The following is a 70,588-nucleotide window of genomic DNA, read 5'->3' on the forward strand; positions in this document are numbered from 1 at the left end:
GCGTGATGCCCTGGACTGAGGGTTGGAGGCCAGGGTTCCTTCCTGGTTGTCTTACCCATTGGCAGCTCAGTTCTCAAGCATCAGTTGGCATCAGCATTGCACAGGAAACTTGTTAAAGATACAGCTGCTGTAGCTCTGCTCCCCTCCCCAACCTGATTTCTGGAGCTTGGAGAAAGGCAGGAATCTGAATTTTAAGCAAGCCTGCTAGCTCACTGGTCCCAGTTTCCACAGCTGTGAAGTGAGGGTTTTTCATGTCAGCGTCTGCACAGGAACTCCAGGTGAGTGGGAGATAAAGGAGGGAAGGGGCTTGGGTTCCATTTCCATCAGAACAGCTCTGCCATTTATTTTTGTTTTCAAGAAACTATTAAATATTTAATACAAAAGAACATAAGTGTAAATTAAAAAGAAAAATATTAAAATGAGAACCCATGTGCCCACTTCCAGTTTAAGAAGTGCAGCCTAGAAAGCTGGCTTTATTTGAAGTTGTGGTTTGGGTGATCAATGAGCTTAAGGATAAAGTTAAAGGATGTTAAGACTGGAATGACCGCAGGTTCTCACTACTCCACTGTCAGGGAACATGGGGCTATGGTCCTTCCTATGGTGGCCAGATTTAGCAAATAAAAATAAAGAATGGCCAGTTACATTTGAATTTCAGATAACTGTGAATAATATTTTAGTATAAGGTGTCCTGATGATTACGTGGGTCATACTTATTTTGAAAAAAGATACCTGCTCTTTACCTGTTCGTCACATTATTAGATGCCCTGAGTTGTTATTTGCTAAATCTGGCAACCATACTCCTCACCCCACTCCACCCCCCTTTTTTTGTTAGCACCAGATTCAAGAATTACCTCACAGAGATTTTTAAAAATTGTTATTATGCATTTACAGTAATTCTGTGTTTAAGTATGACCTCATTTGAGCTGCTTAAATCCTGTGAGCTAGCATCTATCAACCCTTTTCATGGTTTTAGAAAACCAGAGGTTAAGTCTGATGCTTCTAGGAGCTTCCATGTAAGGTGCCTTTTTGTCTCCTCATGAGCCTGCTTGCTTGGCCCTCATTCTTCTGTGGCCCAGTTAATGCCTCAGGTTACAGACTGCATGAGTGGTCTGATTTGACCATCTCCCCCGGCCTTATGAGTTAACCTATTTGATGGTGGCTGATGTTTAGAACTTCCTCAAGTGAGCTCCAAAGTCCATGCTATTAACTGCTCTGTCCTGCCTCTTAGCCCAGCAGCCCAGTAAATTGGTGATGGGGTGAGTTTGGGGGCTGGGGTCAGACCCTCTCTGCATTTGCTGAAGAGAGAGAGAGTGGAATAGGGTACCTGCCGCTGCCTGGAGGGCCTGTGTGAGCAGGGGTAGGAAGTCTGCAGGTAAAGCAGCCGCTGCTTCCACATCCATGCTCCCCCAGGGCTCTGCTCTTTCCCAGTTCGCATGTAGCATGTGGAGCTGAAGGAGTCTCAAAAGCTGGCCCCAACTCTCTAAGAGAGGCAAATCAGCTGCTTCTGGGGAGAAAGACTAGCCTGACTGAACTGGATGGTGGGGACTGGTCTCCCCAAGAACTCCCAACTTTCCATCTTCTTTCGGGACACCCAGCAAGCCCTTCCCATTTTTGTGGAGTTTTCAGTTACTAAATGTCCCTGTCCTGCAGAGCTGGAGCCATTAGGGCTTAGTCATTTCAGAGAGCAGGAAATGGTTAGTGAGGGTACCCCACCTGCCACACTGGATAGATGGCTGGTCAGGTTTGCCCACCCCATGTCTTCCAGAGAGAGCTGAGGTTTGGTCTTTCCTGGAGAAGTGTAAAAAAGTAAAAGTTGGGGGTGGAACCCTCTCCCAGATCCACTCACCCAGAGCACCCTTTTTTTCTGTCATATATTCCGGTTCCAAGTGAGTTGTTTTTCTTAAATACAGAAGGTTGGCTCCTTTAGTGCTTGAGTCCCTGAGGCCCTGCCCCCCACCCTGTGAGTGGGTGTGGTGGTGCACAGGGCATATTTGTTGAGGGGAGAAATTGGCTTTCACCTGTGGGAAAAGCTCTGGATCTGGAGGCAGGAACTCTGTTCAGTGTTGGCTCCACAATGGTTTGCTGGGTGCTTTGGGCACAGCCTGGTCCTTCCTGGGCCCGTTTTTCTGTCTGTACAATGGGATGAGTTCTCAGGTCCTTTCCACCCCTCCCTACTCCAGTAACAGGTATAATCCACGGTCATTTCTTAGGGATTCAAAAGCCTCTTTCAGCGGAGAACGCCCTATATTTAGGACAATAAAAATGAGTTCGCATTACCTGAGGAAGTGGGTGACCACCAGGGACAGGATAGAACTGTCAGCAGCCTCCCACATCAGGACAGTGGAGTCAGGTGGGCAGCAGAGCATTCATTGCATACATATACCTGGATCCTTCCAGAGAGGAGCGACTCCTGAAATCCGGGGCCCAGCCATCTGACGACTGGCTTGCCTAAACTCAGGCTTCGGAGGGCACACGAGAGTGCACAGGCTGCTTGTGGCTTGTAAAGGGGTTTTTAAAATGTGAACTGATTAACAGTATTTAGAAAGCAGGAAATTTCCTTTCGATATCTACTTTGTTTCTCTGTTTCTCTTGAGAACTCAAGCTCTGGCAACACTAAGCCTATGTTTGGGGATGGAGCCTCCGCTGCTCTTGAGTAGGTGCTGTCCCCTAGCTGGCCCTGTGCCTCCCACCTCTATGGTTGCCAGCCAGCCAGTCTTGTGATTTATGGTACAGCCTGGGGCCTGGAGGAGCCCCTATGCTGTTTCGTCCGCTATGTACCTTCCCTGACCTGTTTCCCACAGCTGGCCCTGGTGTCTGGATTGAAGCATTCCGAGAACAGAGCATAGGTCTGGACTCCAAAGGGGATGTGCTTGCCCGGCTGCACATCTGTTCAGTCATCGTGCAAAGGGGGTAATTAACCTCTCTTCCCAGAAGAGAATGCTCTGGAAGCTCCTTGATAAGCACCCACACCTATATAAATTCCTTCATTCAGTAAATAGGTACTGTGGGCCTGCCCTGCACAGGCTGCAGTCCTGGGTTCAGGGGCCAGTAGCAAGGTTGAAAAGACGTCTACCCACACGGCGCTCCCAGTCTTCCTCCACGGAGGCCACAGTATGTCCTGGTCAAGCTGTACCTGCGTTTTTATCCCAGCTTTGCTACCTACTAGCCTGATGATCTTGGGCAGGTCACTTAGCCTATCTTTTGAGTCTCAGTTTCCTCATCTGAATCTGGGAATCATCACACCTACCTCCTAGAGTGGTTGCGAAAAATAAGAGCTGCTGCATGTAAAGAGCTTTGGTACCTTGCAAGGACATAGTATGGACTCAGTAATTGATTAATGGGTTGAGGTAACACAAATGCAGCTATTTCAGAGGGTGGTGAGTGCTCTGAAGACCCCAAATTATAGACTGAATTAGAGTTTGATCCAGAGTTGTTAGTCGGACAGTGCTTTACAATGGGGAGTCAGGGAGGGCCCCCTTGGAAGAATTTATGCTGATATCTGAATAATGTCACATGGAATATATATTGTGTGACCTTAGGCAAGTCCCTTCCCTCAATTTCATTTTCTGAACAACTGGAATAATAGTGTTTTGCAGGCAATTAAATGAAATCACACATAGACCAGTTTTGGGCACCAAGTCAGTACCCAGTAAAAGGTAGTTATAATTATTACTGTTCTAAATAGAACCAAATGCGCTTTTCAGAAATGTTGGGTTAGGGAGCTGGCACTGGGAGGCCAGGAACTTCATTGGCTGCTGTGTATTTCAGCTGTGGTGATAATTAGCTTTTAGGCATGACTTTGGAGACTGATACCAGCTGTGGGGGTAGTAGCCTCAGCCACCCAAGGGTAGCAGGATCCATCTCTGCAGGGAGAGTGTAGACACTGGGCTGCTTGGGTCACCGTGGGCTAAAGATAGTTGACTGGGGTTTGTCCTGGGCTGGGCTGGGTGGCATCATGTGACTGGATCCCTGCCCCTGCTCCTCTCAAGCCAAGGGGCACAGACTGCACTCTTGTGTTGGCTGCTGGCCGGCAGGCAGTTTCCTTTGGAGTCTCAAGATGGTCTGACCTTCTGAAGGTTTCTCCCTCTTTGCCCACCCCTCCCCAACGAGGGCGCCCTTCAGCCCCCTCCTATATTTCATCTACAAGTTGGGGGAAAGTTGGGGCAGGAGGGCTGGGCAGAGAGAGGCCTCTGAGAGGTGGTAGCCAATGCCACTGGCGGGGATAACTGGTGAACAAGGTGAGGAGGGTTAACCCGACTTTTCTTTCACTCAGTAGAATGTTCTTGCCTAGAGATGTTAGAGTCAGTGGGGATAAGATAAAAGGCCTGTGGTTCCCAAGCTCCTTCTCTGTAACTCCAGTGCATCCCTGGGCTGAGTGATAGCTTGAGAATACACCAGGCTTTTCAGACTGCCTGAAGCTGTCCTGGAAGGGACAGGCACAGGTGGGTGATAGAACCCAGACTCCCTTGCCTGCCTCACCCTCCCCTTAGGCGATTTTGCCACCTGCCACAGTCGGGGTCTGGGCTACAGCTCAAGCAGAGGGTGGGGGCAGAATCCGTGTCAGGTGGGCTGAGAGCAATGCCTTTTTCTTCACAGGGCTGCTGGGGTGCCAGAGGTAGGGACTTCAGTTGGGTGTGCTTGCTGGCAGTTTTCGTTGCCTCTCTCTGGGTAGGGGAGAAGGGTTGCTGGCGTGCAGTCCTAGGAATGTTACTTGCCCTGCTGTGACCTTAGGTTTCCCTGCACTGGGTCTTGGTTTTCCCCAGTGTGTAGAATGATAGCCCTGCAGCTCTGCCATTGAGGGCCTGCCCTCTTGGCTACAGTGAGGAGGTAACTTGGTCCCTCCTCCTAGCAGTTAAGAGCACAGGTTTTAGAATCAGAGTGCTTGGCTCCAAATCTTGTTCTGCTTACTGACTGTGATCTTGGCAAAAAACTTTTACACCATGTGCCTTAGTTTCCTCATTTGTAAAATGAGACCAATTAGAGGAAGTAACTCTGTTAGAACAGTGTGCAGCATCTGGTAAAAGCTCACTACATATTATCTGCACTTGTTAATATTATAGCCACAGCTTGGTTTTAACATCTGCTTTGGATGAGAAATCTTAGTGGTTGAGATCTTGCATTCTCTCATACTTCTAGACGGAATATTACCACGTTTTGTTTAGTTGGGGAAGGTAAGGCTCGGGGAGGTGGGTAGGTAGTGTCCCTGAAGTGATAAAACTGATGAGTGGAGTTTGGACTAGGACCCAGCACTGATTTCAGGCAATCAGCTGCATCTGAGTTAAGGCAGAGCCGGGGCATGAGTTCATCCAGGAGCTAGCAGTGCCTAGGACACTTGTTTCTCCAGCCTGGGCAGCCTCCCCCAGGTCTAGAGAGGGCTCCCAGCTGAAGACTGAGAGTTGAGGCCATAGCCCCAAGAATTAGCACTTGGAAAGCAAAGCGTCTTTTCTTCTCTGGTGTGAAATCATTGAGGAGATGGGTATGTGAACTTGCCATTCATTAAACAGATGTGCTGTGTCGCCAGACCTTGAGCTAGACCCTGGGATTACTGCTGTGAAAGCAGCCTGGTTCCTGCCCTCAAGGAACACATAGTGGGGTGGGTGGGAGGTAGGTGTGTAACCAGGTGATGAAGGCTGTGAGAACATCTAGCAGGTGCACTTCACTTGGGATCGGAGAGGGCTCCCTCCAAGGAGGTCAACTGAATGGCCGGGGGTAGGGCAGCAGATGATTGAGTGTGAACTCAAGTAAAAGCCTCACAAATTAGCTTGCTTCCCAAGGTAGAAGTTCTCTGCATTCAGGGTAAACTCAGCCTTTTCAAATGCCAATCTCTAGATGATGCTAGGTATTCTCACAGCCTTCATCACCTGGTTACATACCGACCTCCCACCCACCCTATTCTCCTGGCACTAAGGCTTTAAATCTAGTAGTCCTCTCTGACCATCTATTCTCAGTCCTCCAGACTTTCTCCTTAGCCCAGCCTCGTCTCACCTTTTACCCACAATGGTCTCTTGACTTCAGTTCCAGCTTCTTTTCCCTCTTGCCAGTTCTTACCATGACTTGAATGATGAGTTTGACTCACTCATGAGCCTTCTCCCCCTAAAACCTTTCACTAGTTTCCCTTGGCTGACCATGTTCTTGCTGCTTAGACCTCCTAGCACTGGCCCCTCTGGGTAGCTTTTATTACAAAAAGTCAGCAGCTTTAGGGATCTTTCTGGAACAAGATAATATGGAAAATATTTTGTCTTTTTGTCTGGCTCTGTACCAGGTGTTTATGGGTTTAGCCCCTTTGTAGGCTAGGGAAGACTCTGAGGCAAGCTGTCTTCCTCTTCCATGCTGAGTAAAGAATTGAGTGACTACCTTTCAACTGAAAGGGAACTTAGGCCTTCCCTGTGCTCTTCCTTCCTCTGTAGCATGGCAGAGGTTGCTGTCGAAGCCTCCCTGGGAACCTGTGGTAAATTCCCCTTCTTTCTTTCCTGTTTCCTGGGGAAACCTGCCCTGGAGCCCAGGCTTGGGAGGAGGCTCATTTGTAATCTGAATCAGTAACTTGAGCCACTTGATCACCAAGAGTTTTTTTCCACACACTGATTCTTTTCATCTTGAGGGATTATTTAATGGTTTCTCTCTTTAATGATGAGGATGGAGATTGTTTGGAAATACTAAGCTTCCTTTGTGCATTTGAATTGTAGTATTTAGCATTTACAGTTGACCCTTGAACAACACAGGCAGGTTTGAACTGCACAGGTCCTCTTACATGTGGGTTGTTTTTTTTTTTTTTTTAAATAAATACCTGTACTGCTTCAGTCCACAGATGCAGAGGGCCAGCTGTTTGCATTGATCTACACCATTTTATACAGGAATTTGAGCAGCCATTGATTTTATCTGCAGGGGGTCCTGGAACTAATCCCCATGGATACTGAGGGACAACTAAGTTTTGGGGAGTCACAAGTTATATGTGGATTTTCTACTGCACGGGGGTTGGTGTCTCTAACTGCTGCGTTGTTCAAGGGTCAACTCTATTTAGCATTTACTGTGTGCTAGGCACTTTTAATATGCTCTGTTCATTTAACTGTCACAGCGGCCCTATGAGATAATTAAGACTTCAGTTTTACAGATGAGGAAACTGAAGTTCAAAGGGGCTCTGCAAGGGACAGAGTATACAGAGACTCCAACCTAAGCGCATCAGATAACAATATCTATATGCTTAATGATAGGCTGTCCTGCTTTCCTAGTCAGTGTTTGAATGAAGTGCTGTCACACACTTGAAAGTTGAGGTGCAATGAGAATCTGAGGTTAGACAGTGGTCAGCCACCCTCACTGCTCCCGCCACCCCGCTCATTAATCCTTTTCTGCCCAGCCGCCCCTCCGCACCCACCCCTTGTTTCCTGCATTAGCTGCAGTGGTTTAGCTACCCTGTTCCCACCACTCTCAGTAATCTTAAGTAAAAATAGTAAGTTGGATCACAAAAGGGTTCCTGGTGTGTGCCACCACCACCCCACCCCCCGCATGGATTCCGGTGTGCTACATCTACTGCAGAAACATAAGCAGGGGAATTTAGGAAGCCCCTTGACCCCCTGCAACTAGAGTCTGTGCTGGCTTCTAGCTGACTGTGGTCCTGTGGGCCAGGAAGTGGCGTTTCTCCCTTTCCAGATACCTGTTAACCTCTGACTTGCCTTAGTCAAGGAGGAAGACTCTGAGGGCGTTGTGTAGAGCTTGCCTCACCCCACTTCTCCCTCTCTCTCTACCTGAGAACCTCTCCCTGCCATCAGTAACCCTGCTTGCCGGGAAACACCAGGGAAGTGCCCTAAGATTCCACCAGGAAGGTTTGAGACCCATTCTCCCACCAGTGGACACAGGATTTCTGGTGAGCTGGAGGAGCACTAGACACAAAGAGTTGAGATTTCCAGCTCCCATCGTGGCTCTTCTTGGAGCCTCTCCTTTGGGGGCCTCAGTTCCGTCTGCAGACAGGTGGTGTTAGAATCCATGGTCGTTTTTGCTGCTCTAACATTTTACAGCTGTTTTCTTAGGCAGGTGCAGGGTGATGACTTTAGTATTTCCTGGGCTATGCTTGGGTCAGGGTGGCTGGCACAAGTTTCCAAATTCAGAGGAGGGGGTTCGTCCCCTGATTTGGCTAGGATGGTTTTAGACGGGGACTGGTTTGGGGGGGTGGGATTGAGGTGGAGGAGAGAGGAGTGGTTGCCTGGGCAAGGTGAGAGTGGCTGGGAGGACCCAGAAAAGGAATGTGTAATTGAAGTCAGAAAGCCTAGTTTTTTTTTTTTTCCAGCTTCCCACAGGGCCTAATAGCAGCTCGTCTGAGCTTTCCTAGGTTTCTAGGATTTTAACAGATCTAGGAATATTGCTTAAAGGCAGAAGTACTTCTTTCTCCCTAGTGGACTTTTCTGTCTCTTTCAGGACTTCGTTCTCCCTTGGGGCAGGGACAGCCTGAGGCCCTAGCTGGGAGCAGAGTAAGAATAGGGCACTACGGGTTCTTGGGACAGAGGGACATTAAGGAAGGGGCTTTTTCCTCAACTTTACTCCAGACTAATTGAAAAATATTCCATGTATGCCCAAACTAGCCATATTCCCCTGTCAGCTTGGAATTGGTGGGGGAGTAGGGAATCAGCGGGTCCTTTAATGAACAGCAGGAGGGTTCTCTCATTAATTGAAGATGAACTTTTAGTACTTTACCATGTCCCTTTGTGATCTTGGTGAACAAAATGTCAGGATCATCATAGAAGCTGATTCTTCCCAGTTTTGAGACTTTTCTTAGAAGGAACAGACAATGACCTGAAAAACTTTGCCTTACTTTGAGAACAATCTTTAGGAACACCTCCCCCACTGAACCTGATTCCCTTTTTCCAACTTCTTGTTAATGAACTTGACGTTGCAGGCCCTTTGGCCTGTGTTCTTCCTGGTAGCATGAAGGAAGTGTGAGGGCCTGGAGGATGGGCCCCAGAGAAGGGATTACTACCATAGGTGAGGGAGATGATCCTATAATGGCTTCCTCTGCCAGGGTCCTGGTTCAAAGCAGCCTAGTCAGGGCACTGGGTGGTATTCTCTGGGCCAACCCAGGATTATCAAGAAAATCAGTATGGGGTAAGTAGCTCCCTGGGCCTAAGGGCTCCATCTTCTTGAGACTAAGAGAGACTTTCTGGTTCTCCACTGCCCAGCAGCACATTCTGTGATGGGCTAGGTTCTACAGTTTCAGCTCTCAGAGACATGTGGGGTATCTTGAGGGGACAGTTGCTCTGGTATGGAGTGGAAGCCAAGAATGCAGTGGCTTCACAGTTAGGAAGCAGGCAAGGACTCTCACTACTCATTAAGGGAACGTAGGTTTGATCAAGGAGTAGAACATTTCTTTTGAGACCAGCCTTGCAAACTTCTCTGCTCAGGGTGGGCCAGCTCTTATCTTGGCTTGGCTGGCCAACAGTGGAGACAAAGCGATAGTAGAGAAGTGGGTAAGCCCCAGGATATATCTTTTCCAGTGGGTCTCTGGGGGAGGAAGGGTTCAGAAACCCTTGTCTTCAAAACCGTGTTGAGAAAACATTGTGGGTGTAGAAGGGACCAGACCTATTAGAGCCACTTCCTTGAGACACACACACACATACACACACAGTTCTCTTTTTAAAAGCCCATGTCTTTTGTTGGAGAATTCCAAACAAAATTAAATCACTATCAACGTACTACTTAATTCCTGATTAGTTATATATCCTTCCAGAGTTTCTGCTATGTATAGGTGCATATACACAGTTTTTATTTTTTACAAAAATAAGATTGTGACTTTTTATTATTTGTTTTTATCTTTTCATATCAGTAGAGAACATTATCTTTTTAATGATTACTCTAAAAATTGTTAAACTTTAGTCAGTTCTCTACTATTGGACATGTAGGTTGTTTTCAATGTTTTGAAGTTCTAAACAGCACTGTGTGGACATCTTTATATGTAACTCTAAACATTTGTCTAACTTGTATCATTACGATAAATTCCTAAAGGAGGAACCATTGAGACAAATGGGGTCTCACTTTTTGTTTGGAAACCTGGAAGGCAGACAGAATCTTTCCTGAGTGGCTAACCCTCCTGTTGACCACAGGTCATTGAGGACCAAGCTGGCCCTTGTGTGTGAGGACTTCTTCATTGCCCAGTTAAGGTTTTTATCTTGTCTTTCACGTGATCACTTAGCCCAGGTCTGCTCACATGCAGACTTCTAGAATGGTAGGCTCAGAGAGGGTCTTTCAGACCCTACCTTTATGGAATCTGCTGTGATTCAGGAGCCATCAGTTATAGAACTCTTGTGGACTCTGTCTGCCTTAGACTTAACCTCTCCAGGTCCTGATGCCCTTTTTACAAGAGGGTATAGGGCTGTGAGAGCCCTCCCACCTCCGAGTCAAGTTCCTGAGGTTTGGCTGCCAATTGTTTCCATGAGCTCACTTTCCATGATTTCTTCAGAAAGAGGCTAATAAAAATTTTTTTTTACTGGTGTTGCAGCAATGTCCTTTTACTCTCTCCCATGTCTTCCTCGCCTGAGAATCTGCAGGTTGCTTGGTGGAGTGGCAGTGGCGATGAGGGTGAAGAGCTAGCTGGTGGTAGTCCTCTCCCACGGGCTCTGCATAACCATCTCTCCCTTCTTTTCACAGAACATTCTGCTCCAGCCAAGGTGGTGAGAGCAGCAACTCCTAAACAGCGCAAAGGCAGCAAGGTAAGGCTTAGGAGTGGGCAACCCAAAAGGCCTTCCTAGAGGTGGTGGCCTCTTTTCTGTTTCAGTGAATGCTTCTGAGTTGTCAAGTGGTTCTGGATCCTCTGAATAGCAGGCGAGCCCCTTCTGGGCCTCCAGTGTGGTGGTCCAAGTGACGGACTGATTTTGGCCTCTGATCTCTTGGCGGAGCTGTATTTTGGGTGAGGGGCTGAATGGTAGAGGCAGGGTCACCCTGGGGCCCTCATAGAATGTGCCTTGCAGGTTGGTGACTTTGGAGATGCAATCAACTGGCCCACACCTGGAGAGATAGCCCACAAGAGTGTGCAGGTGAGTCTGAGGGAGGTATGGGCAGGATGGAACTCTGTCTACTTGGCTTCTCAAGCTTTCAGAGCCTCAGGTCTTAACCTTAAGAGGAGTGGTTGATATAATCTGTGCAGCACTGAAATAGCTAAGAATCATCATTTGAGCCCTTACTGTGTATCAGGGACTGCCAAGTGCTGTCTATTCATCATTTCACCTCATCTTCACAGTGACTAAAGGTAGGTCCTTTAATTCCCGTTTTACAAATGAGGCCATGAGGCTGAGAGAGGTTAATTACTATCCCTTAATGGCTAAGTGGGAATTGGAAGTCAGGAGTGTTGCATTTTCTGGAGCCAGGGTTCTATATCACTGCTCATGGATTGCCAGTGAGTAAAGCAGGAGAGTGATCATTGGCCAGGTGTCTACCTCTAACATGCCTTGGAGAAGTTTTTATAGCTCCCTTCAGTCCCAGCAGAGGAAGGGCTCCTGGTCAGTCCTCGGTTTCCTGGTGCTTTTGTTCTGAGGTGATGGTCTAGGTTCCTCCCTGGTTGTGACCATCGGTTAGCCTTCAGTTTTCAGACAGTGTTGATGTGGGCAGACCAAGGGCCAACCTGTCCTCCATCCCACAGACTACCTGGATGTGCTCCTGTTGCAGGGAGTAAATGCTTGGCACCTGCAAGCCCCCCAGCCCCTCCGTCCTGGGGATTGTCTCTTTCACTAAGACTTGAGGAAGCTGGAGAAATAGATTTTCTCCTACCTCCTGTCTGACCACATTTCCTAGTGAAAGCATCACAGGTGTGAAAACAGGACCTTAGAATACATCCAGCACAACCTGCCATCACATACTCCAGCTCCCGCTTGGTCTTTCTAGTGACAGGAAGCTCCCTTCCGTCCCATCCCAAGAGACTCTCAGACTCATCACATGTCCCCTGTTACTTTACTTCCCACTGCAGCCACAGTCCCACAAGTCTCAGCCTGCCCGTAAGCTGCCATCCAAAAAGGACATGAAGGAACAGGAGAAGGGAGAGGGGAGTGATAGTAAGGAGAGCCCGAAAACTAAATCGGATGAATCGGGGGAGGAGAAGAATGGGGACGAGGACTGCCAGCGAGGCGGGCAGAAGAAGAAAGGTGAGTGGCTTGGAGGAGGGCTTGGGAGAAGGTGGCAGGGCAGAATTGTGAAATGTCAGAACATAAGGACTGCAGAGGAATTTCAGGACCCCCCAAACAGCCCTTAGGTTGGTTGGTGTAGGCCTCTGGGCCAGCAGGCTTCATATCAGCCATTCGTCCATCAATTCCTTCCCTTATTAAACAAGCATTTGGTAAGCCCTGTTCTCAGCAGTAGAGCCCTATAGGAGTGTGTAAGATAGGTGAAGTCCCCGCTTCAGTGTATTCTTTGTGTGTCTTGATATGTTGCTATCCCATGAAAGATTTCATTTAAAGATGAGTTTTCATTGCCCTGGCTGAAACAGTTAAAGTGCTTTCAGCTGCTCTAACAGAGGTCCAAAGTAACAGTGGTTTAAACAAAACAGAAGTTTATTTCTCTCACCTGACAGTTCAGAGTAAGTAGGCCAGGACTTAAATGGCAACTCTGATTCCTCTCCTGTGGTGTGTTTGCTCTTCTCATTCAAGGTGGTTCACTATTGCCTTCTTATTCCTGCTAGTAAGAAGGGAAAGGGGGAGAGTGGCTCCCTTCCTTTTAGGGGCTCAACCTGGAATTGACTACTGTCACTCAGCTCTCGTAGCCAGCACTTTGGCACAAGTCTAATAGGAGCCTGGAGAGTACAGTCTTGATTCTGGGTAGTCTTGTGTCAGGCTCCAGAAGGGGGTTCTCTGATCATGGAGAAACGATGTCGAGAGTCAAGTAGGAGTGTCCATCATAGTGAGGTCCAATGCAAGAAAGGAATTTGCCTAAGGTCACCAGATGGTGATTCAGGCCTGAATCCCTGGGCAGGAGAAGAAGGGTTGGAAGTAGGGATGGTTGAGAGGAACTACTATGTCAGGTCTTTCTGATGTGCCATTGATATCCTCCAGGGAACAAACACAAGTGGGTACCACTGCAGATAGACATGAAGCCTGAAGTATCCAGAGAGAAACTGGTCTCCCGCCCTGCTCGCCCGACGCCAGAACCACGACACACACCTGCCAACCGCGGGGAGATCAGAGGTATGCACCACCTACTGTGGAGGGCCTGGGCATGGGGGTTACCCTCAGGCCTGACCAGTTCCCCCTCTCCCCATAGGGTCTGAGCCTGCCACCTACGTGCCTGTGCCTGTGGCCCCCCCCACCCCAGCCTGGCAACCAGAGACCAAATCGGAGCCTGCCTGGCACGACCAGGATGAGACATCGAGTGTGAAGAGTGATGGGGCTGGTGGGGCGCGGGCTTCCTTCCGCGGCCGTGGACGGGGGCGTGGTCGTGGCCGGGGACGCGGCCGGGGTGGCACTCGAAGTACGTGAGGCCCCTTTGGGCTCCGGGATGTCCAAGGGAGTGCGGCGGGGGCGGTGGGCAGGAATCGCCCCTCCCTCATGACACCCATTTTCCCTGTAGCCCATTTTGACTACCAGTTTGGCTACCGAAAGTTTGATGGTACAGATGGGCCTCGAACCCCCAAGTATATGAACAACATCACCTACTACTTTGACAATGTCAGCAGCACCGAGCTTTACAGTGTGGACCAGGAGCTGCTTAAAGACTACATCAAACGCCAGATGTGAGTGGGCGGGGCGGGGGGGGCCCTTCTTCCTGGAGAGATGGGTAGGGGGTTGGGAGCTGCCAGAATTTGGCAGCTGGACAGGCCCTCTGGTGCTGGCAGCAGTTGCTGCCCTGGTTGGAGCTAAGAAAGATCACTTTTATGAAGTTATTTATTTCTAAAGTAATACCATATTTACCTTAAGAAATTATAAATTACCACTAACAAAATAGAAAGAAGATGTCGAGACTCTGCCCACTTCTGTGTAATGGCTGCATGGTCAGAGTGCTAATAAACATTGAGTCCTCACTATTGGCAAGCCTAGTGCTAAGTGCTTGACAGGCATTCCCTTATTTAATCCTGCAGTTATTGACTTAAGTCCTTTGAACTGGGTCTTATCCCATTTTATAGATGAGCAAACAGGCCCAGTAACTTGCCCAGAGTCTCACAACTTTTAAGTGACAAGACACATAGTTGAATCCATTTCTGTCTGATTGCAGAACCTTAGCTCCTAACCACTCGGATTTATTGTCTCACAGTCCACTGGGGGAGCCATACAAGGAAATAGAGCATGGCAGTAGAGTTTGATATGTGTTTTAGGAGCAGAAGGGGAAGTGAAGAGTTCGTCAGGCATGCAAAGGGCCTGAAGGGCAGAGGGAATGGTTTGACCCAAGTTTAGGGAGCCATGAGAGAATAACATTTCTTTTCAGCCCTAAAAACTGTTTGTATGTACAATAGGGACGGGGTAAGTCAGAGTCTGTGTGAAGTCACTGGGATATACAGTAGAACATGGAAGCAGTATTTGTAAATGATGCAGCAGCAGTCATACCTGTTCTGCCCTCCATCTAGTGAATACTACTTCAGCGTGGACAATTTAGAGCGAGACTTCTTCCTGCGACGGAAAATGGATGCTGACGGCTTCCTTCCCATCACTCTTATTGCTTCCTTCCACCGAGTGCAGGCCCTTACCACTGACATTTCACTCATCTTTGCGGTATGTCTCCATCCCTGGGGCTGGGGTGCAGAGGAAAGAAAGGTCCTTGTTTGTGGAGCCGGAGTTTGGGCCAAGGCAGGAAACCTTGGAAGAGCTCCTATTTGATTACTTTTGCTAAAGTTCCATGGCTTAGCCAGCCTCTCTCCTTCCCTCCCTTCCTGCTCTTCTTCTTTCTCCTTCCCCTCCCTATCCCCCCCTTTTTATTATGGAAAGTTTCAATCATTTACAAAAGTAAACAATAGTTTAATGAACCCATCGCCCAGCCTTAGGAATTTTCAGCTCATAGCCAGTCATTTCATCTACCTCCTTCATCTGGTACTTCTCCCAGATTATTTTGAAGAAAATGTTAGGATAACCTGACATTTCATCCATGTACTTATCTCTAAAAGATAAAGGCCTGTTAAAAAACATAATTGAAATATCATTATCAAAAGTAAAGATATTAATATTTCTTTACGATCACCAGATGTTCAGCCAATTACAAATTTACCCCACTTATCAAAGAAATTTTCTTTTAGTAGTTTGAGAATCAGGATCTAAATAAAATAAGACCCTTATGTTATCTTAAGTCTCTATTCCCCATTCCTTATAATTTGTTATTTGAATAAACTAAGTCGTATATCTTGCAGAACACAGTGGTGTCATTTAACATATTCTGTACTCCAGATTTTTTGTAAATTGGTTATCTAGAGCAGGGGTCCCCAACCCCCCGGCTGCAGACTGGTACAGTCCATGTCCTATTAGGAACCGGGCCACACAGCAAAAGGTGGTTGGTGGGTGAGCAAAGCTTCATCTCTATTTGCTGCTCCCCTGCACTAGCATCACCACCTCAGCTCCACCTCAGATTATTAGGCATTAGATTCTCATAGGAGCACTGGTCCCTGGTGTCAAAAAGATTGGGGACTGCTGATCTAGAGGCCTGATAAGATTCAGGTTTTAATCCTGCCCTACTTATTTTATTTTATAGATAATGATATATTCTCTCCAGTGGCACATTAGCATTTCATTTCATTCTCCTTGTGATATAAGCCGCTGCTGGCAATCATTGCCTGTTATTTCACTGGGGATTGCAAAATGGTTATACTCTAATTCTATCAATCTGTCTTCATTTGTTAGCTGGAATACCTCTTTGAGGAGGATGTTTGCTTCATCAGCTTTTCATTTACCAAGAGGTTTTTAGTTTGTATAAGAAGGGTAGATAAATAAATGCTGGATTTTTCTCTTTATTAACCAATTTTCAGAATTATGAGTTGATCCCTAGTAACCTTCAAAGGTGACCAATGAGATTTAAGCTTGTTTTTTGTTCTGTTCTTATATCTTTAACAACTTATAGATTCAAACATATTTCATTTATTTCAGTCCATTGCAGTTGATAGGCTGAATCAGATTGCTCCATATTTGGCCAGTGGAACGTTGGTGCATCTTGTACGTGTCCTGCCCAAGATTTGGAATTGGCCATTTTTCCCAAGGAACTCTACTTTCTCTAATTGGGGAAAATGGTATTTATGGTATTTAGACACAACACATGAAAGTTATAGAGTGTTCATTGATACTTGATTGGTCATTGTTTCTGGAGCTTTTTCCCAAAATACATCATGAGATGATATTGTTATTTTCTATTAAAATTTAGGACTACAGGGCCTTACTTAACCCTAAGGATCTTTTATTTATAACTAGTTTTTCCCATGCCAAAAATTCTAATTTCTAATGTCAACATAATTATTCATTTATTTTACTCCACAGTTTATACACGTTATTCTTATACTATCTCTACTACTAAAAACGTGTTTTTTGTATTTTGTTTTTTAATTTTAAATTTTATTTTAACAGTCATTTGACTGTATTTTCAAGTTATTTGAAATAATGTTTGGGTGGTTATGTTTTTAACTTGACATATGTTCATTAGTTTCATTTTGCTTTCAAATTTTAGGAACTGCTTTTTTCCCCTTAATTTCTAATTTATTTTACATTTCTGTAAAAGAGTTACATGGTTCCAAGTCAGCATGGTATATTTATAGTAGTCCGACTTAAAATTCTCTCACTTCCACCTTTTTCCCTTTCTTTTCTTTTTTTTTTTTTGAATTTTTCCGTTATAAAAATAAGCTCATGCCTATACATATTTGTCTCCTTTTTCTTTCTTAGATAATTGGTAGCATATAACACGTGCATTTCTTCACCTTCATTATGTTTTCACTTAACATATCTGGGAGCGTCTACGGCCACACTACCCTGAACAAGCCCGATCCTGTCTGATCTCGGAAGCTAAGCAGGGTCAGGCCTGGTTAGTACTTGGATGGGAGACCACCTAGGAAGACCAGGTGCTGTAGGCGTAAAAAATAAAAAAATAAGGGATCATAAGCTGACAAGGTCCTTGCAATCTGTGAGGTGAACTAAGGGTTGCCTCGCCTAAAAAATTAAAAAATAAAAATAAATAAACATATCTAGGAGCATAGTAATATATATCTTTTCCTATTTTTGCCAGTATGTCTTTGGTGTGAGTTTATAGAAGAGGGATGACTGAACTAAAGGGAAATGCATGTGTAATTTTGCTTACTATTGCCTGATTCTCTTACAGAGTCTGTGCCTTTTGCATTCTGTTCTCACCATGAGTATATGAGACTGCCTCTTTCCCCAGCCTTACCAGCAGAGGATGTTGTGATACATTGATATGTTTTTCTCTTATATTTAAAAGATTTTTTAAAAAGACTTTTTTCCCTTCTTCACTCTTCACCCTTTTTCCTAGAGACAAATACTCATAACAGTTTACCTGCAAATCTTAGAAAAATTTTTATTTGTATGTTTTTACTTAAAAATTCAGACATCAGTGGGCTCTTATACTCGCTGACCTAGACCTGTTTCTTTGTGCTTCTTTCCACCTTGGCACATGTGAGGGTGTTTTTTAATTTCTGAGTAGTATTCCGCTGAATGGATGGATATACCCTAATTTATTTAAATTGCTCATGTGGCAAGTTAGGAAGCCTCCACATTTTCGCCTGTTGCTGACAATGTTACTATGAATAGACTTTTTTTATACTTCTTGTTTGTGCAGGTATTTCTCGGGGGCAGATTATTGGATGCAGAATATTAGAGTCAGGGCAGGTGTGTTTTTCATACTGGTGCCTCCTACAAGTTTGAACATCTCACTTGTCCACCAGTTGTGGAAGAGGGTGCCAGTGTTCTTTTATTCCTGTCAGCGCGGAATGCGGAACTCATGCCTGAGCGAGTGGGGGCCTGGTCATCTACCAGCTTCTAAATCTCAGTCTGTCCAAGTCTTTCCTCTGAGCCTTCCCCTTCCTTCTCCTCTGCAGGCCCTGAAGGACAGCAAAGTGGTAGAGATTGTTGATGAGAAAGTTCGCAGGAGGGAGGAGCCCGAGAAATGGCCTCTTCCTGGTCCCCCAATCGTGGATTATTCTCAGACCGATTTCTCTCAGCTTCTCAACTGCCCGGAGTTTGTGCCCCGCCAGCACTACCAAAAGGAGACAGGTAGGTACCCTGTGGGCATACAGATGCCTCCTTGCCCTTGTCCTCTGGCCAGCAGTCCTCCTCATCAGGAGGACTGGAGGGATGAGGACCTCACCTTTCCACTCTTCAGAGTCGGCGCCTGGCTCTCCTCGGGCAGTCACCCCAGTGCCAACGAAAACAGAGGAGGTCAGCAACCTAAAGACACTGCCCAAGGGCTTGTCTGCCAGCCTGCCTGACCTGGATTCTGAGAACTGGATTGAAGTGAAGAAGAGGCCTCGGCCCTCCCCAGCACGACCCAAGGTGAGTGAGGCCTGTCCCTTGCCCTGAGGTCTGGGGGCCCAGGCTGGAGTGAGGGGATATTGTATAGACACAGAGCTCTGGGTGGGCTCTGTGGGGCTAGCTGGCAGGCCAGTGGCTCAGAGTCATAATGTAGGCTGAGGTCACCAGTGACTGTAGGAGGGTTGATGCGGCCTTTTTGCATTTCCAGTGATGACCACCCCTCAGGAAAGCCCTAGCTGCATGAGTTCCTAAGTAGCATTTTTCACAGGAGATCATGAAGCCTCTGGTAGCAGTGTCCCAAGTTTCTTGATGCTTGGCTGTTCTTTTTGCTCCATTTAAATCTCTGGGGCTGTATTTTAAGTTCCTTTTTCCTGAATTTGTCCTCATTGCACCTTTGTAAGCCTCCCAGGCCCTCACTAGAGGGGAAAGGAGAGGGAGCTGATGCACATCCTAGACAGAGTCTATAGACGAGAACATAGGTCTCCTGTCAGTGATGGCTGGTGTGACCTTGGGACATTTTTTTAATATCTCAGTATCTCAGTTCCCCCTTCTTCAGATGGAAGGAAAGAGGAGTTAGACTGCTAGAGAAATAGTAAAGCAATGTACAATAGTACTAATTGAGGTCACTGTTAGAAAAGTGTTTTACTCTCAAACTGAAATTACTGCCTTCCTTTTCAGGAACAGATTTTTGCTCCATCTCCCTCCCCACTCCCCATACCCTCTTTGGTCTGAGGCTTATAAAGAGGCCTCAGAGATGACCTTGGACTTTGGTCTGTGGAAATCTGTGCTTCATTTTCCATTGTACCACTGTGACTACCTCCCTCATCTCCTTCCTCTTCCCTGCCTTTTCAGCCCCAACTTCCTTATCTGTTCTGGCTGCGGTCCTCCAAGAAGTGTCAGAGATCAGGTTAGAGTCAGGAGGAGAGAGGTAGTAAGTGGACAAAGGCCTTACAAGTTCCAGGCCTGCAGACTGCGAAGGCTTTGGAAAGGCTAGAGACAGCTTAGCCTCCATTCTAGAATTACAGCCCCCAATCCCACCCGGCCTGTCTGGAATCCTAAAAGAGAATAGGTTTGGAGTTTATATGGAAAGCTCTTTGCACAGTAGAAAATTGACAGATGCTTCTTTTCAAAGTCTCAGATCAATTCAGCCTATGAATAGGCTCTGAAAGATTTTCTTTTTGCCGAAAACCCCTTGTTTCTCTTGCCTTTGGGACATGCTATTTTCTCTGCTTAGTACACCCTTTGTCCCTCCCTTCGTCTGCCTTATACTCATTTTTTAGTAGTCCCTTCATTTAGAAAGTCTTCCCTGACTGTCCTCATCCCCGCCCCTATTGGTTAAGTGCCCTCTCCCTGTGTACTGCTACGAGTACTATGTGTAGTCTTTACTGTACCGCCTTGCACTCCATTGGCTGGTTGGTTGACTTTTTCTCCTGCTTAACCGATCTGCTTAAGTTCAAGGACCTTGTCTTGTTTGTTCTGCTTTTAGCTTCTTGCACGGGGCCTGGTACCAGTGGGTACTTGCTCATTCATCAGTTGAACATTTGCTATTGCTAGGTCTCAGTCTAGATACTAAGGATATGATCCTTGCTTCATGAAGCTTTATTGGGAGATGTTGGGTAGATTGATAAATGGATGATTCAACCTGCTGAACTGCCATGTACCCCGTCATAGGCTAGGTGCTGTGTAGGATATAAAGGGGAATGAGAGCAGTTCCTGACTGTAGGGAACTCGTCATCTCATTGTGAATGACTCTGATGTGAGCTGTGTGGAGAGAAACTTGGAAACCTTATGGGAGATGTCCCATCCTTTCTCCACGAAGTTGCCTCCAAGGCTGACACATGTGACTTTATGGCATTATCAGGGCCACAGTTGTGACAATCTCATGTTTAGGGGTTGAGACCTCTCTATCATGGGACAGCTGTGGAACCTGGTCTAAGGACACCCTGGTAGTTCTGTCTTCCCTTGGTCTGTCTCCGTTTTAGAAGTCAGAGGAGCCCAGGCTTCTCCACCAGACCTCTCTGCCTCAGCAGCTGCCCTCTCAGCAGCTGGTGTCAAAGGATCAGGATGAGCAAGAGGAACTGGATTTCCTGTTTGATGAGGAGATGGAGCAGATGGATGGGCGGAAGAACACCTTCACTGCGTGGTCTGATGAGGACTCTGACTATGAGATTGATGACCGGGATGTCAACAAGATCCTCATTGTCACCCAGACGCCACCTTACATGCGCCGGCACCCAGGGGGCGACCGTACAGGCAACCATACCTCGCGTGCCAAAATGAGTGCTGAGTTGGCCAAGGTCATTAACGATGGGCTCTTCTACTATGAGCAGGACCTGTGGACAGCAAAATTCGAACCTGAGTATTCCCAGATCAAGGTGAGGTTCGGAGAGAGAATGGTGAGGATGGGGCCTGGGAGCCTATAATGCATGGGAAAGAGGAAGGCTGATTAGCTATGTGACCTGGAGTGCAGAGCCTCAGTATCTTCCGTGTAAAAGGGGGTGACAGTTGAAACCTTACTGGGATATTAAGAACGAGAAGAGCTGTGTGAGCATTTGTAAACTCTGCCAGTGTGGTTACTGTGCAACCTGAGCATCCATATTTGACGTCATAACAGTCAGACACTTCTATAGGGAAGAGAACAAGAATTAGATTGTCATTTCTATTCTTAAATATTTAGGCATATAAAAAAGTTTAAAGGCTTTTTAAGGAGCTGGCTTTGAGTATGGAAGATGGAAAAAAGGTAGGTCTTTTAAAAAACAGGTGCTACATGGAAACTGTCAAAACCTCTGTTGTAGGTTTTTACAGAGTGAATATAATATATGTGGTGGAGGGTGGGCCTTTGGTGAGCCTGTGTAGTGAGTAGTGTGTTTGGTGGAGGTGAGGAGAGAGTGGCAGGAAGAGATTTGGGGGGAAGTCTGCAGTGAGTTCCTGAGGAACCAGACGGAGTCCTGATCTCAGTCTGGAGACAGAGAAGTGTGGGCAAGTACTAACCCCTTCTAGGTTAGCACATTTGTACCCAGGCGACTGGGTTTGAGGAATAGTGATGAGGCAGCTGAGAGCCTGGGGACCAGAATTCCACGTATGTGGACGTGGGAGCTGCCCTCTCCAACTTCCTGCACGTCTTGATTCCTAAACAGGCTAGGGCAGTCTTCTTACTAACATCTTTCTCCACCCACCTTGTATCCTCTGCAGCAAGAAGTTGAGAACTTTAAGAAAGTCAACATGATCAGCCGGGAGCAGTTTGACACACTAACTCCTGAGCCCCCTGTGGATCCCAACCAGGAGGTTCCTCCCGGGCCACCCCGATTCCAGCAAGGTGAGGGGCAGCACTTGGGATCCTGGCTTGGGCGGGAAGGTCCGAAGCCCTCTGTCGGGGCCTTCCAAGGATAGATAGTCACGGGCCTGCCCCTACTTGCTGACCCCACTCTGCCTCTGCAGTTCCCACTGATGCCCTGGCGAACAAGTTGTTTGGTGCGCCTGAGCCCTCTACTATCGCTCGCTCCCTCCCAACCACTGTCCCAGAGTCGCCAAACTATCGTAATGCCAGGACCCCCCGTACTCCCCGGACACCGCAGCTCAAAGACTCAAGCCAGACATCACGGTTTTACCCAGTGGTGAAGGAAGGACGGACACTAGATGCCAAGGTGAGGTGTGCTCCTGCTGGGCTGCTAAGAGTCTTGGGCCCATTTCACTGCATCCCAGTGCTTTGCTTCTCTCTTGCCTTGTTTAAGCCAAGAAAATGCCAGATCCCCCATCTGCTCTGTGTTCTTAGGCTGGTGGGCCCACCTGAGACTGAGTGACCACATCTACAAAATGGACTAGATATGGGAGTGGTGGCCCCATGTAGCCATGATAAGGCCTGAGGAGGACTCACCAGGTTTAGGTCCTTGGGCAAATCACTTTGTGCCCAAGCCTCGATTTTCTTCATCTGTGAAATGGCATACGAGCTCCTAGCTCATGGCTGTGGACATTGTGAGAGAATAAATGTGAAAATGATTTGTAAATTGTGAGATGACATACCTATGAGGGGATCTTACTCCAATAAAATGCTTGATATGCTCCTCACACTTGTATGAGTACAAGAAATAACAAATACTGGACTGACCTTTGTAGATGCCTCGGAAAAGGAAGACAAGACACAGCTCCAACCCACCCTTGGAGAGTCATGTGGGCTGGGTGATGGATTCTCGAGAGCACAGGCCCCGGACTGCTTCCATCAGGTGTGAGGCTATGGGGAGGAAAGATCTGGCTAATTATGGGGTGGGTGAGAGAGCCATGAAATCGATGGGATCAGGAAGAAAGAACCTCTTCGTTAAGAAAATTTTTAAAGGAATGTTCATCAAAATCAAAAAACAAAACAGAAATCTGTCTTAATCCTGGGAACATAAGTTAAGGGCCTGGGAAGAGAAAGCCTTCTTTCTAAATCAGTAGTATCACAGCTACATGGGTCCAGATTCTCAGAGAATATCCTTGAATTAATTTCAAATGAGGATATTTGCTGCCTACCTCAGGAGAGCCAGATAAATGAATAAAAATGCAGGTTCCTGGGCTCTACTCCTCGATGTGCTAACTCAGCTTCTGGGGGTAGGGCCCGGATTCCTTTTTATTTATCTTTCGTAAAATGGCCCCAGTGTTCCCTGTTCCAAAGCAAGGTTTGGGAGCCACTGATGTGTGTACTCTATTCCCTACAGAGGTGGTACAGACTGAAATAGGCATGGTTTTAAGAAAAATATAGATGGGTTAACCTATAATAGCTCATTCAAGAAGAAAGTAAATGTTAATTCAGGATAAAAAAAAATTGTTAAAAGTTGAGGTTTGGGCATAGTACCGATCACTGCCTTTAAATAGCCCCATCACCCGCGATGAGTCTCCCAATCTGTGAGCCTTAGTGACCTCTTTGTAATACTGTCCAAAGATTGATGCAGAGAGCAAGTCACCATGACTGTAAGTCAAGGGCCTAGCACAGTACCTGGACTTCCTTGTTTGTTGCCATGTGAGAGGCTGGATCTTAGCTGATAGAAAGCACAAGAAGGGCCCCTGCTAACCTGATGGCCAGTTTCTCTGGGGAACCTGGTGACACTGTCTCTCTTATGGCCTCTGTAGCTCCAGCCCCTCAGAAGGGACACCTACAGTTGGCAGCTATGGCTGTACCCCTCAGTCGCTGCCAAAGTTCCAGCATCCTTCCCATGAGCTGCTCAAGGAAAATGGCTTCACACAACACGTCTACCACAAGTATCGTAGGCGCTGCCTTAATGGTAAGAAGCACATGGGGACGGGGCTAAGCCTCTGGGGTCACTGCTTAGATCCAGAGTGTAAGTGCTGGTGGAGTAGGTGACTATTTTCTCTGACCTCAGCAAAAAGTGATGTGACATTATAGCAGGAAGAGATGAAGTTATACTCAGTCCGGGCAGTTTTGGAATACAGAAGGCTGATAGGATCTGGCACTGGGAACATTCCTGTTCTTTGATCTTCCTCTACTGATAGAAAAAGTGTCAAGAGTTTTCTTCCCATTTCTGGCAAAATCACCAACTCAGCCATTGTCCATTGTGGTCCACTGTCCATCACAAAACGTATATGTGAGGCAGCATGTATTTCCTAGAACAGAGGTTACCTCATTCCGGCCTGTGGGCCAATTCTAGCCAACAGCATATTTTAGTACAGCCCTTGAGCTAAGAACAGTTTTTACATTTTTAAGGGGTTGTGGAAGGAAAAAAAGAATTTATGATAGAGCCCCCATGTAGCCTGCAGCACCTAAAATATTTACTCTCTGGCCCATTACAGAAAAAAGTTTGCTTACTCCACTCTAGAAAATAGTGTAAGGAAAAGACTTCTCCAGATGTTCTCGTGTTTCCTTCTGTCACAAAGTGAGACATCTTTTAACTGTAGCTGTGTAAAGATGCTCAAAACCAATCTTAATACTCACTTGTAGTTATTAACTCATGCTACCCCCTTTGATTCAACAAAACATGGATGCTAAATGCTCGATTTATCACCTTTTCACCTGTGTGTGTGTGTGCGCGTGATAATAGCTTTATTGAGATACAATTCACATACCATACAATTCACCTGTTTCAAATGTACAATGTAATCACCAGAATCAATTTCAGAACATTTCCATTGCTACAGAAAGAAAACCTGTGCCCCTTTACCCCTCACTCCCCATTTCCAGCCGCCCCGCCCCCAACTCCTCCTAGGTCAACATAACCACCAGCCTATTCTCTATGGATTTGCCTTTCCTAGACTTTTCATATAAACAGAGTAATTCAATATGTGGTAACTGGCTTCTCTCCCTTAACATATTTTCAAGGTAGCATGTTTTAGTACTTCATTCCTTTTCATTGCCAAATAACATACCATTATATGGATATACCACATTTTTTTAATCCACTCATTAATTGATGGGCAGTTGGGTTTCCCCTTTTTGTCTATCATGAATAATGTTGCTGTGAACATTCCTGTACAACCAGTATTGTTAGAATCTTATGGGTTCTTTCTGAAAATACTTTGCCCATGTAAGTAAGGACATCCACCTGTGTGTCTCTCATACCCCTTTTGTTTTGTTTTTGAGTGGATATAGGTTTTCATTTTTCTTGGGTGAAAGAGTGGAATTGCTGGGTCATATGGTAACTGTGTTTAACTGTTTGAAGAACCATGAGATTGTTCTCAAAAGTGGCAGCACCGTTTTATTTTCCTGATAACATTATATATGGGTTCTTATTTCTCCACATCCTCCCAACACTTGTTATTGTCTGTCTTTGATTATAGCCAGCCTAGTGGGTGTGAGGTGATACCTCCTTATGGGGTTGATTTGCATTTCCCTGGTAGTTAATAATGTTGAGCGTTTTTCCACTTTGGCCATTTGTATTTTTTCTTTGGAAAAATGTCTGTTCAGATCCTTGACCTATTTTTTAACTGGATTGTTTGTCTTTATGATTAAGTTGTAAGATTTCTTGATATATTCTAGATACGTTTCTTATCAGATACTTGAGTAGCAGCAAATTTTGTTCCATTCTATGGATTGTTTTTCCTTTGTTGATAGTGTCGTGTGAAGCACAAAAGTTTTTAATTTTTTTAATCAAATTTATCTTTTTTCTTTAGTTGCTTATGCTTTGGTGTTGTGTACTGTTTTTAATGTTACCAATTTGTGCTTGTTAATATTGTAGGATTCCTGAAATAATCATTGATAACGAATACTTAATGTAATTTGTTAGAATGTACAAACTGTTTTGCATGCTTTTCTTTGTTCTAACTACGCTTGAGAGCTATACCATTTGAGGTAAAGGGCTAGACCAGGCTGACCTGGTTCAGAAGCTGGTGCCACCTGCTTCTGGTGAGGCTCAGGCCCAGTGCCTGGCAGCAGGGCCTGACACAGAGTAATTAGTGCTCAGTAACTATCTCCTTAAAGACTAAAGAGGCAGGCGATGAGCAAGGGAATTGGAAGGTGCTGGAGAAAGGACCGAGGTCCTTTAGCTCCAGGATCGTTTTCCCCCTGAAGCACAGGCAGCCTGGTCCTGACACACGTCTCCCTTTCTTCCTCCCCCATCAGAGCGGAAACGCTTGGGCATTGGCCAGTCTCAGGAGATGAACACTCTCTTCCGCTTTTGGTCCTTCTTCCTCCGAGATCACTTCAACAAAAAGATGTATGAGGAGTTCAAGCAGCTGGCTCTGGAGGATGCCAAAGAAGGCTACAGGTGAGCAGAGTTGGAGAGGGGGCTCTGGCTGGTGCTTGGCAGGTGGCGAGGGGTCCCTGGTGGGTCTGCTTCCAGACTGTAATTGGAAATCCCTTGTGTATGTACTTCACAAACTTTATTAAAAATTTATTGTTTTAGAATGAGTAATATATACACATGGTTCAAGATTCAACAGTTCAGAGATTATGTAGTGAAAAGTCTCATCCCTGTCCCTTGCCATCTAGTTCATTTCCCCAGAGGCAACCAGTATTGTTAGAATCTTATGGGTTCTTTCTGAAAATACTTTGCCCATGTAAGTAAGGACATCCACCTGTGTGTCTCTCATACCCCTTTTGTTTACACAAAAGATGACCTCTGTTACATATGCTTTTTGCACTTTGCTTTTTTACTTCATGCTATATTTTAAAGATCATTCTATATCCATTCATAAATAATTTTCTTGTTCCTTTTTATAGTCTGTATGGATGTACTATAATTTATTTAGCCAGTCTCCTATTAATAGATACTTTGGTTTTTGTCAATATTTTAGTATTAAAAAACCCTTTTAAAGACTTTTCTTTTTTCCCCCAAGTAACATGTGCTCTCTCTGTAAGCAATTTGAAAAGTACAGAAATGTTTAAAGAAGTTGGGGGAAAACATTCTTCAGTCCAGAGACAGCCAGTGTTGATGTTCTGCCATAGTTCATGTTTTTAGATATCATTCCGTGAATGCCTTCTTGTTTCTTATTTATCATTTATAAACATAAGCATTTTCTGTGTTGTTAAAATAATTAACTTTTTTGCCTTCTTACAGAAGTATGTCTTTTTGCTTGAACGTTTAGAAAATGTAGATAAGATCACTTAAAGAGTTCCAACTCCAGAATGATAACCAGCGTTAATGTATTTACATGTGTGCCCTTCCAGACTTTATACGCATGTGTAGATGGAAGATTTACGTATTTGTTTCCAAAAATGGGCTCATTTTACATATGACACTTTGAAACATTTCATTTCCACTTGATTATAAGCATCTGTCAGTATCCATAGTGAATATTTACATTATAATTTTTAATAGCTTATATTATTCTAATATGAGATATTCTAGATTTACCATGTTTCTCTTAACTACTTACTACTTTATTCTTAGACATTTAGCTTTTGTTTAATAATTCTGCTATGAACATTTTTGGTACATTTGCAAAATCTAAATCTGTATTTTTGGCCATTTCCCTGACATGTTCCTAGAAGTGAAATTTCTGAGTCAGATAAATTAACAGACCTACTCATTGGCATGGTCAGATGGCTTTGCAGAGAGCTTATCCCAGGGATTGGCAGGCTTTTTCTGTAAAGGGACAGACAATAAATATTTTACGCTTTGTGGTCTCTGCTACAGCTACTCAACTTTGCTCTCGTAGCAGAAAGCAGCCAATGACGCTTCACAAACGAATTGGAGTAAACAGACGGTGTGGGCAAGGGGCTGATATTCATTTGGCCAGAGTTTGCTGACCACTGGCAAACTATAAACATTTAATGTTGGACCCACTTAGACTAGCATAAAATGTTAGCCTTCCTAAAGAATATTTGCCATTTCCTTGATAATCCATTGTATTTAAACTGTTTTGCAGCTCATCTATTAATGTGGGTACATTTCCTTGTTTTACAAGTGAAGAAACTGAGTCCTGATTTCACTGACTTGTGCTCTCCTACAGATATGGTTTGGAGTGCCTTTTTCGATACTATAGTTATGGCCTGGAAAAGAAGTTCCGGTTGGACATATTCAAGGATTTTCAGGAGGAAACCGTGAAAGATTACGAAGCCGGTAAGAGCCACCTTCCCCTTACTCCCCAGTTGAGCCTGTATCACCGTACCTCCCTCTCCTCTGAACCTGTTTATTCTCAACTACTCACTGACCCAGCATCTCTTTGCTTCTCTCTCCTCTTTCCCTACAGGTCAGCTCTATGGGCTGGAGAAATTCTGGGCCTTCTTGAAATATTCCAAAGCCAAAAATTTGGACATTGACCCCAAACTTCAAGAATACCTCGGCAAATTCCGACGTCTCGAAGACTTCCGAGTGGATGTGAGTTTTCCTGTAAAGAAAACTAGACCAGAGATCAGGAAAGAAACGTGGGATCTGGCCACAGCCATGCCACTAACCCAGGGAACTCCTCCCACCCTCCCTCCCCCCATTTGAGCCTAGTGTTTTCTGTAAACTAGGGGGTGAGAAGTGGACAGTGAAGGCTAATTGAAAGGAGTAATAATACAGTTGCGTCTCCCTCCCTTTCCCATGGTAGAAAATAGCTAAACCATCAATGTTCTTTCCCACTTATGTCTGAGCCACTGGATCATCAAGATGGACACCCAAGGAGATGCTCTTTCAGGAAGATGCCAGTTCCAACCCCAGAAATTTATAATAAATTATGTTCAGTTCTTTCTCTTTCACCACCCACCACCCTTTTGCCCCCCCCCCACCCCCCTGCATCTCCCTCAGCTCTTCTTAGAGCCGTGGCTCAACAGTGACATCCTGTGGTGGATCAGGGTTATTGCTACTGGGTGTTTCAAGGAAAGTGGTAATTGGAGTAATTGGACATGTCTCTGCTGGATGCTTCAGGGACTCCAGAGATGAGTGAAACTCTCTTACCTTCAAAGAGTTTATAATGTAGTTGGGATATGCCAGTTATCTTATTTCCCTGAAATCTTTCAGCAAAAAGGCAAATACAAGTAAATAGCAATAATAGTCCACATTTATTTTAAAAATTGCCTTTGATCGAGTGTTTACTATGTGCTTGGCACTCTACATTGACCTCATTTAACCTTTATAAAGTGGTGAAGTGGGTAGGGTTTATCATCATCGCTGGAACAACAGGTAAACTGAAGCCACTGACCACCCAGTGACATTGTGGCTGCACTGCCCGGGTCTCCCAATATAAAGATGAATAGATTTTTTCCATCCTTCAGTACTCCCTCCTTTAGGAGTTGGAGGTGGGTGGACATGTGCAGAGAACCTTTGTAATAGGAAGACCAGTTAGGGTGGGACAAGATGGGCTCAACTTTGGCACCCAGAAAGGGAAGGAAATGTTCTGAGGTTATAGGACCTTAAGTGGAGCGGCCAGACTGGCTCATGGTCTGACGCTTACATCAGTGTCCTGCTTAGGGCCTTGAGGGGATGGGGCAGTCCCAGGAGCCTCTGGGCCTTCTGAGCTGAGTGTTCTCAGCATATTGCATGCCACATTCCACGTTTCAATTCCTGAGCAGTGATCCTTTCTCATAACAGAAGCAGAAACTCATAAAGGCCTGGTTTTGAGCAGTTAGTGGACTCAGTCCGTATTTTCTCTTCACGAAATACAAGCTATATGGGATGCTGGGCAAATTTCTGTGCTTCATTTTCCTCATCTGCAACATTGGATAATCATATCTGCATCCAAGGATGGCGTAGAAGCCATGAGTGAATACATAAAATAGCACAGTGCTTGGCATCCTAGCATAGCAATGTGCTCAATAAAACTAGTAATTCGTTTTTAAGGTTAAACCTATTCGTTATCTATATTACATTTGAAGATGAGAACTAGGAGGTCTCTAGGCAGCGTGGAGGAGGTGTGGGTAGTATCCCCTAATCACCCGTGACTCCTCCCTCTGTTGCAGCCCCCCATGGGTGAAGAGGGCAACCACAAGCGACACCTAGTGGCAGCAGGAGGTGGCAGCGGTGAGGGCAGGAAGCGGTGCCCGTCCCAGTCTTCCAGCAGGCCTGCCACCGTGATCAGCCAACCCCCCACACCACCCACCGGCCAGCCCATCCGGGAAGATGCCAGATGGACAGGCCAGCACTCGGACACACAGACTTTGGGAAAGTGAAAAACCGCTTAGCCCTGGGGGTTTGGGGGTAGGGGGTGGGCAAGAGTCCATGGAGGTGCCCAGTCCCAGGAGAGTGGACAGAGAAGGGACAGGCCTGGAGTCACTAGGATGGGCCTTCGTGCTGAGTCGCAGTGTATACACCATTTGGGCTATCAGAGGTCCCCCTGGGCAGGAGCCTCCACGTACCCTCTTCCCCCTTTCTCCATGACTCTTCCTTACATCCTAGCTTCTTCTACGGGGGGAGGGAAAGGGGGGAAATTTTTTTTATATATATATATATATATACATATACATATATATATATCAAGTTTTAAATTATTGATAGTTCGTCTGGATTACCAAAATCACTCTGTAGCCCTGCCCGCGGCTGGTAGGCCGCAACCCTGGTTTTCACCCCACAGCCGCCTCCTGCTCCCCTTCAAGCCAACTATGCAGCCCACAAGAGGCCCTGTGGGCCCCACTGTCCAGCTCTGTCCCGTGGAGGCTCCGGCAGCACCCCTGGGCCCCATGATCACTAGCCCCTTTATAATCTGGGGCTTGCCATCACCGTTGTTCTCCCCCTGCTGTCCCCACCAAGCCCTTCTGCCATCTTCCGGGAGAAGGAAACCAAAGGATCTAAAAGTGGAGGTGGGGGAAGGTTTTGGCCTTTTCCCCACTCCCCTCTTCCCATGCCCGTTACTCCTCAGCCCAGAGAGACGCTGCTCATACCAGAAAAGACTATTGAAAGATGATTTATTTTATTTTTCTCTGACCTTTCCATCCTTGGAAAAAAAAAAAAGACAAATCCAGACAAAAGGCCAAAAAAAAAAAAAAAATCAGAAAACCCCCACCTAATCCACAGAAAGTGATATCTTTCCCTTAACCTTGGAATTATTTTTGTTTTGTTTTGTTCTTGGAAATAATATTTTTTTAAAAGTTGCCTTATTGTGGAGCGGGAATCTGAAATACCCAAATGCCTGTTTTCCTCGGTGGAGTCAACTTGAAGAGCTCCCACCTTCTCTGGATGTGCCTGGGCTGAATTGGCTAGAATCTTTCTCTGGACTGAGTTGCATGTACAGAGCCTCCTGCCTGGAGGCACGAGAGTTGGGCGCGGCTTGGATGAGAGCCGCACCCGAGATATCCCTGCTGTTGCATCGTTTGGAGCTGACGTCCTGTGTCTGTACACTGCTGCCACTGTCGTGTCCTCGCTCTGCTTACTGTCGCCTCACGCCAGGCTCTGCCCTGCCGTGACACCCTTCATCCTACCCTTGGAACCCCAAGGCCAAGATTGCTTCAAACTGTTGGAGAAGAGCATTGGCCTGGATCTGTGACACACTTATGCTCAGCTCGACCATCTCCCCACCTCGCGGGGGAAGGTGAACACCTGACTGCCGAGGCTCGGAGATGTTTCTTGTGCTGCCCTGAAAGGTCTTTGAGACCTCAAGGAGGCTTCGACTCATACAAGGTGGAGAAAGATGCCATTCTCCTCCCTTGTCTGGTGGGGTCTCCCCATCTTGCATCCCCCTCTGCAAGCCATCCCTGCCCACCCTCCAGTTGACCCTGCCTGGGAATGAGGGATGAGGAGGAGTTTTCGGGGCTGGGGAGAGCCCTGCCAGTTGGAGAAACCCCACAGCAGGAAGGTATATGTGGACATAGAGTATACCTGACTTCTCCAGCCACTGACTGCTTGGCTTGGGCTGTGAATGACAGTGGAATGGCTGGAGTCTACTAGTGTCTGAAGCTAGGACGGGTGACGAAGGACTGACCTACACACACTGGGCTGTGTGTCATGTGTGGGAGTGACAATGCATTCACCCCCAGTGGGGACCAGGCAGCACAGAGAAGTTCATGGTAGTGTTATTCAATCACTGACACGTCCTTGGCCCTCTTTTTCAAGTGTTCCCTCTGTTGGGCCCAAAGTATGGGAGTAGGGGACAGTTCCCAGGCTGGCAAGGGCTTGCCTCTGTCTCGGGCACTTCATGTCTTTTGGTCTGTGCCCTCACCCATCTCTGCCCTCCTAGTGGCTAGTATGTGGGAAGCCCATCTCAGTTGTCTCAAAAGCCAAGGATGTGTGTCTGATCTCTGCTTTGACAATGGGATCTGAGGCCTTTTCCTGCCCAGTCTGGTGCCTGCCCCATGTTGTATCAGACACTGGACGCTTGCACCCCAGCCTCTTTCTTGCTTTATTTCCCCTTTTCTTCAGGTCGCTCAGCCCTGTACTGTATCCAGCACCGCAGAAACCTCAGTGTTTGTCCTCTGCTGGGTTTGGGGGCACAAGGAAGCCTTGAGGGTGTGGGGAAAGGCTGTTCTGATCTATGCTTTACTTCCAGGCCAGGGGGCTGCCATCTTCTCCCTGATCCTCCCCACAGACACCACAGAAAGAGGAAGGCCCTTTGGGGTGAGGAGACGACTTCATCTCAACATAGACTGAGGATGGGGAGGGAGGAGACTTTTTTTTTTTTTTGGTAACATGTTAGGAGTTGATGTTGCAAAGAGTAGTTTACATCTTCACTTTCTGAAGACACTTGAATTTAGGACCGATGTATCTGTGACAAGCATGCCAGGAGTGGCAGGGGCCATCAGGGCTTGCCACTTCACATCCACCATCCTCCCATGGGTATCCAAGATCTGAGACACAAAGCAACAGCCTGCTCAAATCCTTCTGTTCATCCTGTGCCCTTCCAGGATTGGTCCATGCCAACACAGCCTTCGGGCATCAAACATCAGAAGGTCTGTGTGCCTCAGCCCTGCTAAGGGGCAGGTTTCTCTTTCGCCCTCTCCTGAACCTGGGAGCAAATGTACCATTAGAGAGTGGTTGCAGGCCCTGCCCCAGCCTGGACCCTTAGGGCTCAGGTGGAGGTGCTGAGCCCCCATGTCAAAGTTGTTACGTTTTGTTTTGTTCCGTTCCATTGTAGCTCTTTTTTCCCCCCTTTCTTGATGATTGATTTTACAAAAGAAAGTAAGCTGCTCAGAAGGCCCTGCAGTGGCAGGGAGGGGCAAGGGAGACAACTCGCTAAGGAGGGTAGGGGTGGTGTTTTGCCAAAAGCCTGGGCAGAGCGGTATGGATCATCTGGCACCCTCCTGAGTGGGACCGCAAAGTATCCTGTGTCGAAGGGTCCCTGGATTTGCCCTAGCCCCACCCTCTCCTTCAGCCATGTTGATGGCAGAGGCAGAGACGATTGGAATTTATAGCCCATTTCTCACTGGAGAGGAAAACTTGCCATCTGGCTTTGTGGAGAAGGTTCTACCTTATGCTCATAGTACATTATCTTTACCATGTGCTAGGATATCACATTTAAAAGGACAAAAAAATGTAAAATACTTGAATGAGCTTGTATTATAACATTAATATTATTGAGAGTATCCGCTTTCCAGGCTGAAGTGATTCATTCATTATTCTAGTCCTGCTTTAGTCCTTTGTAATTTGTGGTAATTATGCTTTTCTTTTTAATACAAAAAAAAATGTATAAAAATAAAAACTTGAAAAGGCACAGTACTGGCTGGTCTCCCATCTGGGGTACAGCTGTTGGGTCTGAGGGACGGAGCCTGATGAGGGAGGAACATTGCTCTGCACATGAAACCTTTACAGGGCTCTGCCATTGGGTTTCTGGGGAGTCTGGATAAGGCATGGGGCTCCTCAGAGAGCTGCCGAGGCTGCTAATGCAGCCAGGTGAAGTCCTCAGTAGTCTTTGAGCTTCTGCCAGCATTGAATTCATGTTCACCTTGTGTTCTGAGATGTTAGAGCTATAGCCAGTGCCACAGAACAGAGACGCTATCCAACAGAATTTCAGGGTTTCCTGTGCTGGCTGTAGCCTGGCTTTGTGGGAAGAAGTTGAAGATTGCTGTGATTTCTCACAGGAGGGTTGGCACAGCCCCTCATCGAACAGATTTCCTGGTGGGGTGTAGAGGAGTAACAGTTCAACACTCTGACCTTAAGGAATCCAGGTCAACCACTGAACCCTGGGGATTGATGCCAGGGAGGGATAGAACAGTGAGCATCAGCTCCCCTCCTGACTGGCCTCTGGGCTACTGGTGTCTTTTCCCTGACCACGAGGCCAGGTGCTGACGGTAGTAACATCTGAATGCCAGTCTGGCCTAGGTGTTTAATTATAAAACTGAAATGAGGTGTGGCCTTATTTACTCATCTGACAACTGTCTACAGTACCTGGCACTTGAACATCTCATCAGAAATGGTTTTCCAGAGAATTCTACCATCTGTCAGGTAGGCAGGTACTTTAATATGTACAATGTCTTGCAGAGGCCAAAGAAGAGTTTGGGAGATAGTGGCCACGGCTTCTGCAGACTGATTTGGACAGTGAGACGGGTAATTCAGCCATGCTTCCACCTGTTAGGAGTGTTTACGACAGGGGCCACCAATCGGTCTTGATTGTGCTGCTGTAGTTCTCACATGCCGTGTGATCGTGAGTGTTGGAATGAGTCATTGTGGAAAAAAAAACACAAGTATCTAATAGAGTTAAAAGGAGACAGTTTATTTTCCATGCTTCCACCCTTTCACATTTCTGCTGGGAATTTGAGACCTCAGACTTTTCTGAGCCGTATTTGTTTACCAACCTCAGAGGTCCTTCTTTTTGATGCAGAAGAGGATAGGGCTGGGCCCCTCTGACGGGGCCCAACCCCAACCACTGGCCTGCTGAAAGAGGTGAGAGGAGGCCAGCCTCTTGTCTCCCAACATTCCCTGCAGTAATTTCAAAATCCAAACACCTTAAGGGGAAAACATGTTTCCTTTCTTACTCTTTCTCCAAGCTCCTCGTTTCCTAACCATAAGTATTCTGAAGATGATGGGCTGTTGCCCAAATCTGTAGGAACAGGTCGTGGGTATAGGCCAGCAGTTGTGATAACTTAATAACATTGATCCAGAGGTTGTACTTCAAGCTAAGGGCAAAGGTGTCCCAGGGAGGGGCCGGGTCCACCAGTGCCAGAAGTGGGTAGGGGGGTGGGGCTTTGGAAGGCCAGAGAGGACGCTTCCTGGTTAAGTGCCCGGTTGGCCCACTGGGCAGGTCCTCTGGGTTCCTGTGGAAATAGTCCTTTTTGATGGTTCTACCTGGAGACTTGGTCATATCAGATGTTAAAGTATTTTTTATAAAACTATAGTGGATGGTTATGACATAAGAGAACTGAAAGTTCAGGAATAGACCCAGGTACGTATAAGAATTTAGTAACTGACAAGGGTGGCCTTTCAAGTCAGAGTGGTCCTCAGACTGTTCTTTGGGACCACAGGGTTCCTGGCAATGTCAGTGGCCGAGGCGGGGACTGTAACCCTAGCAGCTCTGGTTTTAGAATAAAGTCCCTGGTAAGATTTCATTTGAAAAGCATCACTGCTAAAAATCACCCTGAATAAATGGTGTCGAAACAACTGACTAATCGTTTGGGGTTAAATGAGGATTTTGTCCTTTTGTTAAGCCAAGTTTTTCTTGCATTCTCATTGAAGGAAGAGGGTTCTAGCCTCTGGTCCTGCTTCAGAGAGGCTAATCAGGGGCTTCAGCCGAGTGTCCCCAAAGGTCAGCAACTTTGACTCTTTGTGGATAAAAGGGTCCCCAGCTGGGCAAGTCCATAGGGTTTGGCCTTCTGTTGCCATGTATGGCTGAATGTACTGGGGTTTGGTCTGCACCTATCTATCTCAGTTGCAATCCAGGGAGGAGCTCCTGTGATTGACATTTTCCTTTTCAGAAGGGGATAACGGTTTGCAGTGAGTCAGCAGACTATGTGGTGGGGGAGGGGCAGGGAGCAGTAGGGACTTGGCCCCCATTGCTATTGCCAGGGTGTCTGGGCCTTGACTTGAGTAGGTTGTGAGAAAAGCTTTTTGGGACAGGAAGAAGTAAAGCATTATCTTCTGGTTTCCCCAGTCCCTGGCACCGGAAGGAGTTCTCTGAAGCCATGTAGCCTCCAGTCTCATTATCACCTTTGCCAGTTTCTACATCTTGCCTGCACAGGAGTCATATGGGGTCCCTCTTCCCTGTCACAGCAGAGGATCATGGGAACTTGCCAGGAGGTTTCTTCCCTGGGGAGCAGTTTTTTACTATTCCCTAAGCTAACTCCTGGTCCCTTGAGGGACAACAGGGCAATTGTGAGAGTCCTGGCTCCAACCTTGGCCCTGAATTTCCTGGAAGCTGACCTCCGGCCTTGCCCCTGCCCTCAGTGCTGTCATTAATTAGCGAGTGGCTGAAGGAGCTAGTCTTTAAGTGCGATCGGGAGGCCTCAGGCCACCTTATCAGTCCACTGCCGAGGGTACAGCCAGGATGGCACTCAGGTCTTCTCACTCTGTCTTCTTTGGGGTGTCAGGGATGCTCTCGGAGAGTGGAGTGAAACCTAACAGGAGGATGTGTCTCTCGTAGGCTTTGGTCTGCTTAAAAACGGTGTCAGTCCCATGGAGGTGGTCCAGGACACCCAGCACCCCATAGCACTGGTTGAACCTGGAGGAGAGAAGAGAGTGCTAGAGGTCTGCACACTGATCTCCATTTGTGCCAGCCTCGTGCATTCCTAAGCCCTCCTACCTCACACCTGTCCCAACAGTGCTGACCATATGCATCAGAATAATCCGAGGAGTTGCACATATTCCTGGAGCTCCTCCAGAATGAAAATCTGAGATCCTCTGAAAAGCTCTCTATGTGATTGCGATGCACACAAGTCAGAACCTGTGGCAGAACTCAGCTTGTTCAGGTAGGTTCAAGGACCACTTGCACAGAATCCCCTGGAACACTTATTAAAATGTAGATTTCCAGGCCCTGTCTCCTTATCCCCCAGACACATCAATTTCAGCTTATTTAGAATGGAACCCAAGATCCTGCATATGAGGCACATCTCAGGCTGATTTTTGGTGTAGGTTCACAGACCACACTTGAAAAAGCCTGGAGGCTCAGACAGTACACAACTCCCCTTGAACTGCGTGCAGAGTTCCCCCCGACAGTGCCCATGGCTTACGTGAGGCACTCAAAGAGTCCAGGACCCAAATAAAGGTTAAAAACCTGGTTGCAGGGAAATCCAGTGTCAGAAGGAAAGGGCAAGGTGGTCTGGATCCCAGTGCGGTCATTACATTTCCCCACCTCCAGACCTCTCCCTCCACTAGCGTCCACAGTTAAACAAACGCCAGTGTCTGCCAGCAAAAGCTCCAGGAGTGATGGTGGAAGTTATTCCCCAGGGAACCACGATGGGGATGGGGACCTTACTTGAGATGGTGGTAGTCGTGGAATTCGGGTGAAGGCAGGAAAGGTAGGTGGTAGCCACAGTGGGAGATGGTGGTGATGATGAGGGCCAAGGAAAACCACATGGTGATGGAGGACAAATGGGAGCCCATTACCAGGGGACCCACTATCGCCGGCAGCATATTGGAGACCTGCAAGGAGAAGGCTGTTTGAGGGTGGGCCCCAGGGAGATGGAGAGGATCCAGTCAGGTGTTCCCGTTGCCCTAGGGTGGTACCAGGAGGACTTCCTTGGCTCAGGTCTGGAGAAGCTGAAAGAACTGCAGGACCTTTGCTGGAATTGTTCACCTTTGTGACTTGGGACATGTTATTAATGGTTTGAGCCTCAACTTCCTCAGAAGTAACAGGATCAGAAAGGTTGGGAGATTGTTATATAAATTAACTTAATTTCGGGCATCTAGAATAGCCTGGCATATGCTAAGTCAATGAGTGAGAGCTGTTTAATGGGAAGAAGGAAGGAGCTAGAGTGCTTTAATTCTCTGCAGGAGACCTTAGGGGAGGTGTTTGGGGCCCTCCCTGTGCTCTTTGCTTCTAGGGAGAGGGGAGCTCTACTCACCACGTGCTCGACAGGGTGGGCGTAGAGAGAGATCACACCAATGGGAGCTGTCCACTCGTGGTGTTTCTTATGGATTTTCTTGTAGAATGTTGGGTGGTGAAGGAGCCTGGAAGATAGCCAAGAGTTAAAATCTGCCGATCTCCCTCCCTCTCTCCCCCACCAGACCGTGAGAAACCAAAGGTGATAGGAAACACACTGGATCGGCACTCAGACCTGCTTTTGAGTTCTAACCCCACCTCTCGTGCTGCATAATGTGCCTCTCTCCACTTCAGTTGTATTAACTGTAAAATGGGGATGATGTCCAGAAAGGATTCACCAAGGAAACGAATGGGAAGAGCCCAGCTGCACACGAATGGAGAAGGCTCTTCCTTTTCTGGAGATTCCTTGCTTGTCTCAAGTTGTCAGTTGTAGAACGGAGTTGTCTTCGTGTTAACTAAGTAATAGGAGCCTTTTAAGGCAGGTGGTTTGGTCTACAATTCTGGGGCCTCAGTTTCCTCGTCTGTGAGTGAGTCGTAGGAGAGCGAGGGGCCCGCTCACCGGTGTGAGTAGTAGAACATGACCTCCTCGATCAGAGTGAAGATTGCCAGCTCCAGGAGGAACCAGTGGAAAGTGGGCAGCTCTCGACGGCAGGGGTCTCCCCACAACTTGTGGATGGGATAGAGGACGAGCATCATGGGGAGAGAGATCATGAACTGGTTGAAGAGAACTGTGCGGATGGAATGGCGTAGTTTCACAGGGTCCACCTGCCCGAGGGAAGGAAGGAGGAAGATGGATGAGAGTGTGAGAAATAGGTCTTTCCCTTCTAGAAACTAGGCTCCCCTGTGACCTGCTCACAGGAAGGCCTCATTCAGGGCTGGATGCTGGGAGTGATGTTTGGTGGTAGCCAGGCGGCCCTGACTACTACCCAGCCCAGGGGTAGAACTGTCTGGTAATGCTCCCGCCTTTAGAAGTTCCCCTCTCAGCAGCCTTAAGTCTCTGTCTGGGCCTGCCTTCCTCCTGGTTCTGCGACTGTCACCACTGTCCTCCCGTTTCTTGGCTAAGCCCAGCGTACTCCTGCTAGGCACCCTGGGGAGCCTTCACGGTGATTGAAGAAGGCTGTCATCTCTCAGGTTGATGTCCTCATTCAGCCTTTTAGTTCCTCCGCATCCAGGGAACCTTGACCATGATCAGATGCAGAGATCAAGGTCTCCTCATGAGGTCCAGCCTCACTGGACTAGGCCCAGAGTGCAGAAGGAGGTGAGTCAGGTAGCCACCTATCTGCCCTCCTGGCTAACTTTCTGTGACCTGGTCCTCCTGGATTTCACGGTAGAGCTGTCAGGATGGGGGCCTGCCTGAGCATTCTCTTCAAGGTCCCTGTGAAGAGCTGGCCCTAAATGTCCATACCCCATTGAACCTCAATACTACAGCCAGCATTCCCCCAAGAATCAGTAACCCCTGAACCTTCTTTCTCTTCGTCAGAGCACTGATGGTCCCAGGAATAATGCCATGACTTCAAGTCATTTCCTGGGGCCTGATGAGGTGGTTTAGGATTGTTCAGAAGGGATTCCTCCCTGAGCTCCCTCTGCAAGCTGGAGAGGTTTCTGACCCCAAGGTGAGCCTGGGTTCATGGTGGCCCTCAAACTTCAAGCTCCCCTCTTCCTCCAGCTTTTCCAGGTACTGTGTGTATTGACTGACTTCAGAGATAATGGTTTTGTGATTGAGGAGATGCAGGCTGAAGGATTTAAGGTGAACTTTTATGATGTCTGGAACTTTACCTTCAAAGTGGTAAGCAAAAAGTTTTAGAGGCATAGATGTTTATATCTTTATATATTAATGAAGCAAACGTAGATGTTTAAAATTTAGGTGATGTGTAAATAAGTGATCATTACACTACTTATTCAACTTCTGTATATATGTTTACAATTTTTTCATAATTACAAAATGTTAGGAAAAGGAGAGTGGACAGAGAGGAAATGGAAACTCTATAGACAGCTCTTTCAAAGAGCTTTGTCGCAAAGGGGAGCAAAAATATGAGTGGCAATGAGAATGGGAGATGGAGTCAAGGGTTTGTGTTTGGTTTTAAGATGGGAAAAATTACAGCATGTTGGTGATAGTCCACAGACGAATAATCTTGAAGTGGGAGAAAGAAAAGATACGTGAAAGAGAAGAGAGAATTGCTGGAGCACTTTGGACGTAAACAAGAAGTAATGGGGTGTGGCGCACAGGCAGTGGAGAGACGGCTGTAATAGGAGCAAGGAGCGCTCACCTGTTGGATCAGGTGGGAAGGCAGAGCGTGTGTGTAGGTACTGCTCGTAGGCTGATGTGTGAGTCCTCTTCTGCTTCCTCCAATTCACTTAGAGAAGAGGAAGCAAGGCCATCCTGTCCCCGGAGGTTAGGGGAGGAGATGTTGGGGATTTGAGGAGAGAAGAGGAAGTGTGACTTAGCTCTCCAGGAGAACAGAAAGGTGAACAGACCAGGGACAGGTTTTATGACCGCCCATAGCATTCAGGTCCCAATTGCGGATCTGTTTCTGATGTCTTAGGTCAGGGGTCAGGCTTTCCTGGAATCAGCCAAAGACTAAATGACTTCAGGGTTCCTTCTTACTTGCATGTCCACCTGAGGATGCACATGGTGTAGGAGCACTGGACCTGGAGTCAGGTGAGAGGAGCCCTGGCTCTGTTTCCAGGCAGCAGTCTGGCCTTAAGCTAGTCACTCCTCCTTTCTGAACTGCAACTTTTGCAATACGCTGGAGGATAAGTTGGACCTGGAGGAAACCCTCTAGCTGGCTGGTAGCTCCTGTCCCAAGAGGGACTATGAACCAAGCCAGCAGCTCTGGCTCAATAAGGGGCTTTCGAAAAATGTGGGTCAAAGGGCACTATTTTTCACCCATTCTGTTTTCTGGAGGACTGGGCTGGGGCAGAACGCTGAGAACTGAGATGATTCACCCAAGCACCTGGGCTAATCATTAAAAGATGATCGTCTTCTCTGGGAAGGAAGCCAGGATGTGATTTGGGTGGAGCTGGGAATTTGGGTTGAAGAATCAGTTTCTTCCTTGTTGAATAAGAAAAGGCTCCTGGAGGTTGTCAGAGCACCACGCTGGGCTCCGGGAGCAGTGGGGCTCACTGCCCAGTGCTGTGTAAGTCGGCGTGCATGCCGCCTTCTCTCACCTCCTGGCCAGCGGTTCCTCATAAGCATAGTCTGGGCCTTATTTGTCATGCATGAGCTAAGTATCGTTGGTTGAATTGAATAACCAGGAAGGAGGACCTGTTTGAAAACAGTCACCACCCACACATTCAGAATCCATACTATCCATCTGGTACAGTGGGTCGGCCATTGAGTCCACAGCGGTCTCACTCATGACGGCTGTTATCTGTGGTTTCAGCAGCTAGCCATTGTTGTCCCTGCTCCTGTGGCTGAGGATGGAGCTGCCTGATATCTTTGGGACTCAGCGCAGTGCCAGGCGGAGCCGATCTTTCTGTTTGTAGAATGCTGACGGAAGTGCTGTGGGGTGGCACAGGCAGGGATGGTGTGGGGCCGGGTATCGGAAGACTGCAACAGTGGTCATGCCCGGCTGGTTCTGAGATTTGGGTCAAATGAGTTCCTCTCTTTAACGTTCTAAATTAGGGGAGGCTTGTACACCATAACTTGCCACGGTCCCTCCTGGGTCAGCGATGAGAATTTCGAATGTGGCTTTAGTTCCTGCTTTCTGGGCTTTGACCAAGAGGAGCTGCGGCAACACTTACCGGTTCGTTCTTGCCAACCTGAATTCGGTAGCGGGAGATGAAGCTGGGTTTCCCGGTTGTGTCTACCACCAGAAGCAGCCCATTGAAGCTCCAGAAGAACAGACTGGGCACTTGGGTGGCACCTAAGGTCAGGAAGCAGAAGGAGTCAGGACAACCTCAGGTTCTCACAGCACCTGGATTAACTGGACACACACTTGGTGACTGCAGTGGCACTGTAGACAGTCTCTTGCCAGGAGATCTTGATGCTCAGGGCCAAGGGACCTTCTTTTAGTCCTGGGTGACAAACTAGATGGGGGAACTTGGATGATCACTTAAGGAGCATCTCTACTTATTTTCTTAGTTGTAAAATGGGGACAACAATCTTCTAGATGGTTGGTGACTCCTCCCCACCCACCAAAAAAAGTAATAAACTATATGCTCTAAAATATAAATAAATTTAGGTTGACATTTGGGAGTCTGTGCCCATTGAATCCTTGATGAATTTCCAAGGAAGGGAGAAGCAAAGGTATTCACGATGACCACTGGACTAGGAGTCAGTTGGGGAACCTAACCCCTATTACTCTGCTCACTGAGCAGTGAGACTTCAGGTGTCTAGTCAGCATTTTCCGAAGTAGAAAAAGCATCTCTCAAGGGGCTTCTTGGTTCAACAGCCTTCATACACTACTCTCTTGGAGGGTCATGGTCCATATTAGTATATTAACAGCTCTGAGGATTCCTGCAGCAAAGAAACTCGTTTGACTGTTAAACTCAACCTTTCCCAGTCTTTTATTTATTTATTTTTTACCCTAGGACTGTTTTCTTAGAACACTAAGAATAGGATGGCAATGCAGCTCTGTTTGCCCAGGATAATTTCTATTGACATCTGTCATTCTAGCATAATTATTAATAGCACCTCATTTACTCTCAGGAATGCCCCATTTGGATGATATACTACACAGCCACCCCACCAATTAACATTCCACAGCTCTGACATTATGCAGGATCTGTTAGAAAATGCTGATTAAGACTTAAAATTTAGATATGGCTCTTTGCTTCACATCCCACTCTTCCATGAAGTCATTCCAAACATCGCTGATGTCCTATGATGAACAACAAAAAAAAAACCACTTTGTCCACCTCAATTGGCAGTTATGTGAGTGACATTACAACGTTACCTAACTCTTATACTATTAACTTTCTTTTCCATGTTTTCCCTCCTTCTCTAAATTCAGTATCTAAGGGGCAAGAACATTTTACTTTGTGTCTCTGTATCCCTCTTCCATCAACCACAGTGCCTTGTGGCTGTTGATAACGGAATAATACTTGGCTGGCACTGTGGGGAAATATGATTGCTACAAATATCCTGGAGGGCAATTTGGCAGTATCTGAAAGTGAAGAAAAAAAAGAGAGAGGGAGAGAGAGGCAGAGAGACAGGCCAACAAAGGAAGAAAGGAATAGAGGACACACATCTATTCATGCACAAATGTGCATCACAGCATTTTTTAAATCACAGAACATTTAAGCAGCCTAAATGTCCATTAATAAGAAATGGACCAAAGAGAGTATTTCCATACATTGGTTGGACTGGGCAGCTTTAAATACTAAGTAAACCTATATTAATTGACATGGGAAGATGTCCACACTTTATTTAATGAAAAAAAAATATATATTTAAATTTAGTGTCTTATAAGTTAAACCATATACCCAATATAAGATCTATACTAATAATTAACAGTGGTCATTTCTTGAATATGGGAGAATGGGTGATTTTTCACCTTCTTTATGCTTATTTGAATTGTCTGATTTTTTATTTTAACAATGAGCATGTAAGCGTGCATTTATTTTTAGTCTCAAAAATAACAGACTTCAAAAAAAAAATGTTAAGTTGGTGGTTGCCTAGTGGGCCATCAATCAAGATGGTTGTTACTTGGAAATCTAAGGGCTCCTTGAGGAATACAGAATGAAAACCACAAGAGATGATCTTGAACTTCCTTCCAGCTCTAACACTTAAAATTGCAAATATTTCCTCTCTCCGATATTTGCTTACCACTGAGGTGAGAGGTAGTTTTCCCATCACTGTAACAGAAATAGATAAAAATGCTCTCCCTCCACTTTCCCCATATACATTTGCAATCTGCATTGTTCTTTTCAATGACTGCTTAAGAGTCCATGGAACCTATTTATATTTAATGTTCAGCCTATTTTCAGTCCTTCTAGCTGACAACAATCATCAGGGACATTTTATTTGTACTTTTGCTTTGTGACAACTGGCACTTTTTTTTATCTCCCCTTCTAGACCGTGATAAAGTGTTTTGATGGAGGCGACAAGCGCTTTATCTTAAATATCTCTATAACCTCCATACGAGTTTGGCATAGAATAACATTAATAAATATTGAGTGAATGAATGATTGAGGACATTCACCGTTGTAGATAACGCTGTTATAAATGTGATGAAATGGCTTTTTCTTCCACTATGTTTTCGTAGGCTTGTTTTGAGCCATTCACAGTTAGTAAACATTTGAGTGATGACTTGCTCTCCAGCCCTAAGAGGTAGATGGCACCAGGTGCAAGGACACAACCTCATATGACATAGAGCATCTCTCTGCACTTGTGGACTTGACATCTAGAAGCAGGATTATTGCTCTGAACATGCCTTCATTTTCATACAAACTATTTCTCTTTTCATTTTTGGGAAGAGGGTGGTCTCAATTTCTCAGCTTTTTTTATTGGATATCCTTCAACATCCATTCCATGCTGCCCACAAGTGTAACACTCTGAGGGGTGACCACTGTCTTAAATTTTAAGTCTTTATTTCTTGTAATGATAAGCGGAGAAGTCCCAAGATAGAGAACAAAACAATAGAAAAAGATTTAAACTATAATTATGTACCCAAACCCTAAGTGCTGGTGGTCTGGAAGCTCACCCATCATGAAGAGCATCCACTCCTTCCCTTCAAATGTGGACAGCAGCCTCTCCCACTGGGCTTGCCAGAAGTGGCCAGAAGCACCCCAAAATCTCTGAAGATGCCTTGGAAGAAAAATCACTCAGGTTTCTGGGTGAAGACTAGTGGGCAAAGAGCCCCTCATTTCATTCTCTGCCCTCAGACCACCACCGCACTGCCCCCAGAGCCTGAATTAAAGCTGGCCCAGCAGACTCACCATGTGACTGAGTTCCAGAAGGCCACAAGCAAGAGAAGGCCAGAGCCCAGGATGAAAGCTGTCCTCCTCATGGAGCCCCAGATATGTCCCTCCTGGTGAGGACGAGAAAGTGTCAGGCCCCAGAAAGCCTCTTGCCTTCACACACAGCTCACTGCTGAGGCCTGACAGGAGCGATGTGTACTCAAGATTTCAATCACACCAGCACTGAAACATCTGCTGACCTTTTCTCAGTGTCTGTGGGAGGCTTGTCCTTATCAAGAGCTTTCAGGTGGCATATGGGTGTGTTTATGAAAATTAGAGCTCAAGGTTGGGGGAGGGAAGGGAACCAATCTGACTCCAGAGAAACTGGCAGGCAATCCTAGCACCCACAGAAGGGCAGGTGAGCCTTCCAATAGCTGTGGGATTTTGTCACCAGTCCTCTAGTTGAACAAAGATGCTCATTATGTGGGCACTGCAATCACCTGGGAGCTTTTTAAAAATCCAGTTGTCCAGGCCCTTCCCTAACCTAACTACATTAGCATCTCTGGGGCGGAGCCTGGGCCTTAGGTTTTTAAAAGCTCCCCAGCTAATTCCAATGGGCAGGCGAGGCTGAGTGAGACTGCTGTCACATAAGGATCTGCAGAATCCTTACTGAGGACATAGGCACTTCACTGTATTCATAGGCCAGGGCTATTTTCCCATCCCCATTACCCTCTTGCCCTTGAAGAAAAGAGTGAGTGAACATGCGGTCTGACTTTTAATAATTCCTCTGCCTTCCAGCAAGAATAGCCAAGGTTGCCAGCAGTTCTAGGGGCAAAGAACAGACCACTGGCAATCACTGGGAGGTTCTTATTATTTTCTCCTCCAAGAGCCTAAAGCAGAGATCACTGCAAGTACAATGCTCAAACGAGAAGGTCTCAGACATGAAGAAGGACAATAATGGCTGTCAGGTGAGTCACCGATTTCCATTATGCCATAGTCAGGAATTACAAATGTCCCTCACATCTCATGTTTCTAAGCCCAGTTGTAGTCTGCTCATACTCTCTTCGTGGGAGAGAACTGGAAGGTGGCAGTCCCTACACATATGTGCCTGAGGCTCATCTGAAGTCAGTGAATTGGGCCACGTTTGAGGGGTGGGGGCTATCATGGGGGTCAGCTGATTATAATCATTCTAATCCAGACTTTTGAGATCTGAAGAAGCAGATTGTTTTCAATGACTCATTCAGAGCAATCCGCACTGAATCATTTCCTCTTGGCTTACCCCATCCCTCTTTTGATCACAAGACCAAAAAGAAGTGGGTCATTTTCCATGGCCAGTGAAAAGTTTTTGAAGGGCTAGTGCTCTTCAGGGTCTTGAGCTCTGGAAATGAGCTTCTCTTTCTCAGTCTCTCCCTCTCTTTCCCTCCCTCTCCCTCTCCTGGAGAGAGGGATTCACAGGACCACAAGCTTGTCAGGCAGGTTACCTTGGGCTTTTGCGCTTATTCCTTTCTAAGATTCAGAGGATCCCTTCCATGAACTTTTCCAGACTCGCCGGGAATTTTTCATTTGAGTTTAATCAAATTAAGCTAAATCAGATTAAAAATTTCAATTTCATATATAGGATTAGATATTTTTTCAGGGTTTGTGGTATTTTCTCTCCCTCCCGCAGCCCAACTGAAGGGACTATAACTAGGACAGAGATCTCTGAAGTTCAGGAGCATGCAGGAGTCAACTGGGGGCGAGAGCTGGTTCCCAGCCCCAGTTCCCAGCCCCCGGTGGGCCCCTCTTGTCCCCAGAGCAGTTCTAGAAAGGGGTGACCCCAAAAGCTCATGGCGTGGGGCATTCTAAGAGCCAAGAGACAATGATAGGAGAGTTATCCAGCTTTTTAACTACCTTCATGCAGTTTGCTACCTCATGCAGGCAAAGGGGCTTTGGTTACAAGGCAGCTTGGAGTCAAGTGATCTTGGCTCAGCTACTGAAATGAGCACATTACCAGTGTGTCGGCTACTCCTAAACTTTGGGGGAGATGTCAGATGTATAGCAAGCACGGATATGGAATGAGTCTCTGGCTGCATTCTCACCAGTTTGGTGGGCATGGTGCTGGCATTTACCTGCTTTGGCTTCTCATCATGTAGCTTACTTCCAGCTTCTCCCTTCATCTGGAATAAGAAAGCACAGGTGAGCCTGGATGTCATTTTCACATGCGACTAACGAGGTAGAGAATGAACAAAGTCAAGGAGAATGGCCAGCAGTGATTTTTAATGCTGACTACTCATTAAAATCACTAGGGAGTTAAAAAAAATCTTCCAATGAGCCCCACCACCAGAGAGTGAATTGCTCTGGGCAACAGTGATATGATCAGGGGGCGGGCAATGGGACTTTGCCTGGAATTGGCTTTCTCGGAGATGGGCTGTGACAGATCCTTTTGCATAGCTTCACTCTGTCTCCCGTAGGACCTTGTCTCATTGAGAAGAAACCTCTGTCCTCTGAACCCCCACTGTCTCCCAGGGCAGAAGCCCAGAGCTCTGCTCCTGAATTGCCTGACAGCATAATTAGCCTTCGTGAAGTCAGATGACCACCCATAGGCTGGGTTGGTCATCCTGCCTGAAATCGAAGCATTTTGTAAACTGTTCGATATGATTCAAACAGTAAGTGTATTTACAGAAATTGTTAGGACAGTAAGCCTTGGAATCTGATACTGTTCTCGAGGTCATGTCTCAGTCATGCCTATCTCTTACTAGGCCTTTTTCAGTCTCTATTATATTTCTTGGCATTCTTATTAAGTGTTTTATAACAAACTTCAAGTGTTTCTCTAATATTTGAAACAATGAATGACTTCTGGGAAGGTGACAGCTTCGGACAGTGGCTGGGTTTGGTGGGAGGGTGCTTGGGTTGATAGACAGCTTGACTTTGTTGAGTATCTCACTACCTGTTTTATAATAAAGCTTTAATAATTAAAATTGTGGGACTAGCCCATCAATAGGCAGACATATGTAACAGATTTGAAAGTCCAGAAATAGACCTAAAAATATATGTGGGAATGTAGTATATGATAAAAAGAAATCAATGTAAATGGACTTTCGGCTGAATAGATGTTGAACCTCCCCCATAAAAAGAGAAATGAAAATTAAAACTACAATAAGATATTTATTACCCATCAGCATGAAAAAGCCCAAAATTTTGCTGGTGAAGCTGAGGAGACGTTAGAATTGTATTTCTTCTTCTTCTTTCTTTCTAAAAATATCTTTATTGATATATAATTCACATACCATACAATTTACCCATTTAAAAGTGTACATTTACATGACTTTCAGTATATTCACAGAGTTGTGCACTTGTCACAATTTATTTTAGAATGTTTTTATTACCTGTGGGAGAAACTCTGCACCCCCTGAGCCATCATTTTCAGTCCCTCTGTCCTCCTACCCCCACTATAGCCCTGGGCAACCATTAATCTACTTTCTGTTTTATGGATTTGCTTATTCTGGACATTTCATATAAGTGAGATCATACAATATGTGGTCCTTTGAGACTGGCTTTTTTCACTTAGCATAATATTTTCAAGGTTCATCCAGGATGTTGCATGTATCAATACCTTATTCCTTTCCATTGCTAAGTAACATTCCATCACATGGATAGATCATATTTTGTTTATCTGATCATCTGTCGATGGACACTTGGGTTGTCACTTTGTGGCTATTATAAATAATGCTATGACTATTCATGCACACATATGTGGCTAGTAGTGGAATTTCTGGGTCATATGGTAACTGATCTCTAACCTTTTGAGGAACTGCCATACTGTTTGCCAAGTGGGTGTACCATTGTACATTTCCCAGCAGCAGTGTATGAGGGTTCTAATTTCTCTACATCCTCATTAACACATATTATTGTCCCTATCGAAGGGTGTCATAACCTGGCTACAGAGGAGCATAACAGATCATCTGGTCCTGCATGTGACCAGGATGAAGGAACCTAGTCAAAGGAGGCTAGAGTTTATAGATGGCAAAGCCAGGATCAGGGCCCCGCTTCCTATATCTCTAAGGACATTTTATTCTTTTGTGTATGATCATACTTGTTTTTATTATTTGAAATGCATGTTTACCAGCTATGACCTTAGGATGTACTACTTCTCTGGATCCACATTTCTTAGAGGCTGAAAGAAGGAAGAGAGAATGGTGACCTATAAAGTGCCTTTAACAGTTTGAAGAGTTAGGACAGCAGAAGGAGGTGATAAGCAAGCTGCTCACCATCTCCGCTGTGAATTACATTACAGCAGGAGGGATGCAGTTAACTTGGAGAAAAAGCCTGTGGGCGAAGTCCTGGGACATTTGATACCCACTCAGGGAGAGAGCATCTTTTTAAGAAAAGGCACCAGGACATTTGGTGTGGTCCTGGCCCTCCACCTGCCTGGAGCCAAGGACGGATTCCAGCCAGTCTACAGCCACCGCCTCCCCCACCCCAAGCCCCATCTGGGCCTTCTTCTTTGCCATCCCTGCTCCCATTTCCAGCTCCCTGTGCTGCCTGGCTGACAGCAGGGTGGCCTGTCCTGGCTCATAGGTGTGGAGTTCTGCCTCAGTGAGTTCTCACGAAAACCAACAAAAGAGAAATAATGGAGTGAAGCTGCAGGCACTCACTCCTTGTTGACACTCACTCCTTGTTGACATCCCGTGGTTTTAGGGGGTGTTCTATAGTTATATTCTGTACCACCTGAGGCTTTCGGAAGGATAGCTGAGCAAACATTTCAGGATGGGAAGTCTCAGCCCAAATGGATGGGAAACACCCCTGCCCCACATCCAGGACCACAGATGTTACTTAATAATCTGGACGTATAAGGATTCCAAAGAATTCTCCTTTAAATAATGATTTTCTCCACCTCTATTGTCCAGAGCAATTCTGGTTGGCCTGATTCTGAGTTTGGCCCACATCATCGAGGTGAATAAAGCCCCATTCAGAGAAGCTGCCCTTCACACAGTGCCAGGATTCTGTGATGAGGTAGGGTCATTTTCAGTCCTGAAGTTTGCCTGCTGCCTGGTGTCCCCCAAAGTACAGATCATTAAGCATGAGGAAGGTAGTGGTGCTAGGTCCCTTTGAGACTAAGCCTGTCAAGTGCCTTAATGACAAGGAAGCAAATATTAAAGGAAACAATGCAAGCTGGGCAACACTTGGATATCTAAATGTCTGCAAACCGTTTGCAGACAGATAGAACCTTTATATCACCATGGATTTCCCTCCTCAGTGCTTGTTAGGAAGTGTGGAAGGCTCTGTTGACCCTGTGAAGATAACCATCGTGTTTGAGAAAGAAGCTGAGGGAACTATTGGTTTATTTGTTTGTTTGTCTGTCTTTTAAGCTTCTAGGACTCCTTCTGTGATGCCATGCCACAGGAACTTCCTTACAAGTCAAAGTCTCATGCTTACTTTTTTCCAGTGTCTTATCGTTACCATTATCTTTGCTAAGAGCTTGCAAAGCAAAGGAAACATGGTCTTTGATCTTTAGAAGCTCACCCATTCCTTCTAGGAACATTTATAAAGAATTTACTATGTGCAAGGAGCCCTGAAGATACAAAGATGAATGAGAAACTCTCAGTCTAGATATAAAATTCATATCGAAACTACGGGGCTAGAGTTCTGGGCCAGAGCTAAGAAAACACCGAGTAGGGCAGGAGATTTGGCATCCCCAAGAAATCTTTAAAGGAGGACAATAGCCAGGCTTTCTTGGATACACGGTCTCCAACTTCAAAACTGAACCTTTCCCTCTCAGGTTGTGATTTAGCTCATTCAAGGAATGCTAGGTTTTAATTAGACCATGCCAAAAAAAAAAAAAAAATCAAGATAGGTATAGAATCTGCCTCATGAATATCAAACCAGCAATTAAAGATATTCCTTATTCCATTATTTAGTTTCCTCAAAGAAGCAATGCACTTTTTATGAGGATACAGGTGTTAAATTCCTATGAAAGAATTAGTGCACGGAAATTTTCCTCTTTGGAAGAAGTGGTATGCTTTCTTGTGGAATGCAAAAAAGAAATAAGCAATCATTTTGGGTGCCCACCCACACACATCCTTTTTGCTTGGGCTGCCAGTAAGCTCAGAGTTAAATTTAATGCTCAATTAAATTTAATGCTCACTTCTTAGGATTTTTTTCCTATTATATAGTCCTGTATATAAAAACTGAGGTATATACAAGGATGTTCATTGTGAAATTGTTTTTAGTGGCTTAAAATTGGAAACAACTTCAATTCCACCAAGAAAGGATGGGTTAAATAAATTATAGTACATCCAGGAATGAAGCATTCTGCAGCCATAGAAGAAATAAGGCAGCTTTGTGTTTCTTTTCCAGAAGTACTAAGTGAGAAAAGCAATGTGTAGAACACATGCAACTGTGCATGTGTTTATGTGTGTGCTGTTTATGTACGCATAAAATAATATAGAGAATATTAGACTATCACTGGAAGAATATCTATGAAACTGGTTACAGTTGTGGCTTCTGGTGAGGTGAACTGGGAAGCTGAGGGACAGGGTAGAAGGAAGGCTACATTTTTACTATGTACCTTTTTTCCATTTTGAATTTTGCACCATAGCATATTTTACTTATTCAGAAAAATTACAGAAACATTTAAAAATTTTTAAACAAATTCAATGCCCATTCATAGATAATATTTTACTGAAGAGACATAGCGTAATTAACTCTCTATTTACTCTAAATCAGATGCAATTCAATTCCTGAAGGGCTTTGAGAAGTCTTTGTCTCCACTGAAATTATATGCCAATGTTTCCCTGTTTATTTTTCAGGCTTTCGTTAGATTGTTAAAGGTGGCTGACAGTTAAGAACCAGTGCCCTGTTTCTTCTCCAACAATGTTGCGTGGTTCAAAAGCAAAGCAATATCATTAAAGCAACTGGTCCTTTTCTCGACAGATCACAATGCCTCCCACCACTCTCAAAACAGTACGAAAGGTAGTTATTGAGTACCCAATGGTTTCTAATCAGTTATTTATTTGCTGTGGTTCTATTGTATATACTTTTTCATTGGAAGCTACCTCAAACTCTTTTGAGATGGAGGCTGGGGATAAATTATAAATAAACAGAACCAGATATTAAAATTAAAAACAAAACCTAAGAGAGACTAGGATGACGCCAGTACAGTAAGACCTTGACCCTGGAAGGAGGGAGCTCTGGTGGATTTCACAAGACAGGGTGCTGATGCTCACGGTGTCCATGTTATGGAACGTGAGTGTCACTGAGACTGCGTGATTAGGGCTGATATATAAATTTGACCTTGGAACCCTCTGCTCCACGTAACTTTCTGGTCAAAAGGAAAGTGACTTTATCTTCGGATGGTGAAAAGGCCCCTTTGTCTGCAGGAGTCACAGCATTTATCTGTTCACATCTGATTTTATTAGGAGCAACCAAGTATTTCCTAACATGTTATTTGTTCTTTGGCTAAGCCAACACGCCCATATGCTATTTCCTGAGATACTTATTTAGGTAGCTGACTCTTCCAAGCTACAAGACCTTATCATTCTGCTGAATATTTTATGCCAAAGCAGCTTGTTTTTTGTGCCTCTCTACCTGCCTGCAGACATGTTTTCAGTTTTAAATAAACAGTCAGAAAGTTTCTAGGGGAGACTTCATAGTGGGCAGAGGTATCTTCACCTAGAGAAGTTCCTTAAAATTGTTTGCCAGTGGTAGTGCTCAAATTAGAAATTTTGGCAAACAAAATCAACAACAATTATTAAATATTTAATATGTTAAGGTACTATAATAATTACATTTTTATTGTACTTCCTATGATTTTTTCTTTACCTTTTGAATTCTCTCACCGAAGGCCTAGAAGTTGTCTTAAGCTCATCTATTCTGATGGCCCCATTTTCTATTAGAAGAAATGGAGGACTAGAGATATATAGTATTCAACTTCACATTACACAGCTATTTAGTGGCAGAACTTGAACTCAGTGCTCATTATACCGATTGAGTCTGCAAAAAGTATAGAATGTGCTGATGTTGATGAATGCAAGGTAGGCATCGGGATTGTAAAGGAACGCAAGGAAATGAGATTAGCCTCTATTAGCCACAAATAATGGATGAGATATTGTGTGCGTGTGTTTAACACCAAAGGATAAATAGAACATGTTTCTCTAAAATATTAATCATCCTTTCAATAAACATTTATTGTGTGCCAGATACAATGCTAGGCACAGGGGATACAAAGAAGAATAAGACATGCTTCTTGCCCTATCTAATGAAGTAATACAATATAACTTTGATTTTCCAAATAAGAAATTATACAGGAAGAAAGTATTAAATAGCATTTATGATGGAAATGCATTCAGGAAAGAAAAATGAAATGCACTAAAAATAAAGATTCTAATACTTAAATACAATGAATTGATTCCCCCTTAAAGGGAATTTGATAGATATTGAGAGATTATCTAAATTAGATACTTTTTAGTGTGCTTCTTTTGAAAGCAGATGATTCTGACTGCAAGTTTTTTCCTGCAGAATCCCTCACTCTAGGTAAATTGACAGAGTGAGGCTACAGCTGATGTTCACGACCTCAAAGATCTGAATACAGAATGGGGAATGGAGTGAGGGTGCGAGGAGCAGACAGAGTTTAAGTTTTATTTGTAGCCTGATTCTTTCAGATTCTAGGTTCCTAGATATTCTACATGGTTGATGAATATTTCTATTTTATAGGTATAAGATATATCATCTTTATGTGAATGAGTAGGATTTCTTTGTAGCCATTTTATGAAATTATTACAATTATTTACTTTTAAAGAAAAAAAAAAAAGAAAAAGACCTCATGGATCATCTGGTCTACTTCTTCCATTTTATAACTAAGGAGATAGGCCCAGATAGCAGAACTGACTTGTTCTGAACTCTACAGTTTCTGCAAATCTAGGCTTCCTTGACACTTTGCCTGTCGTGACATGTATTTTTGGAATAGCACAAATTGTATTTCGCAAGTAGGAAATGCTGACAGGAGGACTGGAATTCCTAGTTTTTCAGACTGTTTGTATTAAAAAAAAAAAAAAGCTGAGCCGTCTGCCTCTGGGGCTGAGTCTGACCTAAAATGCAATTACCCAGCTTACAGTCTCTGGTGAACAGAGTTTTGAGGAACTGCTATGACCAAGGTCTGTGCGTAAGTGAGGCTTTTAAAGAAAAAGATATTCATGTAAGAAGATGAAATGCATGAAGGGAAAGGTTAAACTCTGAGACAAAAATAACTCCCTTGGGACCGTTTTAGGCATGCTCCCTTTCTTTGCTGCTTTTGCTGCCAGGTACTCGAAACCTGGAGTTTACTGATCTACTTGAATGCATGCCTAGGAGGCTGAAAGCCTGCCTATCTTGGTAACTATATCCACAGCGCCAAACACAAGCCTGGCATATAGCAGACACTCAGGAAATATTTGTTGAATAAATGAAAGGGGAAATGAATAAAAAGCATTGTTTTTTGTCCTTTTTGTCATTTGCTAGTGAACATTTTACCACCTTTTTTTTGTACTAATGATTTTCTTTCTAAAGTCAGAAATTGATGCTCAGAGCAGTACTGTTTTACCAAATTGAATTGAATCTTTATATCCCAACCAGGGAAACTGAGTTGGTATTGCACATGAAACTGAAGCAACCCACAAGTCTGAATCTTGCTTTGCTTGCTATAAGCCCCCAAGGGCCTGTATGAACACCCCCAAAAACCCTTGGCCTATTGTTTACTCCCATCTACACACGCTGTGTTCTCACCCAGTAACCTTTGTTAAGACTAGGTAACAGAACTGATTTGTTCTGGCAAGATCTGGGCTTCCTAACACTTTGCCCGGCCCTACACGTGTTTTTGGAACAGCATAAACAGGTGGGATCTTCCGCAGGTACTACCAGGCCACTAGCAATTCTAAACCAGAGCCACTGCTGCTACATCCCATATGTTTCATCAAAACAGCTTTGACATGGTTGTCTAGTTCCTAAGCCACACATCTATCTCAGGCCTTTACAATTTAAAAACTGTGGTAATTGGTTGCACCTCTTCCAGGCAACCCCAGCAATTAGAGAGGAGTGGCAATTTGACTGCAGTTGCTTCTTGCCAGTCTCTTCCAGCTGGATTTCCTCTTTTGAGTTCTTACTTGGGAGACAGTTCCTCCACATGATTTTAAAGCTGAAACTAGTCCATATGACAGAAGTGCCCTGTCAACTGCTAGAAAAACAAGACTTACAGAGGAGGCAGACAGATGGTGCACACGCAGAGGATGCAGACATTACCGAGAGACATGCAGGGGACTCTGTGCTTTGAGAAAACATCCCAGCAGCTGCATGCAGAAGAATGAAACTGGACGACCATCTTATAACCATAACCAAAAATTAACTCAGAATGGGTTAAAGACTTGAATGTAAGACCTGAAGCCACAAAATACATAGAAGGAAACAGACACTAAGCTTTGGACATCTGTCCTAGTGATGGTTTTGTGGATTCAACTCCAATGGCAAGGGAAACAAAAGCAAAAATAAATAAATGAGACTACATCAAACTAAAAAGCTTCTGCACAGCAAGGGAAACTATCAACAAAACAAAAAGCAACTTACTGAATGGGAAAAGATATTTGCAAATCATATATCTGATAAGGGATTATTACCCCCAATATATAAAGAACTCATATATCTCAACAACAAGAAACAACCCTCTCAGAAAATAGGCAGTGGATCTGAAAAGGCATTTTTCCAAAGGAGACATACAAATGGCCAACAGGCACATGAAAGGATGCTCAACATCATTAATTATTAGGGAAATGCAAATCAAAACCACAACGAGATATCATCTCACACCCGTTCAAATGGCTACATCAAAAGGACAAGGAACAAGTGCTGGAGAGGATGTGGAGAAAAGGGAATACTTGTACACTGCTGGTGAGATTGTAAATTGGTGCAGTCATTATGAAAAACAGTATGGCGTTTCCTCAAACTACCATAAGATCCATCTATTTCACTTGCGGGTATTTATCTGAAGAATATAAAATACTAATTCAAAAAGACATGTGCACACCTGTGTTCATTGCAAGATTATTTACAGTAGTCAAGCTATGGAAATAACCTAAGTATCCATTGACGAATGGATAAATAAGATGTGGTATAGACATACAATGGAATACCATTCAGCCATAAAAAGTTAAATCTTACCATTCGTGACATCATGAATAGACCTTAAGGGTATTATACTAAGTGAAATAAGTCAGATGGAAAAAGACAAATACTCTATGATTTCATTCACATGTGGAATAAAAAAAAAGAAAACAAGAAAATAAACAAAAAGCAAACTCACAGAGGCAGACAATAGATCATTGGTTCCTGAGGGCAAGGGAGATGGAAGGAGGGCAAAATGGGGCAAAGGGAGTCAATTGTATGGTGATGGATAGAAACTAGACTTTTGGTGGTGAGCATAATATAGTATATACAGATGTCGAATTATAATGTGGCACAGCTGAAACTTATATAATGTTATAAGCCAATCTTCCACTGATTAAAAAAATTTTAATTAGGAGGGAAGGAAAGAAGAGAGGGAGGGAGAAAGGAAGAAAATGTCCTAGGGCATTGTTTAGATACAGATCTCACCTGTACTGTAAGTGGAGAGGACAAGGAGGTGGCAGAGGTGAGAAACGTACTTTGCCTTTCTTTAAGTGAACTTGGATTTGTCCTGACCTTGACAAACAGCTACCCTCCCCAACAGCTTCCGCTCACCTCTACAGCGGGTTGTTTCCCAGCTCCTCCAAGGTCCCAGCCACAGTTCAAGCCTGCTTTCTCTTCTCTGTCAGCCCCTAACTTGGCAGCTTCTATCTCCGTGAAACCACCTAACCTTGTTACCCGAGTGGGTGGAGAAGCTGGCCGCGGCGATCATGTTACAGAGCAGTCCACTGGCCCAAGCCAGGCACGTGATGAGAGAAAAAGTACCAGTCTGTGTAGACTGTAGACAAAAACACCCTTCTTGCCAAAGGACATCTTAAAGCCAAGAGGAAATAGGCAGTTTAAGCAGGAGCTTAAAAGAGCGCATTTAGCCAAACTCCAGGCTTTTTTTCTTTTTAAAAACTTTCTTCATCTTCCTCAACTTGAGAAAATGTCGCTGTCCCGAGGGAGGTGGTTTCAGTAAGGGATGTGGGTGTCAAATAATGTGGAAGGCGGAAGGCAGGCAGTCCATGTGCATAAAAAGTTTACATGGACAAGAAGATCTCATTTTCTCTTTTTTTATTACTTCCGTCACTGCGGAGGGTGTGAGATGATGGCTCCCTCTTGGCTGATCTCCTTTAAAGAAAGTGCTCTTGAGAGGTCCTGAGATCCTAGAAGGAGGCAAGTCTGCATTCATCCTGAGAGCTGCCACCCACCCGCTTTGTGGTCTTGACCTCTCTGAGTCCCAGCTTCCTCATTTGTACAATGAGTGAGATGGATTAGTGGATCTCTGAGGCCCCTCCCAATTCTAATGACTGATAATCTGGAGTGGAGATTTATAACTGTTTAAAATTTTCTGGAATATACCCCAAACAAATATATGTGGTTAGAAATTTACAAGATATTCTGAAGCCTTTGGGTCTCATTGTTCCTAGAACATTACAGAATGTTACAGAAGTTCAAAAGAAAATTCTCAATATTGGTCCTATATAAAAAAAAAAAAAAAAAACAAAACAGAGGTTTTTGAGATCTGGCTATAACACCAGGATGTTGGGTTTGTCATCTGTAACACCAGGGAGAGAGAGAGAAAGCAAGAGAAGAGAGGTTTAGAACTGACTGGAGAGTCCCAAAGGACAAGTTTTACTTTTATCTATATTAATGTGCTTACCTGCTCTCTTTCCATTGGCCTATATTTTTATTTGCCTACTTGTAAGCAGAGATCTATAGCAGAGATCAACTTTCTTCTTTGCAAAGGACTGAATATTCAGTTAGCAGCCTCTGAGAGTTTCACATTAACAATAATTAAAAGATGTAGTGACAACTAATTCTCAGAATTACCTAGTAAAATTACCTAAATTGAAAAAAAAAATTACCTAAATTGTCACCTAATATTTCCATAGGCAACATATTTATCATGCTCGAGAACAACTAGCTTTCTTTTCTTATAAAATTTAGTGTAATTCAAATAAAAAAAGTAAAATGTCTGCCTTTACTTGCCTTTACTGCCTTTATTTGAACACCAAATCCACTATTGAGCTAGGAATTAGAAGACTCAAATCCTGGTCCTATCCCTGGGAGCTGAGTAACCTTAAATTATTTAATTACTCTCTGTGAAATTAGGGGAATACATTAGTTAGGACATTCTTAAGGACCCTCTCAGCTTTGGAAGTTTGAAGGTCTATGATTATTAGTAGATTTGAAATGTTACTTTAGTAGACTCTAAGGGAGAAGGAACATCAAAGAAAATCAAATGAGATATGAATAAAACAGATTTGATATCTGGCTTTTAAAAAACGAACTTTGATCTTATCAGAGATCAGAAGGTTTTTCAGTTTGTAATCAAAAGATCAAAATAATATTCAACCGAATAGTCATGAGACATAATATTTGCTTTATATTTGGGGGAAGTTTGATAATCTGTTGATAATTTCCAAGAGTCAGGTTTTTCTATTATGTGGGAAAAGCATAGAAAACACTACAAAAGCAGGAAGTTAACCTTAACTATACCAAGAAAAAAAGCCCCCTGGGTGCATTCTTCAGTCCAATGGTAAAGATAAATATATAAACTTATAAAGTGACAGTCCTTGGCTACTTTTGTGGTGGTGGAGGAAGCACTCTAACAATGGAATTGACAGGCACCTAAGTGTGTCAGCACTCTAAGGGATATGAAAGTTTTTGAGACTTGGGATCAGAGGGTGATGTACAGTGGTACTATACGTCTGGAGGCATTACCTTCTCCATTTTCAAAATATTTCAAGCCAAAATATTTGTTAAATTTTATCTTCCTACACATATTTTATTTCAAGAAATGCATCCTGTTGGATTTATTTAGAATTGAGAATAACAGAAAGCCTTAAATGGCCAAGGATATCACCCTGTATGCTTCTTAAGGAGACTGATTTTACAAAGTGTTTCTCAATTTTATTTTTAATGTATACCCTCCCAGCTGAGAAGATATGTTCAAGCCTTTCTTTCTATACTCTGTAGTTCAAAAACGTTTTTTCTTTTTCAAATATGAAATTATATTGAATACATTATTCTCCAACTGCCCTGTTATTCATGTGAGGCCTCCCTTCCATTAAGAATCAGTGATTTTGTTCCAATTTTTCAATACCACAAGTGCAGCATAAAATCCATTGTTTACAACAAACACTTCAACATATTCTGAAACACGGAGCTGTGTGTTTGTTTTACATTTATCTTCAATAACCTGAGAAATAAACATCGTGTTCTGGGTGAAGGGGTTGGGAGGATGGAGATGGTGTGTTTCCTGTTCCATGCAGTGCACACCAGGCCTGAGTGAAGGAAAAAACCCCCAAATTCCAAGATAGGATTGTGAAGGCAGCTCTTCAAGTAACTAGCTCCCGATTGGGCTGTCCTCTCCTAAACCTAATTACAAGTAGGTGAAAGGATATTAGAAACCCACAGGGCACGGTAGGGGGAGAGTCTTGCCTGCTTTCTCTATCACAGCATTGCTCAATGGAATGTTTAGTTTGCAGCAGAGCTAACAAATTTTGAGTATCTCAGGGATAGCAACTGAGACGGACAAAAACATTTATTTAATACACATTTTCCTCAGTGCGGAGTGTTTTTTCCGTTTATTAATACAATCATCTTGTGAGACAGTTACTCATAGCCCTTTGCTACAGATAAGAAGACTCATTTGAACGGCAGGAGTTCAGAAAGTGCATTTGATGCTCTACCCTGGGGGCTGGGGAGGGAGTTCACCTCCTTGAATAAAAGCTTTCGCGAATCCAGTTTGAAACGGCTGCTGAAGGTCAGCTCTTTATCCAGCCTTGGGAATGGAAGTAGGATTTTGGAGACTCTCCTTAGGGAGAAATGTCTAAAAGTAGGAAGGCCCCAAGGCTTGGGGTGAAAACATCTAGGACCTTCTCAGGGACCAGGGGTGGAGTGAGAGTGACTATGAGAACAGCCTGGAATTGGTAACCGCATGTAGGAAGTCAGTCCTTTGTCTTCTTTCCCTCTGCTGGAGACCAAGAGGCAGGGTTTCATTCGAGCCTGGTCAAACGCTGACAGGCGTTGGCAAAGAGCCCTCTTTCTAAACAGGATTTACAGGGAATTAAGGGGCAGGTGGGGGCCTTAAGGACCTCCTAGGCTAGGCCTGGACTCCAAATACTCTAGCAAAGAAAATCTGCCGACCCTGCCTAGCGTCGCCAGATCTCAGAGCTTCTCGGAAGGCCGGGCGACACCAGCGTCGGCTCGGCGCTTCCCCCACCGCCCCAGGAGGCCGCGTCTTCTTTGTAACTCGAGCAGGCCCCTGCGGGCCAGTTGCTATGGTAACGCTGTCCGCCGGACTCCATGAGGCCCCGAGGATAGAGGCGAGCCTTGGCAGACGTCGCCCAGACGCGATTTGGTAGTGTTGCCCCCATCCCCCTTCGCCAGGAAGGAAGCTGTAAGACAGATGCTTTCGAGGGGTCCAGGGGGCTGCATTACTACACAGAGAACGGTCTGGATCTCTCCCCACCATCCTTCCCCCAAGTCCGTTCCTACTGAAGACCTGAAAGTCCTTAAAAGCAGGGAGGTTGGGGAGTTGTAATTTCGGATTAGGTTAGACAGGCCACGCCTTTTGGTCCATTTAGGCTACGCCCACTCCTGAGGGGGGTTTAGCTCTAAACTACGCCCGTTCCCTGGGTGCGCGGAAGAAGAACCGAAACCGAGGAATAGGGTCTAGATTGAATCAAGTCAGCGCAATTAACGTCCCGAAGGCCTAGAACAGGCCGTGTTCCGCACGCGTCCTCAGAGGCCACCCCTCCCCACCGATTTCGCCGCGCCTTCTTGATTTTGCGCCTGCGCGTTTGCTCCCGCGAGCTCACGGGTTGGGCGAACACGCACAGAGTGGCTGGGGCGCGCAGAAGGGGCGGAGCAGGCGTGATCAGGCGCGCGCGCGTCGGGAGTGACGCGAACTGGAGCAGGCGAGTCGGGAGGATTGGTTGGGTAGAGTGGTAAGGCCGTGGTGTCTGGTGGGCTGTGCCTAAGGCCGCTCTGGGCACGAGGGAGCGCATCTCATTGACCAACTCGATCCTGGGAGCAGATCCGGGGCAAAGGGAGGAGAGCGCCGGGTCAGGGGCCGCTGCCGCGGAGTCCGCCCTCCAGCCCGCCAGCCCCGCGCTTCGCGGGCCCTGCCTTTCTGGGTAAGCGGGCCTGCGCTTACCAAAGAGAGGAATATGGGACGAGAGAGTGTGGGAGGCCATCCGGGCCTGTGGGAGGAAGGGGAGTGGGGGCGAGTTGAGAGGCAGGGTGTGCGAGACGAAAAAGAGGCCCATAGAATAGTAGTAATAATAACCACTACTACACGATAAAAATATTCTAGTGATGTGTGCCAGGACTTTACAAAGCACCTTAAATATACTTCATTCAATTTAACCTCTGCTGCAGCCCTCCGAGGTGTCTACTATTAAACCCATTTCACACGATAGGAAAACTGAGGCACGAGAAAAGTTAAATAATTTTTGCAAAGACGCTCAGCTGTTCGGTGGCCTGGCTTTGACCTTAGGTCTGTCTGGCCCTAAGTCCTGTAATTTTAATTGCTTTGCACCCAAAAGAACAGAGGGTGTAAAGAGGAAGGGAAGGATGAGTGTGAAGTGGGAGGGTAATCCGGAATGGGAAGAGAATGATGACGGGAGATTAGAGAGAAGAAGAAATGCGTTTGGAACCAGGCAGGCTTCTCCCCTTCTTGGTTCTTGCGGCCCCACAACTTTTCCCTGCTGTTGTATGGCTTTTATGAGCCGCAACCGTTGCTCTGGAAGAGCGAACTCACAAGGCTGGGCCCCATGGGTGTTTTAAGAACTGGTTAAACTGCAGTTCAATCCAGAGTAGTGTCTTCAGACGCTTTGTTTTTTTTTTAGGAGGAGGGGAAGACAAAGGCGGCGGCGACCACCGCGGCCGTGTGTAGAGAGCACTCTTTCACGTTGCTGCCATTTCTTCTAACGTGCTGCTGCTTCCTTTTCCATCCATGCGCTGCAGAGCCTTTGTCCAGTCCTCTAGAAGGGGGATATGATGTTTATTGTTTTCTTGCACACTTAGGCTTAAAACAGCCAGTAAAACCAAACATTCTCTTCCCAAGCAAGGCCTGGTGTTCAGAATTGCTTGCGGAGAAAGCTTTCAGGTGGCTGTATCATTAGTTCTTCAGAGCGCCCCTGGATAAATAAGGAGTTTTTTTGGAGTAGTTTTACACTATTGGTCGTCAGGAACGGTCTGAACAGTTTGTACTATAGATCAGCACAGGGCAGGGTCTTCAGGAATTCGTATGGGTGTGTGTATGTATATATGGGAGTGAGCGAGGGTGAGACAGAGAGGGTGCGCTTGCTTTCCTTCTTGCACAGTCTAGTGCTGGGAAACAACAGGTATCAATTAGTGCTTGTGTTTTGCTTTCATAGGGAGTGGAATAGCTCATGTGGAGTCATTTTAAAGGCAGCCTGTGAAGCAAACATTGCATGCTATCAAATTTAGCTTTAAAAATTCTTTAGGAAGTTGCAAAGTTGGAGATGGCCAACCTGTTTCTCAGTAAATCGGCAGAGTCAGTTTTTCCTTCAACTTTGAAACTTGTTACTGTTTCTGTGGTTGCAACTCAGGTAAAGTAATTAGGTTACCTTTAGGGGCTGTGCACAGATACACATTTTGAATGGTTATTCTGCACTCTGACGTGCGCTGTGAGATGCTGGCACTCAGAGGCTTAAAAAGAGACCTAGGAGAACGTGTGGTTTCCATCTTTAGGCTCATTCTGGAGCATGTACTCACTGAATGGAAAGTGGCAGGCAGAATTGTTGGCATTATTTGTTATTTCTCTTTCTTGGCTAACATATCCAGTAATTCCTGCTAAGTTGATATGATTCCTCTTCAGTTTTTGAGTGACACTATGTTTAGGGGCTTGCAAGCTATTTTTATTTCCTCATAGTTTTCCTAGATAAGGGTTTGTGCAAGAATCTTAGGTATTTTTGCCAGTGGTCTGCTTTTGCGTTCCCCATTTGTCAGATATGTATACTAGTGGTTAGCTTTTTAACAGTGGTTAGCTTTTTACAAAATACTTCGTTAAAAATAGAAGTCGTGATACTGCCTTTTAAAATTAATATCTCTAAATTTTAGTTTCTTACCTGTAAAATGTAGAAGATAGATAATGTACAAAGGTGTGAAGAATTTTCTCCATTGTTATTTTCAAGCACAATCCCATGTTTCAGGTTTTATCACCTATAAATATTTTAAATTATCTCAAAAAAGGCTGTCTTTAAAAAACTGTAGCCACAATATAACATCAAAAAAAGAAAAAATAAAAGAAAAACCCACACAAACCCCAGAACAGAAGAGCAAAACCAGCCAATTATTGTTCAGATTTCTAATTGTCTCAAAAATGTGATAGTTTTTTTTCCCCCAACAGTTTGTTTGAAGTAGGATTGAACCAAGGCCTGTACATTTTGATTGGTTATATGTCTCCTGAGAGTCTTTCACTTTTATTTCTTGCAATTTATTTGTTGAAGAAGCTGGGTGGTTCTGCAGTTTCCCACAGTATTTTCTGTAGTGTCATTTAACATGTTCCTCTGTCCTCTTTATTTTCTGTAAATTGGTAGTTAATTCTAGAGGTGTTCAGATTCAAGTGAGATTTTTATTTTGGCAAGATTATAGTCATGTGCTGCATAACAGTGTATTGATCAATGACGGACTGCATATACTTTGGTGGTAGTCCCATAAGATCATAAGGGAGCCAGAAAATTCCTACTGCCCAGTGAGGTCATAGCTGCCCTAACATAGTACAATGTATTATTCATGTGCTTGTGGCAATGCTAGTGTAAACAAACCTACACTCCCAGTAGTATCAAAGTATAGCATATACAATTATGTATAGTACATCATCCTTGATAATAAATGACTGTTACAGATTTATGTACTTACTATGCTATACTTTTTCATCATTATTTTAGAGTGTACTCTAAGCTTATAAAAAAAGTTTTCTGTAAAGTTGCTGCTGTGTTACACCATCAGCAGCAGCCTCATACATCTCGTGTTTACTGCATCCTGATTACATCAGTATCTCTTGTGCTTGGCTTAATCTTGTGTTGTTTTGTGCAGTAACATATTCAGGTTTGTAGCTTAGGAGCAGTAGGCTATACCATATAGCTAGGTGTTTAGCAGGCCATGCCATCTAGGTTTGTGTACATGCACTCTGTGATGTTCGCAGGACAACAGAATCACCTCGTGATGCATTTGTGTTTCTCAGTCCCTAGCTTTTAAGTCAAGCAGACTTTCATAGTGATGTGTTCTGTCAAGAGGCCCATAATACTTGGTCGTCTTTTTGTAATGATGACAGCCATTGGGATTATTTTAACAATTTCATCGAGGTACAATTTTCATATTATAAAACTCACTCATTTTAATGTTCAGTTCAGAGATTTTTTTAGTAAATTTACCGAGTTGCGCAGTCATTGTTGTAATTGAATTTGGGAACATTTTCATCACCTCAGTATCACCTTATGCCCATTTTCAGTTAATCCCTATTCCTATCCCCATCCTACCACTGTAGTTTACTTTCTTTATAAAGATTTGCCTTTTTTGCTTATTCCATGTAAATGCCATTATGATTATTGCCCAAATCTGTAAATTCATTAGGAGTCACAAAATGGTGATATTCTATCATTTCATATTTCTGAGCTGTAGAACTTTTTGAAGAGAAAAACTTTCAGCTATTGGGTTACTTCAAAGTACATTTTAAAAATAAGTCGATTCACTAGCATTCTCCAGTAGTGACCAGTTCGGTTTATTTTCTTAGTTCATTATGAACTCATGGATTTAAATCTGAGAAGTTTTAATATACTGTAGTAATTTATCCATAATGATGTTTATACTATCTTTTCTTCGACCAGAGAGAGCCTCTTCAAATTGTTTCCTGAGTTCTTTGATACAACCTTAAAGAGTATCTTAGCTGGGGACCCTGGTTCTAAGAGTTTAGTGTGAATACCTACCTAATACTTGCCCTCTTTTTAAGTCTGTTCTTCATTTCTTGAGGCCAAAGGTATTTTTTGCTTGGGTCACTTTTGTTGCTTTTGCTTTTATGCAACTGTCTCCAGGACTGATACTCACTTCCCCTAGAGTAATTTAAGGTTGTATTTGAAATGACACCAAAAAGGAAGTGCATTGTTTCAGTTAGGGAAATAAGGAAACAAAGTGCTACAGAGTCAACATTAATGGTTTAAAGCCCTTTTGCAGGGGAAACCTTTATGCATGGTTTAGAATCTAAAATTCTGAGTCTCAACATTTTCTTAACTGTAGTCAGATAGTAAATTCCACATTCAGTTTGAACTTCTGGTCTTTTCTGATATTCTTTATTTGTTCATTTGCAAGCCTTTCATTCATGCCCATTGTGTATAAAACAAAAATGAGAAGAAATAGATTCTGCCTTTAAGAAATGTACACCATGTTTGTTAGGAAGATACTACAATCTACTTAAATTTCAGAGTAATTATAGTAAGTCTACTATAATTTCAGAGAAACATATGTCGAAGTGTTGGGTGCCTTGAGTAAATGGAATCTTTTAAGGGTTGATGACAAACCAACAGATTGGTTTCTTAGAAGTTTCTCAGAAATGATAACACTTTAGAATGCCAATTTTATTTTCCAGATTCTTATTGTATCTGCCTAGCTTGACAGTAGAAAGCAAAAGATTTTCCTTGCTCTTTTCCTCAGAAATCACTCATGTTCATTTTACTGTTTCTAGGAATTTCTCCCTGAATATATACTCTGGAGCCCACTCTTAATAGAGTGTTGAGGATCCCTGTGTGGGGTTGCCTTTTAAGTAAATGCCCTAAGGATAACCTCCTTTAATCTTTTTATAACGAAGCATCTCATGTTGAGTTTGCTGTAATAACAGCATTATTCTGAGGCTGAACCATGTTGAGTTTTATCTTGGAGAATACTGTCTGCTCCCCAGTTTCCTCCCAGAATATACACCATTAATCATTTTGACTTTGGTTGAATTATTTGTACCTGCCATCTTCTCTATCTTTATTGTTGAATTGCTGCTTGGTTTCTTTACAATATGTGTTTAAAAGTAGACATTAATAACTCAAATTCAGATTTTTCTTGAGATTGTTAAGGCTGAAATTAGCAAGAAGGATTGTGTTTTACCACTAAACCCTTATTTGCACAAATCTAAAGAGGCACTATATTAAGTTAATTGCTTCCAGCTCTATTTGACTTTTGCATTGTAGAGAAAAAGAATTTCCTTTTCTTGGTGGGTAGTAGGGGGAGTCCTATGCCTATATTCATCATATGGGTGTAAAGATTTTAAGTATGAGACTTTTAAAGTCCACATCCTTTCAGAGATCCCAGCTACATTTTAACTGGCTAAAGTGATTCCTTTAAAAATGTTTCCACAATTTGGTTTTTTAGCAAAACACTATGACAGTTAAGGATAGGGAATATTTGTGGTCACAGGGGACTATTTTAGTCTTTAGGTATTCTGGAGAGGGCTGAATACTGGTTTAGTGTAGTGATTTTACTTCTATGCTAAAGGAAAGCTTGTGAAAAAGTTTCTTCAAGTTTCTTAATAATTTTAAGTTCTTTAGGTAAAAGAACTGAGTATGAGTGTATGTGTAGAATAAATATAATAGTTTTAATATTTTAGCTTTAACTGGTGACATGATGGTAAAATGTTGTTTTGATGCCTTTGTCTTTTTGGCATCTTATACCAGTATGTAAATTTGTGTGATTGCAAAATGTGTTTTGAATCTAGATCAGATCAACCATTGGCTTGACCTGTAACATAGTCAGCTGAAAGTGACTTCTCAAGTTTCTTCAGGATGCCTGCAGCACTTGTGGAAAACAGCCAGGTTATCTGTGAAGTCTGGGCCAGCAATCTAGAAGAAGAGATGAGGAAGATCCGAGAGATTGTGCTCAGTTACAGTTATATTGCCATGGTAAAGAGCTCTACTTTATTTGACTCACCTTCTGGTATGGACTTAGGAAATGTTTAATGTGAGTTTTTGAAATAAATGATTATATTAAAGCAATGGTAAATTAAACATGATGGGAAGTTACATTGCGTTTATGAAACATCAAGGTAGGCAGTATATCTGAGAAGTATATAGCCTCTAATGTCTTAGGTTTTTTTGTAATGTCGCTCCGTGTTTGAAAGTCTTCAAAGCAGAAGTATGTCAACCCATAGGGCACATCTGCCCCACAGATACGGTAAATTTTTATAGTGTTTAAAACAATTTTTTTAAAATTAGTTGCCAGCATTTAAAAATCAAGGGACCTTACTTAAACACAGATTTTTGCCATCTATGGAAAATTGTGAAGATCTGGCAATATAGAATCCACATTCCTGCCTGACGTTGAGTGGCTGGGCATGGAGATGATATCAGGGGCCTCTTTTAGAGGAGTCACGTATGATTTGCTCCAGTCCCATTTCTCGTAATTTTCATACACAGTCTGCTTTACTCTTTCACATGAGTTGCCTGGAGTTTGTGACTCTTGCTGTAGAGATTATAAAATCAAGTCTTTAGCCTGATATTTAATACTCCCTATGGTTTTGTTCTTTTTACTCAAGCTAAACATGGCTATTGTTTTTTCAGAATGGCTCTTTCACTTCCCTATTTTTATATTTTTACTCATATATTGTTCTCAACCTAGAATGTTCTTAAATGACTGTATACCTACCTATAGTTAGCTACTTCCATTCACATCCTGTGTAGGGTCCTCCAGTTGTTCTGTAAAGATTTTAGTGCTTTTGTAGATGCCAACAAGATCGGTATTTTAGGATAGATTTTTGTGCCCAAGCTTGGGGCTTGTCACATAACTTTTATAAATTTAGGTAAAAATTTTGTTTTATGAATGATCAATTTAGCATCCACTGTTTTGTGAAACCTCATGATGAGAGACTTTTTCCTTTTCTAGGACACAGAATTTCCAGGTGTTGTGGTGCGACCAATTGGTGAATTTCGTAGTTCTATAGATTACCAGTATCAGCTTTTACGGTGCAATGTTGACCTTTTAAAAATTATCCAACTGGGCCTTACATTCACGAATGAGAAGGGAGAATATCCCTCTGGAATTAACACATGGCAGTTCAACTTCAAATTCAACCTTACGTAAGTGTTTGAGACACTTTTCAGTGTTATTCTTAGATCTGCTACATTTGTGCAGACTGTGATTTCTAACTGATTGTATTAATTTTAAGTTTCGTTTCCACTGAACCCAGGGAAGGGTTGGAAGGAGCAGTCAAACAGGATGGAATAAGGAGGAATCTCAGAAAGTCAAGTCTCTCATAAGGAACTCTTATAAGTAAACAATAAAAAGACAAGTAATGTAATTAAAAATGAACAAAATATCTGAATAGACCTTCTCCAAAGAAGATTACACATATGGTTAATAAGCCCATGAAAAGATGCTCACCATCATGTCATTTGGGAAATGCAAATCAAAACCACAGTGAGATAACATTTCATACCCACTAGGTGGCTATAATAAAAAAGGCATAATAGTAAATGTTGGCCAGGATGTGGAAATGTAAAATGGTGCGGCCTCTTTGGAAAAAGTATGGCTGTACCTCAACAGGTTAAACACCCAGCAATTTCACTTGTAGGCTTATACTCAAGAGAAATGAAAACATACATTTGTGGAAAAACTTGTAGGTGAATGTGCATAGCAACTTTATTTGTAAAGGCCCCAAAGTGGAAGCTGTCCAAATGTCTGTGAACTGACAGTTGGATAAATTAAACATGGTGTATCCACAGAATGGAATGTTACTGGGCACTAAAAAAAGAATGAAGTACTAATATATGCTATACATGGATGAACTTGGAAAACATGCTAAGGGAAAGAAGCCAGGCACAAAAGGCCATATATATGATTCTGTTTATTTGAAATGTCCAAAGCAGGCACATCCATAGACACAGAAAATAGATGAGTGGTTTCTAGAGTGTTGTGGAGAGGTTATGGTATAGAGAGAGATTGCTTAATTGGCACAGGGTTACTTTTTGAGGTGATGAAATGATTTATGACTGATTGTGGTGGTGGTGGTGGTGGTTACAATTCTGTGATATACTAAAAACTATTATATACTTTAAGTGAGTGAATTGTTTAGTTTGTGAGTTATATCTCAATAAGACTGTTTAAAATGAAAAAATTTTCCAGTTAAGAGTTCAGTGTTTGAATTGCAGTTCTGTCATTTCTTAGCTGGGTGATTTGGGTCAATTATTTTCTCTCTGTAATTGTTTCCTTATTTGTAAAAGAGGGTTATAAGTATCTTTCGTAATAGAAGTAAGGTATAGAGTGGGTGTTAATTAAAGATAGTTGAAACTAAAGCCTATCTGATAGTGGGCAAATTTTGATGTAATTTGAAAAAAGTAGTTGTAAAAACAGATAAAATTTATCATCTTTGCACTGTTGTGAAACAGACCTCCAGAACTTTTTATCTTGCAAATCTGAAACTTTATAACCCATTAACCAACAATTCCCTTTCTCTTTACTCCAGCTCTACCTTCTGTTTCTATGAATTTGACTACTTTAGATACCTCATATAAATAGAATCATACAGTATCTTGATTGTTTTATGACTAGATTATTTCACTTACCATAATGTCCTCACTTAACATAATGCTGTAGCATGTGGTAGGATTTCCTTCATAAAACTGAACAATGTTACGGTGTTTGTATATACTACATTCTGTATATCCATTCATCCATTGATGGACATTTGGGTTGTTTCCACCCTTTGGCTATTGTGAATAGTGCTGCTGTAAACATGGATGTGCAAATATCTCGAGACCCTGTTTTCAGTTCTTTTGGATATATATCCAGAAATGGGATTGCTCGATTATATAATTCTGCTTTTAAGTTTTTGAGGATTATGTACTTTTTAAGAGGAAAATTTGGGGGAGATTATTATTTTGCTGATTGAGGTGGTGTGAGTATATTTCTTATTGGGCCCCAATTATTTAATAATACTGCTTTAACTAGGCACCAGGAGTATGAAATAGCTCAGGGATAATTTTTTGATTGCTGTCCACGTGTTTTGGAGGTTTCTTTGAGGTTCAAAGAATAATTTTGGGAGATAATCTGGATTTTTCCTCTCACTATATTTTTTTAGTGTATTGCAAAAGCCTGTTATTTATACCATAATGATAATACAATACATAAAATAATATTTTTATTGCAGGGTTTGTGTATGTTTAAAATAATGTTTATTGGAGGTGCAACAAAAGATTGGGGCTCAACACTGGCTTTAATTTAGTGGAAAAAAATTAAAATTGTGATGATTTTCTTTCCATTTGTCTATCCTAAGTTTACCTGAAAAACAAATGAAAGGAAAACAGCGAAATCTAGTGGAAAATGAGTCATTACTTTCCCTGCTTTTGTGTCATGTGATATTCTAAATATTCCTGTTTAATGGATATATCTTTACAGTGAAATATAATGCCGGATTTACAAAGGCTGTGGCATATCTATGAATATTGATCGAGAGAGATGGTCTATGATATATAGATGTATGTGTAGGCAGAGAAAATAGTTTGCAAGGATATATAAACCAAGTTGTTAACAGTTATTTCTATGGGCTAGCATGATAAGAACATTAATTTTTTTCATTTTCTGCTATTTGAAATATTTTTGTATTGTTTTTTTTTTTTTTTAAACAGTGAGAAAATGTGAGTCTTTTATAATTAGGAAATTTATTTTATGGGTGGAAATTCCATTTTTCTAACTGTTACAGGGATAAGATCATCTACTTTGCATGCTTACTGGAATACTAGAAAGAATGAATTGGTCTATTAAATTATGAAAACATTTCAAGAAAATGTTATATAATAATGTGATTAGAATATTGTTGCCCACTATTTCTGCACATTATCCATCAGCTAAAGAGTTAACGCCTTCTTTTTTAGAGAGGACATGTACTCCCAAGATTCCATAGATCTCCTTGCTAACTCAGGACTGCA

At 44.0% G+C, this 70,588-nt stretch overlaps 3 protein-coding genes and 1 non-coding gene across 7 annotated transcripts in view; 3 read left to right on the top strand and 1 right to left on the bottom strand.

Annotated features, from left to right (window-relative positions):
- The first annotated feature begins 10,629 nt into the window (after nt 1-10,629).
- On the top strand, nt 10,630-33,398 carry LARP1 (La ribonucleoprotein 1, translational regulator). Of its 3 annotated transcripts, none has more exons than XM_039836674.1 (18): nt 10,630-10,691; nt 10,950-11,015; nt 11,942-12,116; nt 13,020-13,151; nt 13,228-13,434; nt 13,534-13,696; nt 14,525-14,669; nt 17,978-18,152; nt 18,262-18,431; nt 20,393-20,785; nt 21,603-21,726; nt 21,849-22,054; nt 22,524-22,630; nt 23,514-23,665; nt 25,957-26,101; nt 27,789-27,898; nt 28,029-28,156; nt 29,719-33,398. In XM_039836674.1, the coding sequence occupies exons 3-18, from the start codon at nt 11,993-11,995 to the stop codon at nt 29,926-29,928; spliced, it is 2,691 nt and encodes an 896-aa protein (XP_039692608.1). In that variant the 5' UTR covers nt 10,630-10,691; nt 10,950-11,015; nt 11,942-11,992; the 3' UTR covers nt 29,929-33,398. The 3 variants fall into 3 exon arrangements, with proteins under 3 accessions (XP_039692608.1, XP_039692609.1, XP_039692610.1); XM_039836675.1 differs by having other exon boundaries at nt 13,228-13,356; XM_039836676.1 differs by having other exon boundaries at nt 13,228-13,335.
- On the top strand, nt 16,881-16,999 carry LOC120581782 (5S ribosomal RNA). Its single transcript, XR_005647379.1, has one exon. It is a non-coding gene; the product is annotated as a 5S ribosomal RNA (ribosomal RNA).
- Nucleotides 33,399-34,376: 978 nt separating the features above from the next.
- FAXDC2 (fatty acid hydroxylase domain containing 2) lies at nt 34,377-56,495 on the bottom strand. Its single transcript, XM_039836677.1, is given in 9 exon segments — nt 34,377-36,338; nt 37,092-37,258; nt 37,681-37,786; nt 38,218-38,423; nt 41,403-41,524; nt 44,306-44,409; nt 44,541-44,632; nt 46,610-46,657; nt 56,223-56,495. Coding segments are annotated over 9 exon segments (1,260 nt in total). The 5' UTR covers nt 56,481-56,495; the 3' UTR covers nt 34,377-36,181.
- A 4,194-nt stretch (nt 56,496-60,689) lies between these two features.
- Nucleotides 60,690-70,588, top strand: part of CNOT8 (CCR4-NOT transcription complex subunit 8) — a 14,702-nt gene continuing 4,803 nt past the window's right edge. The window contains exons 1-4 of one of the 2 annotated variants that reach the window (XM_039836690.1): nt 60,690-60,796; nt 66,385-66,568; nt 67,548-67,741; nt 70,535-70,588. The exon at nt 70,535-70,588 is cut by the window's right edge and continues 108 nt beyond it. In XM_039836690.1, the coding sequence (XP_039692624.1) occupies nt 66,452-66,568; nt 67,548-67,741; nt 70,535-70,588 (365 nt within the window). In that variant the 5' untranslated portion in view covers nt 60,690-60,796; nt 66,385-66,451. Of the gene's footprint in view, nt 60,797-61,781; nt 61,806-66,384; nt 66,569-67,547; nt 67,742-70,534 lie in introns of those variants that run through there. The other variant, XM_039836691.1, reaches the window with a different exon arrangement.

The sequence above is a fragment of the Pteropus medius genome, unplaced genomic scaffold, assembly GCF_902729225.1.
Source record: "Pteropus medius unplaced genomic scaffold, Ma_sr-lr_union100, whole genome shotgun sequence".
Lineage (NCBI taxonomy): Eukaryota > Metazoa > Chordata > Mammalia > Chiroptera > Pteropodidae > Pteropus > Pteropus medius.

Coding starts and splice junctions, on each gene's coding strand:
- LARP1 (XM_039836674.1), top strand. CDS start 11,993: ATGAAGGAACAGGAGAAGGGAGAGGGGAGTGATAGTAAGGAGAGCCCG. Junction 14,670..17,977: donor ACATTTCACTCATCTTTGCG/GTATGTCTCCAT, acceptor TCTCCTCTGCAG/GCCCTGAAGGACAGCAAAGT. Junction 18,153..18,261: donor GCACTACCAAAAGGAGACAG/GTAGGTACCCTG, acceptor TCCACTCTTCAG/AGTCGGCGCCTGGCTCTCCT.